The sequence below is a fragment of the Macaca mulatta genome, chromosome 1 (genome assembly GCF_049350105.2).
Source record: "Macaca mulatta isolate MMU2019108-1 chromosome 1, T2T-MMU8v2.0, whole genome shotgun sequence".
Classification (NCBI taxonomy): domain Eukaryota; kingdom Metazoa; phylum Chordata; class Mammalia; order Primates; family Cercopithecidae; genus Macaca; species Macaca mulatta.
The window spans coordinates 197,554,170-197,626,258 of NC_133406.1; the positions used below are offsets into that span (position 1 = coordinate 197,554,170).

A 72,089-nucleotide genomic window follows, 5' to 3' on the forward strand; every position below is an offset into this window, starting at 1 on the left:
GCCAATCTCTACAAAGCCTTCCCAGGAAAACTGGCCTTTTATTTGGCTTGCAAGAGCCTGACCTTAGAGATGGAAAGAAAACCACTTCCTTCCTTTGAGCTAGAGCTTCAAGGTAAAAAAAAAAAAGAAAAGAAAAGAAAAAAAGAAAAGAAAAGAAAGAAAGAAAGGAAAAGAAAAGAAAAAAGAGAATCATTTCTTGGCCAGTGAGAACTTCAGTGGATTTGGGGATATAGCAAATAACAGTGGATTTTCAGAGTCCAATTTGAGATTCTTCATGAAAACTTTCAGACCAGAGGTTAATTCTTTGGCTTTAGAAGTTGCTCAGTACTGCATATCTCTATATTTGCAAAGCAAACTCATAAAAGCCTATATGGTTGACATTCTTGTTACACCTATATAAACAATAAGGCCAAACATAATGAGACCAGTCTTTCTGTGATCAAAAATAATCTTTGAAGATTAAGATCACAAGAGGGAATATTGTCAGAAAAAGAGCATCTAAGACTTGCAAAAGAACAAAAGAGATTAATTACTTAGTGCCCTCTCAGTGTAGTGCTGGGTGTTGTCTAGCAGATTCTCTGAGGATTATCTTATAGGCAGCGAAAGTGCGTGCCTTTGATTGACTGCCTAAGGACTAAGGCATTTTACAACTCTGTAAGTATAGCTGTTAAGTTATAGAATAGCTATGGAGCTCTATAATAGCATATGCAATGCAATGGAATATGCCAATAGCAATGCAAATTATTCCTACTGATCACAATGCAAATGAAGTTTGTTCAACAGAGAATATAAATCTCTATACTTCAGATTCTTGCTTGAAACCAGTCCTAACACCTTGTTGGCTCCTTTCTGAGTTAATGAGCTCAGTAAAATCTTTGGATTTGTTCACTTAATAATGATAAAGGAAAAGATTAACAAGTTCATCTGTGTTAAATTAAGAATTCTACTCATCAAAAGTCATTATTCTATTCCATTCTATTCTATTCTATTCTATTCTATTCTATTCTATTCTATTCTTGTCTAGTCTATCCTATTATATTCTGTTCACCATAAGTAAGTGTAAAGAATACCCTTCAGCAGTGAAAATAAATAAACATAAAAAAATGTTTTAAAATAACATTGTTGGGCGACTATGGCAAGTTACAAAAGAATACATACTGTATAATTCAGTTCAAAATTCATGAAAACAAATAAATTGTTTAAGAATGTTATGTACATTTCTTCAAAAACATCAATAAAAGCAATTTAAAAACTTAAACCCTAGAACAGACACTGAAATATGTGGGATTTTTTTTTGTTTTTTGGAGACAGGGTTTCACTCTGATCCCGAGGCTGGAATGCAGTGGCGTGATCACAACTCACTGTAGCCTCAACCTCCCCAGGTTCAGATGATCCTCCCACCTCAGCCCTCCTAGTAGTTGGGAGCATGTCACTATGTCCAGCTAATTTTTCATTTTTTGTAGAGATGGGATTTCATCATGTGGCCCAGGCTGGTTTCAAACTCCTGGGCTCAAGCAACCTGCCAGCCTCAGTCTCCCAAAGTGTTGGGATTACGGTGTGAGCCACCGCACCTGGCCAACACTGGAATGTTAGTAGTTATCACTAGGTCTAAGATAATGGATGATTTTTATTTTCTTCTTTTTGTTCATTTCTGTTTTACAAAATTTTAAAACATAAACGTGTTTTAAAACATGTATTACTTTTGCATAAAGAAAAGCGGTAATAAACTTATAGAAGGTATTTTCAATGAATGTAATAGACAAAAAATTAATGTCCAAAATGTATAACAAACTACAAATTAAGAAAAGACAATATCTCATTCATTGAGCACTTAGTATTTGTTATTCAATACAGAAAGCGCTTTACATGTATTATATCATTTACTCCTTCTAACAACCATCTCATGTATATGCTATTTTCTTTCCATTTACAGATGAGGAAGCTGAGACTCAGAGAAGTTAGGCTACTTGCCCATCGTCACTAAGTTGATAAAGAATGGTACTCTAATTGAAACCCTGCAGTCTGACTCCAGAGCCTGCTGCACTACACAATACTAACAACAAATTCATGAAAAGATGTTAAACTCTCTAGCAACCAGGGAATTGCAAATGAAACAATAAATAATGGTGCCAAGTTTCATCTATGAGATGGGTAGACACATTAGAATGTTTGAGATAGATAAACAATGTCGAGCATTGGTGAGGATGAGAGTTGTCGTTGGTATAACTACATGGAAACATCATTTGGGAGTATCTAATAAACTGGAAATTTCTTTGATTCTGCAATCTGCAAAGTCTACTTCTATGATTTAAAAATATATATACATATGGAGAAATGCCCAAAGACACTTGTTGTAGAATTATTTAAATAGTGAAAAATTGGAAATAAACAAATATTCAACAATGGTAAATTGGATAAATGAAATAAGCTCAAATGCTTATTAAAGAGAATGAGCTACCCCTATAATTATCAAATGAGTAGATGTCAGAGCGAGTTTAAATTTTTTTCTGAGGCAGGGCACAGTGGCTCACACCTATAATCCCAGCACTTTGGGAGGCCGAGATGGGCGGATCACGACGTCAGGAGATCCAGACCAACACGGTGAAACCCTGTCTCTACCAAAAATACAAAAAATTAGCTGGGCGTGGTGGCTGGTGCCTGTAGTCCCAGCTACTCGGGAGGCTGAGGCAGGAGAATGGTGTGAACCCAGGAGGCGGAGCTTGCAGTGAGTTGAGATCTCACCACTGCACTCCAGCGTGGGAGACAGAGCAAGCCTCCATCTCAAAAAAAAAAAAAAAAAAAAAAAAAAAAAAGGAAAGAAAGAAAAAAAAATTCTGAAGTATACTGACATCACGCTACCACTTAAAAAATGTAAACACACACGGGAACAAGCCTATGCATTGCTCATGGATGCAATTGTGGTTGATTGGGGGAGTTCGAGATGTTCAAAGGGCACTTCAACTTTACCTGTTATTATTTAATTATTTTTTAAAAATAAAGAAAAAAAGACAGACTAAACATGGCAAAATATTAACAAATATTTCTTTTAGGTAGGGGAAAATGAAATCTTTGTCATATAATTTTCTGTCATCTCTATTTCTGTATCTGTTATTTATCTCTGTATCTATCTAGTGATATATGCATATAGATGTGCATAATGCACACATATATTTTTCTTTTATGAAATGTATATACAGGTTGAGTATCCCTAATTCAAGCACCCAAACTCTGAAATCCTCCAAAATCTGAAATCTTTTGAGTGCTGACTTGATGCTCTAAGGAATGCTCATTGGAGTATTCAGATTTCGGATTTTCGGATTAGGGATGCTGAACCAGTAAGTGTAATACAAATATTCCAAAATCTAAAAAAAAGTCCAAATCTGAAATGCTTCTGGTTCCAAGTATATCTGATAAAGGATAATCAACCTATATCTGTTTTCTCAAATAAAAATGACATTTATTTACTTACTTTTTAGATTTTTTAATTTTTAGTTTTTATGGGTACATAGTAGGGGGATATATTTATGGGGTACATGAGAGATTTTGGTACAGGCAAGCAATCCATAATAATCACATCATGGAAAATGGGGTATCTATCCTCTCAAGCATTTATCCTTTGTTTTGCAAACAATCCAATTCCATTCTTTTAGTTATATTTAAATGTATAATTAAATTATTACTAATAATAGTCTCCCTTTTGTGCTGTCAAACACTGTGTCTTATTTATTCTTTCTATTTTTTTGTAATCACTAACCATCCCCACCTCCTCTGCTAGACCCATCCTTCTATTCTCTACTTCCATGAGTTCAATTGTTTAGATTTTTTTAGATCCCATAAATAAGTGAGAACATGTAAAGTTTGTCTTTCTGTGCCTGCCTTATTTCCCTTAACATAATAAGCTCCAGTTCCAGCCACATTGTTGCAAGTGACAGAACCTCATTATTTTTTACGGCTGAATATTACTTCATTGTGTATACGTACCACATTTTCTTTATCCAGTCATCTGCTGGTGGACATTTAGGTTGCTTCCAAATCTTGGCCATTGTGAACAGTGCTGCAACAAACATGGGAGTGCAGGTATCTCTTCAATATACTGATTTCCTGTCTTTGGGGTGTAGACCCAGCAGTGGGGTTGCTTGCTGCACCATATGGTAGCTCTATTTTTAATTTTTTGAGAAACCTCCAAACTGTTCTCCATAGTGGTTGTAGTAATTTACATTCCCACCAACAGTGTTTGAGGGTTTCCTTTTCTCCACATCCTCACCAGCATTTGTTAGTCCCTGACTTTTGGATAAAGCCATTTTAACTGGGGTGAGATGATATCTCACTGTAGTTTTGACTTGCATTTCTCTGATGATCAGTGATGTTGAGCACCTTTTCATATGCCTGTTTGTCATCTGTATGCCTCCTTTTGAGAAATGTCTATTCAAATGTTTTGCCCCCAAAAATGAGATTTAAAGTGTAAATTTTAAACTGATCATGTAAAAGTCAGTACTACAAACTGAGCCCAGAGCAGACTAGACTAGTTATTAGCCATATTGTTATACATATATGTCTAAAACAACTCTAGCTCTTATTTTATAGGCACCTAGTACAAAAAGCAATGCTAAATATTACTTGTGTTTGTCGGACAGTAATGCAAGACTATGTCCCTGCATAATCTGCCTGCTTTTTATGTAATTTTTCACCCCAAATGACTCTTTATGTGGTTTTCACACTGGGAAAGAGCACGTGTGCATGTTAAACATGTGAGTGCCATTATGCTGAACTGACATAAACTTCCAGAGGTAAGGAGAGAACCCAGGAAAAGCAATGGCCATGAACCGCAAGGACATAGTCTCTGTAAAGAAATACTTTGCCTTCAATACTCAACTGAGTCTTTGGGTGGTGGGAGCTGAAAATTTTTCAGCCAATGATAGAGGACTTCCCAGTTAGGGTGGCCACACCTTCTTCTGGCTGCTTACAGCCGCAGGAAGACTCAGGTTGGTCAGAACTGAGGTACCTGTATGATATCAAATGAGCCCATCCAGTCTGCCCATGACTATGGACAACTCTGAAACATCCTGAGTCATTAAGCTGTCCTTCTGACTCTAAGTATTTTCAGAAAGGCCTCCTTTACATCCTTGTTCCTGAGGCTGTAGATGATGGGATTGAGGAAGGCAGAGACAACATTGTAGAACAGCGCTAGTTTCTTGTCCCGCTCCGGGTCATACCAGGAACTCGGTCTCATGTACATGATGATGGCTGGCCCATAGAACATGATGACCACGGTGACGTGGGAAGCACATGTGGAGAAGGACTTGAGCCTCCCCTGTGCTGAGCGGATTTTGAAGATGGAGGTGAAGATGCGGACATAAGAGGCCAGGATGAGGGAGAGTGGGACCAAAAGCAGGATGAAACCCAAGATGAAGTCCAGCCTGTCATTAAAAGATGTGTCTGCACAGGCCAACTTCAGGACAGCAGGGACCTCACAGAAGAAGTGGTTTATCTTGTAGGGGCCACAATAAGGCAGATGCATGGTGAAGACAGTGTAGATCAGCCCCCCAGTGATGCCAATGGACCAACAGACAATGACCATCTTGATACAAATGGAATGGCTCATGAGTAGGGTATAGTGAAGGGGGAAGCAAATGGCAACATACCTGTCATAGGCCATAATGGCATAGAGGACACACTCAGCAATGCCCAGGACCAAGAAGATGAACATCTGGGCTGCACAAGCTCCCCAGGAGATGGTCCTCCTTGGACACACCATATTAACCAAAATCTGGGGCACAGTGGTAGTGACATAGCTCATGTCCACCAAAGAAAGGACACTGAGAAAAAAGTACATGGGCATATGGAGGTGTGAGTCCAGGTAGATCAGCATGACGATGAGTCCGTTGCCCAGAAGGGTGATGAGGTAGAGGAGGAGGAAGAAGGCAAACAGGGCCATTCTGACCTGTGCCTCACTCGGGAAGCCAAGGAGGATGAACTCAGACACAGAGCTGTGGTTTTTCTTGCCAAGGCTCTGCATGGTGATCTGCCTATTAAGGAGAGACAAGGACTTCCCTGTTCTGTCCCTTCCTTGGGAAAGGAAGGCTGGGATTGACAGAAACTGAGCTACACACGGTGCACAGTAACTCGCACAGATTAAATCAAACCTTTGTTGAGTTGGATGAAAAGGACAAGGAAGCCAGGAGTGAGTAGATGCCTCTGCTGAAAATCTAATTATGACCTGTGGGGGCTTAGGGTACTGTCAACCAGAGGTAATGTGGCGGCAACCCAAGGTCACAGGGCGACTGAGGTGATGGAGGAGAAGAAAATGAAGGTCTTCCAGAGATGATAAAAGACATGCTGAGCAGCAGAGGGGAGAGATCTCGCCACCCTGAGCACCTGAGACACGGGCCCTGGTTCCTGGCTTGCTATTCCCACTTTCCCTGAGGCCTGTCTGGGCTTCATTTCTTGTACTTGGATCTAAGTGAAATTTTATGTTGAATCCTTACAACTGCCACTTCGTGACCACATTTTTAACTCAACTGTTCCTGAGTGCCCATGGTTGTCACTCACCCAGCTGCTTGACCTTCGGCAAGTCCCTTCACCTCCATTGGCCTCAGTCTCCCCATCTGTTAAATAGAGATGGAACATCTAGGCACAGGATTATGGCAAGGAACCTATGAGACACTGTATGTCAAGACATTTTGCAAAATATAAATCACTTGGCAAATAAAAGGGCTTAGTATAAGTGGGATGAGTCTGGAAATCAGAAGAACTCAGGACTAATCTTGCCTCTGCCTCTGATTTTCTATGGGATCTTGGGTAACTCCATATCCTTCTCTGAGCTTTGGAGTCCCATTTAAAAAAAATGAAGCTGTTGGATTCCAGAGGGTCCTTCCAGCTCTGATGTTCTTTGATACCAGGAACACCAGGCTAGAGACCCATGATCGCATCAGTGCCTGAGCACAAGAGGTGGGCTGAGCTCAACAGGGTTGTGTTGGCAGGAGACTTCCCATGGGAGCTAGAGATATGTCCAGAGCGTTGGAGAATACCTAGAGCATAGTCTCAGGCATCAGCACTCTGGAGTCTAGTGGTCTCTTCTCCTATTCCCAAGTCACACAGCCTCTCACTTAAGCCTCTTCACCTACTCCCAAGTCATTTAGCCTCCCAGGTCCTTCATGTGTAAAATGGGAGTAGTATCTCCTCCATAGTGAAGATTCCATGAAATATACCTGGTTTATAGAAAGTGCTTAATAGAAAGAAGCAATTTAGATCCTAGGAAGCTTAGGTGGAAGGAGGAGTGGAGAGAGGAAAGAGTAGGTACAGGTGCATTCTCAAGCGTCTGAGCTTCCAAACAACAGGGCTGCAAACATTATCCTTAGGGCTGACAGCCATGACTGACAGTGAAGGTGAGGAAGCTGGAAAAATTGACTGAGGCTGAATGGGCAAAAGAAGACAGTGTCAGATGCGTGTTCTGTGCTTTAAGGAACACCAATAATTGGATGAAAGATAAAAATGTCCCAGATAAGGAATGTTTGTGAAGGTTAGAGGAGACCAAGGGCAGCTCAGGGTCTTGGACATTGGGAGGGATAACTTTTCAAGAGATAAGGACTGGTCAGCAGTGAGGATTGCAAACCCTGGCACCAGGATGATGAGGGCTGAGAATTAGGAGGCGCCCACATCGTCCTTTCCCCCAATCCACACCCCAGACCTGGACTCATGCAGAGGCCTTCTGTGGGCCTCCCTTCATCACCTCCACCAGCAGATACTGTCTCAGCTATCATTCCTCGTCTCACATCTCCTTAGACTGGAACTCCAGGCCTTTCCCAATCTGGTTCTAACCACTTTTCAAGTCGGTGCAACTCTCCATTTATCTCCGTAAGACTTCTGAGCCATGATCCTAACACAAGACCACCAAAGGGATCCTGGTCTGGGCAGCTGGGATCCCCCATCTCTGATCCACAAATCCTCCATGCTAGCTGGGCAGCTGAGATCCCCCATCTTGGAGCCACAGATCCTCCATGCTAGCTGGCTTCCTCAGTGCTTGCCATGCATGCCACCACCTTCTGCTCTAGCTGTTCTTCTGTTGGGAATGTCTTCTCTAATCCTTTCTGCTGCCTCAGCTCCCACCCTTCCAGGTTCAGCTTGGCTTCCTCCTTACCTGACCGGTCCAGCCTTGTTTATTTTATGTGCATATTGTCTTCCCCGCCTGGCTGAAGGCAGAGGCCGTGCCTCTTTCATACCTCTCCCTAGTATTAGTTTGCAGCAGCTGGCAGATCCAGGGGTCCTATTTGCATCAGAATGGGGTTGAAGAGTAGATTTCTAGCCCCTGAAAAGCCCTGGGGATTCCCTGTCCGTGTGGTAAATGCAGCACAGAACACCTTAGCTGGATGCAATAAACAGCCAGAAAGTTTAATGCTCCCAGGGCATTTCGGGCTTGGAGCTGGTGAGCTGGGTATCTTTCTGAAGTTCCCACTGGGGACTGAAATTTTTTCCCACTGAGACTTAGAGGAGGGACAGGTCCTGTGGTTGAGTGGCCACATCCCTGTGTGACACGGTGATAACACTATCATAATAAAACGTGCTTTGTTTCCTCCCAAACAGTTTTTTGTGCCTTTTACATCCTCAGGCATCTTATCCAAGTCCACACACCCAATAGAGAGAAAACTAAGGCTTGGATACAGATACAGTAGGGCCCCCTTATGCATGGGGGATCCGTTCCGAGACCCCCAGTGGATGCCTGAAACCACAGACAGTAAAAAACTCTACACCACGATTTTCCTATACACACATACCTATGATGAAGTTTAATTTCTAAATTAGGCACAGTAAGAGATTAACAGCAACTAATGATAATAAAATAGAATAATTATAACAATATACTGTAGTGAACGTGGTCTCCTCCTAAATATCTTACTACACGGTACTCATCTTCTTGTGACCATGTGAGATGACAAAATGCCTACATGATGAGAGGAAATGAGGTGGGTGATGTAGACATTATAGCATAGCTTTAGGCTGCTACTGACCTTGAATATGAGCACAGCAATACCACCACAGTCAATCTGTAGCCAAGATGCCTACTGAGTGACTAACAGCCAGGTAGTGTAGACAGTGCAGATATGTTGGGCAAAGGATGATTTGTGTCCTGGGTGGGATGGAATAGGACAGCATGAGATTTCCTGCTGAAATGAAATGTCAGAATGGCATGCAATTTAAAACTTATGAATTGTTTATTTCTGGAATTTTCCAATTAATATTTTTGGGCCATGGTTGACTGCAGGTTACTAAAACCACTGATAAGGGGGAACTATTGTTATAGAAATGCTACTCATGTTTACTAGTGTTCTGTAACTACCATTTATTGAAGACTGTTTTCCTTAGATGTCTACTCAAGTCCACACAGCTCACTGTGGTATAAATGCTACCAAATCTATTACTATAACAATGGCTACTTATTATTGAACAGCCTCTCTTATCAGATGACCCACTGGGTACTGCACACAATGTTATTCTCACAACACAGTCAATATGTCATTTGATAGAACAGAAGACTCAGAAAGGTTAAGAGAATTAAGTGGTTCACACTTAATTGATGTTGCTCACACCACGCAGCAGATAAATTGTATATCCAAAATTTGAACTTAGATCTGTTAGATTCCATATCATTCTACTGCAGCACTTCTTTCTTTCTTTTCTTTTCTTTTCTTTTTTTGAGACAGTCCTGTTCTGTCACCAGACTGGAGTGCAGTGGCATAATCTTGGCTCATTGCAACCTCTGCCTCCCAGGTTCAAGTGATTATTTTGCCTCAGCCTCCCAAGTAGCTGGGACTACAGGCATGTGCCACCATGCCCAGCTAATTTTTGTATTTTTAGTGGAGATGGGGTTTCACCATGTTGGCCAGGATGGTCTCGATCTCTTGACCTCGTGATCTCCCCTTCTTGGCCTCCCAAAGCACTGGGATTACAGGCGTGAGCCACCCCACCCAGCCTTTACTGCAGCATTTCTATGACTGAGGTGCAATACTGGTTCAGAGGGTGCATGTAGTCAGGCTGTAGAATTATATGACTGAGTGTAGGAGCCAGATGGTCAAAAGGCCAGGGCAGCTGTGCAGCCTTCCTTGATCCACTTGGAGGACACTCTCCCCAACTGAGTGCTCTCTTGAGTCTTTCTAGAATTCCAAGAGAGAAAGGCAAGAGACTGGCTTGATCTCATTAACTGCTGCAAGACAGGGCTTACTGGAAAAGAACCTGCCTCATGGATGGGAGGCATTGATCAACTGTGACAGGCGGCCTCCCGCAGCAAGGTAAAATTCAAATTATTATTTTTAAAATTTATTTTTAAAAATTAATTAATTTTTAATTCACAAATAAAAATTATTTGTTTTAGAGTGTACAACATGATGTTTTGAAGTATGTATACATTGTTGAATGGTTAAATTGAACTGATTAACATATGTATTAACTCACTTTTTTTGTGGTGAGAACACTAAAAAGTACTCTCTTAGCAATTTTCAAATATACAATACATTGTTATTAACATATCCTCACCATAGCATGCAATTGATCTCGTAAACTTACTCTTCCCGTCTAACTAAAACTTTGTATCCTTTGACCAGCATCTCCCCCATTCTGCCCTCCTCATCCCTTACCCAACCAGCCCTGGCAATCACTATTCTGCTCTCTACTTCTATGAGTTCAACCTTTTTGGATTTCACATATAAGTGAGATCATGTGGAATTTGTTTTTCTGTGTATGGCTTACTTAACATAACATCCTCCAGGTTCATCTGTGTTGTTGCAAATAACAGGATCTACTTCCTTTTTAAGGCTAACTAGTACTCCATGGTGTGTATATACAAAATCCACACTTTCTTTATCCATTCATTCAGTGAAGGTCGCTAAGGTTGATTCCATGTCTTAACTAATGTGAATAATGCTGCAATGAAGATAGGAATGCAGATATCTCTTCAACAGACTGATGTTATTTTCTCTGGATGTATTCCCAGTAGTGGGATGGCTGGATTATACTGTAGCTCTATTTTTAGTTTCTGAGGAACTTTCATGCAGTTTTCCATAATGGCTGTACTAATTTACATTCTCAGCAACCATGCACCAGGGTTCCCTTCTCCACATCCTTGCCAATACCTCTTATCTTTCTTCTTTTTGATAATAACCATAGGATTTAAATTCTGAAGAATGTGGTGATGAAAGTGAAGTTCAGGGCAAGGTGAAATCCAATTTGGGTACTGGGGCCTTAAAGCCAATGGGAAGTACTTTTATCTTGGTCTAGTGGTGAGGAATCTGTGTCAAAGGGGTCTGTCTGCAGGAGTGGGACCTGGGCCACTGGAGGGAAACTGAGGGGCAGAATTGGATGGGTCCTGGTAACTGGTATGGGTCCTGGCAAGAGCAAATCATCTTGAAGGACGTCTGCAAGGCAAAGGCCAAGGCAGACCTGTGAATATAATACGAGCACAAAGTTGGACAGGCCCATAGCCTAGCGGGACTGGATGCTATCTCAGCGACTGCTTAGTACTTAGGTCCCCAGAGATGTAACACTTATATCCAGGCAACACAGATTTTTGTGCCTGGTCCCAGCTGTGGAAAGACAGCAGGTCCTGTGTCTCTAGAATATGAAGTCAAGAATGGGATTTGGGTAGGGTCATCTCTTATTTTAGTTTTTATGATCCAGTCCTGCTATAGGTCAATTAACACCTGTGATTATTTTAAACATTCCCCTTCACTCTCAAAATGTGTCTGAATTTGGACATTATATGGTCTCCTACATGCTCTTTATTATACGGTCTCCATGAGCTGGCAGCTACCTGACATGGATGGGCCTATCCATGGGCACACACAGTAGACATTGCACAATGTAGTTTGTGCTTTAATGTTTTCTTTCTTAACTATTTATCTGCTCCATACATCATGCCCTTCCCTAGACTTAGCTTCTTAAACTCCAGAAGACACAGAGCCATTCTTTATTATGAGACACAGAGAAAAAAAGTCAGACAGATTGGGAGTTGAATGCTGACTTCACCACTTCCCAGTCCCTGATCAGTTGGGCTATAGCATTGTCAATATTATTTACCATCTAAAAAAATTCCAAAAATATTAGCCTTTCGTTTCGTTGGTTTTCTATATTGTTTTTCTATGTTCCACTTCATTGATTTTGTAATATCTGCTATTTCTTTTTTCTTCTTACTTTGAGTTTAATTGGGCTTTCTTTATCTAGTCTTAAGGTGGAAGCAGAGGTAATTGCTATGAGATCTTTTTTCTTTTTTTTTTTTTGGCAGAGTCTCACACTTTTGCCCAGGCTGGAGTACAGTGACGTGATCTCGGCTCACCACAAGCTCCACCTCCTGGGTTCACGCCATTCTCCTGCCTCAGCCTCCTGAGTAGCTGGTACTACAGGCACCCGCCACCACACCCGGCTAATTTTTTGTATTTTTAGTAGAGACAGGGTTTCACTGTATTAGCCAGGATAGTCTTGATCTCCTGACCTCGTGATTCACCTGCCTCAGCCTCCCAAAGTGCTTCTTTTTTTAATATAAACATTTAGTGCTATAAATTTCTAAGTACTGCTTTCCTTTGCCTCACAAGTTTTTAGACGTGTGCTTTAGTTTCCAATATTTGGAGATTTGCTAGATATATTTCTGTCATTGTTTTTCAGTTTTCAATGTCTGAAAAATTCTTTCTTTCACCTTGATATTTGAAAGATATTTTTTCTGGGTAAAATCTTCTTGTTTGACAGTTTTGTTTTCTTTCTTTCAGAACCTTAAAGACATTGTTCCAGGGTTATTTTGCTTCCCTCGCCATTCACGAGAAGTTGGCTGTTATTCTGATCTTTGATTCTCTATATGTAATATCTTTTTCTGGCTTCTTTTAAGACTAGCACTTAAAAGCAATTTTCTTATGACAGGTCTTGTTAGAATTTTTTTCATGTTTAGTTTTCATTGAGATTTTCTTGGATGTATGGGCTTATAGTTTTAATTATATTTGGACAATTTTTAGCCATTATTTTTTCAAATATCTTTCTGGTTTTTTATTTTGATAACGTTTATTAAACATTTTAGGCCATTTGAAGTTGTCTCACATCTCACTGATGCTCTATTCACTTTTCAAAAGCCTTTTTTCTGTGTGTTCTGCTTTGGTTGGTTTTGTTATGTTTGTTAATATTTTCTTCAGCAATGTCTAATATACTGTTAATCTTACCCAGTGCATTTTTCATCTAACACATAGTTTTCATCTCTATATAGTTTTATTTTTATTATATTTCAGTCTTAGACTTATATTTTTCATGTTTCTTGTTATTGTGCTTGATCTTTCCTGTAGCTTCTTAAACATGTGGAATATAGATATAATAACCGTTTAATGTCCTTATCTACTTATTCTTATTGATCTGTGTATTTCTGAGTCAGTTTTAACCAAATTATTTTTCTCCTCATTATAGGTTGTATCATTTTGTTTTATGGCATTCCTGGTCATTTTTGTTGGGTGTCAGACATTTGAATCTTACTTTGTTGATCCAACTGTGTTGGATATTTTATTTTTGATTCCTAATAAATACTCTTGAGCATTTTTCTGGAATGCAATTAAGTTACTTGTAAACATTTTACCCTTTTGAGTTTTGCTTTTAAGTTTTATTATGTAAATTAATAGACAGCTCTCATTTCCCCAGTGCCCTGCTCTGTGAACTCTTCAGAGAGCCACTTTGGTCTCCCTGAACTCTCAACTCTATCTCCTCAACCCATGGAGACCACTGGCCTCCTTCATGTCCTCAGTACCCATGGCATAGCCTGGTCATTCTTTCTAAGCAGTAACTTGGGGAAATGGTAGTGTTGAACTCACTGGTTTCTCAAGTCTCATAGATCGCTGTCTCTTGCTGCTTGATGTCCAGTGTCTCAAATAATATTGTTTCACATAGTTTTAAAGATCTGTAGTTATTACAGATGTGTATGTGGGGGGGTGGTTAATTCTGATGCCTGTTACTTCATCCTGGTTGGTAACAAAGTCTGAAACTGCTACTTCTATATTTTATAACTCTAACTCAACTCAATATTTTTAATACCAGGAAAGCTTGCTACATTGTAGTGCTATCCAATTAGGTACCATATTTAATAGAAAAAAAAATGGGATCAAAACTACATGTCCAACAATAGGCTAACAATTCCTTGAAAATAATAGTTATAAAGGATATGTCAGTGGATGGTAAATTGCTTATTATGTAATATTAAGTCTTTAAAAAGGCAGAATAATTAATCCTTTAGAATTGGCCTGCAAAGAAGAACACAAAACCCAACTAATACTGGTTCATATATACAGGAATTTTTTTTTTTCACGTAACAAGAAGTCTTGAGATAAATGACTAGTTGCATTTGTTCACAGTTGAATAATGTTAGTGGGAGACCACTGTGAGTCTCAGCCTTTTTCTCATGATGTCAAGAGAGTTGTCTAACTCCAGACATTACATCTGTATTCACAGTGGGAGAAAGACGGTCTGAGGAATGGGACTGTATCACAGTCACCCTATCTCTTATGTCAGGAAAACAAATTATATTCACAAAAACTCCTTAAAGGAGCTCTTAGGTCTCACTGGATGGGATCAGGTTCAATATCGCCCTTCAGCTTAGATTTTTTATGGTGGATTGACTGTCCCAAACAAATGTCAGCAAGAATACGGTTCTATTTGCAAAGAAGGGGACCAATCAACTAGAATCTGTCACAGTAAAGTTGAATCTAAAGTGTGATACCAACCAGGCAAGAGAAAAACAAACACTATCATTTTGGCATAGAAAAAAATTAGAGAGAAACATCAAGAAGTCAAAATGAAAATGTTCTTTACCGTATGGAACTAAAGCATGATTTTTTTTCTTCTTTCTACTTTTCAGTGTTTGCTAATTTTCTTGATGAATATGGATTACTTTTGTAACTCAGTAGCAGACAAGAATCTAGTACGGGTGTAAATGAATGTACAGTGGACATCCCCTGGACTGAGAATCGAGATTTTCTCTTTCCTTCTCAGTCTCCATCACCTTGAAGCTCAGGTAGGGACCTCAGGAACAACTCAGGGTTCCTGGAGAGGCTGGGGTTCAACTTTGGGGAGTCATTCTGCAGGTGACCCAGTCATCAGAAGAGCTGAGGGCAGGCCCTGTCTCTAGGCTAGAGACTCAGGTGGTCCCAGTTTGTTATTCTCCCCACCTCGCAAGCAGAGTGCAGTCAAGGTACTTTACAAAATCGGTCAGACCTAGACGAGATCTCAGCTACCTTGAACAGCTGGAGTAACAGCTTTGACTTGGAGTAAGCCATTTCACCTCTCTGATCTTCAATGTCCTCACTTATTAAGTGGAAATAATGTGTTTCTCTCACAGAGCACAGAGTTGTTGGAGAACTGAATAAAATGGTGCTTGTGAAGTGCCTGGCACACTAAAAGTGTTCAATAAATATTGGTCCCATTTATCTTTTCCTTCCAGATTCCCAGGAGGGTATGTATTTAGCAAAAGCCCTAGAAGAAACTCCTGCCCTCACAGATTTCTGCTCTTAGGTCTAGAGTTTGTTTAGTCAACCACCTCCTACTCCTGGACATTTCCACATGTGACTCTGTCCTTCCCATCCAGGAGCCCTGGTGGCTCCTGTCTCTGGCCTGGCTTGTAGTGGATCATGACACTGGATTAAGTATTGATTAGGGGCACAGCCTGTGTGGTCAGACAAAACTGTGTGCATAATCCCAGCTCCACACAGGCTACTTGATGCTCCAAGTTTCCAGCTCTGTATCTGTAAAATTAAAACAGTGCCACAAGGATGTAGTACATATTCAATGTCTGGTCTGTAATGACAACTTTAAAAACAAAAACAAAAATGAATCGCAGGTATGATTGTGACATAGGGAACATGGGTCCATTTTATAGAGGAAACAGGGGCTCTGGGAAGCTACATGACTTGTCCAGGTCACAGTGGCCAAGTCTGACTACAAATCCCCTGGTCTTATGCCACACCAATCACTTCCCCAGAGGTTGATTTTCAGAGCCCTTAGCTGCTGAGCAGAGGGTGTGAGGATCCCTGTGGCTGTCAGTGGGAAGTGTCTGCTGGGGCTGCTGCCTGACACTAGAGACATTACGTGGAGGCAAGGATCCAGCTTGGGAATTATGGGTGGGATCAGAACAAGAAGGGCTTATTAAGAGGACAGAGGTGACCCAGGAACCCCACATCCCTCCTAAGGAAAGGCAGGAGTATGTAGACGTCACTGCATTGTAACACAGACCGGGCATTCTGGGGTAGAAGGGAGAGTGTTGTTAGAGGTGAGAGGGTGGAGCAGAGTATGGGGGCGTGGGGTGCCTTAGAGAACTTATCATTGAAGTCAGAAGGGACCAGTACTTACTTTTAGTTCAGTACAATAAAGGATTTTATGAAAGGCAGAGTCACGGCCACCTAAGCGGCCTTGAGCCTTGAGAGAGGGAACCTCCTGTCCCTGGAAGGATGTGAACAGCAGCTGCAGCACGCTTGCCAGGGAGGCTGCGGAGAAGTTATGGGCTTGAGTATGGGCTGGATTTTTCAAGACTGCCTCCAGCCCCAAGGTTTGCTGAATTCCTGAGGTTATCCAGAGCAGATTTGTGGGTGTTGCTGAGGTGTCAGCGAGGGACTTGCAACCCAGAGCAGATGTCAGCAAGATTCAGAACCTGCTGGCTCAGGACCCCTGCCAGGTCTGGTCACCCTGAATGAAGAGCCTTCCCAAACACCGAGGCTCTATGGAGGACTGTGGCTGCCCTCCTCATCTGGGAGGGGAAGACCAGGGCTGGGGGTCCATGGGCTGGGACAGCATCTTACTCTGAAGGCAGCGTTCGCTTGTGATGTTCAGGGAGGCTGCAGGTTTCAGGCAGCTTTGCAAGGTATGCTCCTGCAGGAGGGGCATGAGAATGTGGCAGCTGCTCCAGCCCAGTCGACAGGGGACCCTGGGGCCAACACTTGCTCCCTGGGGCCAGGCTCCAGGCTCCTCTCTGACCTTCTGATTCTCTCTGTTTTCAACTCTTTCCAGTCTACTGAGTCTCTTTCCTGCCTCTGTGTCTCCTGTCTGCCCATAGTGTACGTCGATTCTTTCCAACTCTGCCTCCATGTCTCCGTTCTGCCCAGCCTGTGCCTCTGGCTTGTACCCTGGTCCATTCTTGCTGCCCTTGGGTGGGGAGCTGCCACCTTAGCCCTCTCCACATTGCTCTATCTTTGGTCTCCTAGGATAGTGCTGGGCTGCTATAACTCACCCCTATCACCTGGTACAGCAGACCCCAGTCCCTTGGAGAAGGGTACTCCCCATTTACCCTTATGCCCCCGAACCAGCCCTCTATCCTCTTCCCAGACAGCTCTGAGGATTCCTGGGGCTGCCTGGACATGGCAGGAGGAGGACATGCGGGAAGGGCTAGCTCTAGCATTGCCCTCCTGGCCTCCGACGTTTCGTCGGGTTGCCCATTGCTACCACATGCAGCCCATTATGAAGAAGATCATGGTATGAAGGGCTGGGGGCCAGAGGTGGACACACAGATTCGGATAGAACCAGCATATGGCCATTCCCCTGTGTGCAGAAGCAGCACCAGCAACAAGCCTGGTATTGTCTCCTCCCTGCATCTACTTGGCTTGATCAACTGTCTGCCCTGGCTTCACTCATCCTGCTTTTGGGTTATGCTTTCTGTTCCTTCTGACTCCTTCCATTCAGCTCCTACCTGGGAGGAGGCAGGGAATGAGCAGGCAAGTGAACGAGTAGCGCTGTGGGGGGATGAGGACCTGTTTTCTAGCATGTCAGCCCAGCCATTCTTGCTATAGATGCTCAGGGAGGTGATGGTGCCTGTGATCATGAGTACAGGCTCTGCGCAGCTGCGGCCCTCGGCAAGGGGTGTCACCTCTTTCCTTATCTGTAAAATGGGTATAGTAATGCTACTCACTGTACAGGGTGGCATGCATGGGTGTCCTGTTCAGCTCACAGGCAGGCTGCTACAGCTTTCCCTGCTTCCTGTAGCTGGTGTCTGCTCTGATTGGATGGTGCATGTATTCATTAGTAAATCTTTCAGCTATCACCCAGTTATGGGGATAAAATAAAATAATGAATGTAAAGCACATGTTACTGTGCCTGGCACATAATAAACTGCTATCACTAGAGTTATTAATGTTAGCTGGGACAGGGACAGAGTAGAAAAATTCACAGCACTCAGCACCAGTTCTCCCAATGCCCCATCCACCATTGACTTGGGCCCTGGTTTCTCCTGAGGGGCTTCTCAGACACAGGTGATTCTTTCCTGACCTCCAGGGAAAGGAGAGAAAAGTGTAGGGAGAGAGAGAAGGTAATAATTCCTTTCTCCTTTGTTCTGGCTTCCCAGGGTCTCCCAGTATGCAGATCACTCAGCAAACATTGATTGGGTCTTATGATGCACCAGGCTATGTACTAAGTAAGAAGGTTACAGAGGGCAGCAATAAAGCCATGCATAAAGTGGAGCTGTGCTGCTTGGTGAGGATGTGTCTGACCTGCAGACTTTTCTTTCTCCCTTTCTTTTCTTTCTCTTTTCTTTCTTCCTTTATTTCTCTCTCTCTCTTCCTTCCTTCCTTCCTTTCTTCTTTCTTTCTTTCTTTCTTTCTTGCTTTCTTGCTTTCTTGCTTTCTTTCTTTCTTGCTTTCTTTCTCTCTCTCCTTCCTTCCTACCTTCCTTCCTTCCTTCTTTCTTTCTTTCTTCCTTTTCTTTCCCTCTTTCTTTCTTGCTTTCTTTCCTCCCCCTCCCCTCCCCCTTCTTCCCTCCCCTCCCCCTCCTTCCCCTCCCCTCCTCTTCCCTCCTCTCCTCTTCTCTTTCTTTCAACAGGGTTTCACTTTGTTGCCCAGGCTGGAGTGCAGTGACACAATGATACCTCATTGCAACCTTGACCTCCAGGGCTCAAACGATCCTCTTGCCTTGCCCTCCCAAGTAGCTAGGACTACAGGCATGCGCCACCTTGCCCGGCTATTATGTTTTTATTTTCTATGGAGATGAGGTTTTACTATATTGCCCAGGCTGGTCTTGACATCCTGGGCTCAAGTGATCCTCCCACCTTGGCCTCCCAAAGTGTTGGGATTACAGGGGTGAGCCACCATGCCCAGCTATGACCTGCAAAATTTCCCAGTTAGCTTAGGCTTGCCTTGAGCTAAGACTGAGCCTGAGGAGCTGACCAGCTGGGAGTCATGAGTTCTGGATCCGAGTCTCAACTCTGACACAAATTCCCATTGAGACCTAGAAAACAGCTCCTTCCTACAGTAAATCCATCTCCACATCTCCTCTCTGGAGATGACCTCCAGGGCTGCTGGGATGCTTTCTATGTCAGCTCTAGAGCAGCAGATGATCTCTGTAAAGTGTCAAGCCCCTCAACCTTCCTTGGAGTCTGAGGACCAAAACTAAGTCTGGCTTTAAGGAGTGAAGCCGGGGAATTGGCCTAAATTTGTTAGACTTTTCCCTGCAGACAAGGAAGCCAGGAAGAAGTGGCCCAATTGGATTTTTGTTTTAGGAAGAACACTCTGAAGGAGGGCAGAGAATGGGTTGAGAAAGGGTCCAGTGGGAGGACTGAGATGAGACCAGGTGAGAGACAGATGCTGAGTGTCTGAGCTGATCATTCCAGCGGGATTGGAGAGAGACAAGATGGGTGGGAGAGGCATTTTGAAGGTGGCAGCAATGGAACCAGGGGACAGATAGGATGTAGAGACAGGAGCTGAAGGATTTGCCAAGTTTCTGACCTGTCTGACTGGACTGATCTGACAAATGACATTGATTACTGTGTGTGCATGTGTATGTGCATGTGTGGGTGTGCATATGCACACGGTGTGTGCGTGCATGGTTATACACATGGTGTGTGTATGTATATATATATACGTGTGTGTGTGTATATATATATACACATATATAAATATAATCAAACCAAAGCCAACACAAGACTCTTTTCCCCTAAGATTTGGCTTTTTTATCCTAAGAATCAAGGACAAAAAGTTTCAGTAAGTTGATGACTCAGATTAGTTGAGCTCTGGCTAGCTCTGGTTTTGCTGCACATGGGAAACCCTACAGCTGCTGAAGAATGAATGAGATTCAGTTTCTTCAATATATTCCCTCTCTGAGCCTCAGTTTCTCCACCTGTGAGATGATGATAATAATCCCTCCCCTATACTTCTCACAGAGTCATCAGGAGGCTCAAAGTGAGAATGAATGTCAAAGCATTTTGCAAGGCACAGCTCAAAAGCTGAATTCTATATTTTTGGCCCAAATGGAGGCACAGAGGCTGGGCTCATCATGGTGGATGATGTCGCTCCTGGGTCTCCCTCACATGTGCTTTCTGCTTACAGTGTCTGAGAGTCAGGCAGTTTTTTCCCAAATGCTTTGTAGAGACTATTGTACACCCTCAGGAGAGTTAGGGAGAAGTGATGGGAGCTCTGGGGTTCAGGAAACCAAGGTCCTGGTTGTAGAATGGCATCTGCAGGCATACTTCACTGGTTTATAGACAGCTTGTCCCAACTGAACACAGCCTGCCTTCACAGTTTGACCAGGTTAAACACTCTTTAACACCAGAGCCTAAAAAAAAAATCCCATTCATTGGCTTCATGTAAATAATAAATAGTGAGAAATGGCAGCACATTTCCCCACACAACGCCCAAGGTGGAATAGTCCAACCTCTTTGGGCTGCTTCTCCACAAGAAGAATGTGGCTTTCAAAGTAGGTATTTTGAATACTATTTTATAGCTGAGGAAATAGAGGCCTAGAAAAGTGAACTAAGAGCCCAGGTCACACAGCAAGTCAAGTCAGAGCCAGAATCCAAGCAGAACCAGCTGTCTCTAAACCCCATGCCCATTCCACCCTGTCATGTGGTTTTTCTCCCTTCAGGACCGTCTGGCCCCAGCACCATTATCTTTTGTTCAGAGGAAGAAACTGAAGCCAACCTAGGGAGACAACGTGACCTGCAAAAGCTCTTTGGTGAAAGGTAGATTTTAATAAAAATGGTTGTCTGCCAGCTACGTGACGTCTATCAGATTAACATCAATGAAGGTCCTGGAAAGATGCCTAGCACAGAGGAGAGTCAAACTGTGCAGTCCTTTTGACCAAAATTAATAAACCATCTAATGGGTTGAGTGTAGGCACAGGTTCCTGTGAAGACTCGTTCATGGTGCTCCGAAGGAGAGCAAGCAAACTGGGGAACACGTAGGTTGAGATCAGACAAATCAGTGCCAGGAGAAGGAGAAACACTGAGGACATCAAGATAGCTCCATTTCCTAAGGGCTGATGATGCATATGACATCTCTTCAGAGAGGGTGCCCTTTCCCTGTTCCCATGGAGAAACTGAGGCTCAGAGAGACAGAGCTAGGGGTCAGCAAGAAGACAAAAGTGTTAACAGAATGTTGACTTTTGTGGGGAGAAGGAATGGCGGGTAGACACCTGGGGCAGTGAAAATTTATGCTGGGCATCAAGGATGATGGAGTGACTTTTCAAGACATCTGCTTGCACAGCTTGGACCTGAATACCAGTCTTGTATATACCAGTCTGTAGAGCCATGCAGAAATGCAGTTAAGATTTATTGAACACGGGAGGGGGGAGCGGGGAGGGATTGCATTGGGAGTTATACCTGATGTAAATGATGAGTTGATGGGTGCAGCACACCAACATGGCACAAGTATACATATGTAACAAACCTGCACGTTATGCACATGTACCCTACAACTTAAAGTATAATAATAATAAATAATTATTGACAGTAAAAAAAAAAAAAAAAAAAAAAGATTTATTGAACACATATCACGTGTTAGGCCTTCTTGTGTGATAATTTCCATGCCAAAATATTATTCAATCTTCACAGCAAACCCGGAATAGAGAGACAATTATTCTCATTTTGCACTTCTGGAAGCAACCTCAAAGAGGTTGGGGGAAGGGTAAATGGCTTGTTCAAGGTCATTCTCTCAGCAAATTATACCGGCCGGATTTAGAAGTCAGTGTTCTTTCTACTACACTGTGGTCTGAGATCAGGTGGGTGGGTAGTCAGAGAGCTGTCTTGGCTTGTAGACAGACTGAGGGTAAAATTAAAGTGATAAAAAAATAGATATCTTCAAAGGATAATGTGGGTATTCTCATTGTTACAGGCCTCTGAAATTTTCCAACTTGCATAGAGTCAATACACCAATATTTATCTCAAAACGCCTGGTGGCATGAAGAAAATCCAAGTGCCTCACTAAGGAGAGGAGGATGCTAAGGGGAATTAGAGACCGGCTAGTTCAATGCTTTCATTTCACAGCTGGAGAAACTGAGGCTGAGACGGGTAAGTGTTGGTGGTTTGGAGGTACAGCCAGTGCTAGATGTGACTCCTCTTCATAAATCTCCTGGGAGTGGTGACAGTGGACAAGAGCAGGTAAAATTGGCGGTATTGTTGGGGATTATCATGTTTCAGCTGAACTGGGCATTGACCATTACCCAACCCCACCAGTGACCCCAGCTTGAGTGCAAACCTTAGCTAGTTCCCTGTCTGAATTGGTGCCTTTCTTTTTCACTGAGAGGTGGAACATAATGCAGGAGCCCAACCAGTCCTTTGTGACTGAATTCATCCTTCTGGGCTTCTCCCTCAGCCCCAGGACCACTCCTCTGCTCTTCTCGGCTGATCTTCTGATCTTTCTGATGATCTTCCTGTTGATTATTCTGGGCAATGGCTTGATTGCCATCCTCATTTGCCTGGATTCACACCTTCATACTCCCATGTACTTCTTTATTGGCATCCTGTCCATGTTGGACCTGGGCTACACTACTACAACTGTGCCCCAGATGTTGGCACATCTGGCCAGTGAGAAGAAGACAATCCCTTTCACGAGCTGTGTGGCCCAAATGTACATTTTCCTGGTGCTAGGCATCACTGAGTCCTGGCTCTTTGCCATCATGTCTATAGACAGGTATGTGGCCATTTGCCACCCACTCAGGTACAAAGTCATCATGAGCCCTTGGCTCTGTGGGGTAATGGTCATTTTTTGTGGACTCTGGGGTGTCACCTCTGCCCTTGTCTACACAGTCTTTGCCATGCACCTGCCATACTGTGGCCCCAACAGAATCAACCACTTCTTCTGTGAAGTCCCTGCAGTCTTAAAGCTAGCTTGTGCAGATACCTCAGTCAATGACCGAGTAGATTTCATTCTTGGTTTCAGTGTCATCCTGATCCCACTTTCCCTCATTCTTGTAATTTATTTCAACATTTTCATTGCCATCTTAAAGATACGTTCAGCACAGGGGCAGCTAAAGGCGTTCTCCACCTGTGCCTCCCATATCACTGTGGTCACCATGTTCTCTGTGCCAGCCATGGTCATGTACATGAAGCCTGGCTCTAAGTCCTCCCCGGAAGGGGACAAGAAGCTGGCTCTGTTCTACAATGTCATCTCTGCCTTCCTCAACCCCATCATCTACAGCCTCCGGAACAAGGACGTGAAGAGAGCTGTCCTCAGGGTGACAGGCTGGGGCACAGCCTTATAATGAGTCCCTGGAGTGATAGCTGGGGGTCAGAGAAATAAGACTCATGGTGCACAATCACTGCCCCACACACTCATCACATGACCAGCAGCACCAGTGGACACTGCCACTCAGCTCCCAATCTCAACTCCACACAGGTCTGTGGGAGACAGTTCACTGTTTGGCAGACCAGACCCTGCAATGTCTTCCAGGAACACCAGGCACAGTGTTCAGCCACTTCACATGTACTATTTCAATTAACCATCAGGACAATCCTTTGAAATAAATACTATTATTATCACTGGTTTCTAGAAGAGGATGTAGGCACACAAAGCCTAGATAAGCTGCTCTTTGGGTACATAATAGGTGTATATTTAAAAAAAAAAAAAAGATAACTTGCCCAATGTCACTCTGCTAATTAGCAGTAGATTTGGGACTGGAGCCCAAGACTGATTCTAGTGACCATGCTCTTAACCCTTATCCTGTCTTTGATGTAAAGTGATGGATCCATGGTTAGTGCTCAATGAAAATGCATTCTATTCCTGCCCCATTTCCCCACTGTAATGCCATTTCAAGTGACACAGACTAAGACTGGAAGAGAAGCACATGTGAGGAAGATAATTTAAGAAATGTTCATGTGTTCTTTATTTAATTTTTCCTCCTTTCCATTTAACTTTGTGCATTTCAGTTAACATATTGCCAAAGAGAGGATTGTGGTTGTTGTGGAGTGGACAACCTGGGTAGAAGCCCTCAAGGAGTAAGACCTTAAGAGTAGTTCTGAGAGAGAAAGTGATAAAGCCATTGGACTGAAAATTCATCTTTGCAATAAACTCACTTTCATATGATTAGTATAACTTCATAAAGTCATTAATCCAGTATTTATTAACTCCTACCCATGCCCTGTGCTAAGAATTGAAGAAAGGTAGGACATTGTTCTCCTCTTTAAGGAATTCCACAAACGAGAGTATGCACCGTATAGGTATGAGAAGTAATAGAAGCACCTTCAAGGAAGACTTTTATGATTAGAATTTTATCAAGAGGAGAAAACAGGGTAGAGAATTACAACCAGAGGAGTAATTTAATAATAGTAGTAAAAGCAAATGATGTTTGTTGCTCTAGTGCTACATACATCTAAAGTCTCATTTAATCTTCACAAAAAACTTCAAGGTATGTGTTATTCTCCCAGTTTTACAGATGATAAATTGGAGGCTTGTTAAGATAAACACCTAGTTTGTGCTGTTGGTTAGTGGCAGGACTGAACTTGAATTTTCTTTGACCCCAGAGCCTCTGCTGCCTCCTTGATACAGTCTGCCTCATAGACCACACCTTTGTGAAAGTATCTGGAGTATTTGGAGTATGTGAATGAGTTGGTTTGTCTTGAGCTGCAGTCAGCAAACCTTTCCTGTAAGGGGCCAAATAGTAAATATTTTTTGTCTTTGTGGGATACATGTAGAGTCTCTATCACAACTTCTCAACTCTTGTTGGAGGGCAAAAGCAGACAAAGACATAATGAATAATATTTGCAACCCTATCAAAATTCAAAAACCATTCCAAGCTAGAAATCCATATAAAAACATGAGCATTGAGCAGGTCTTGCTAGGAAGGCAGAAAAGTAACCCTTTCTAGGTACCAATTCTAGCCCCCAAGGGAGCTCCATATTTGCAAAAATACAATAAGACAGTAGAAACTTTAAATTTTCATTACAGTTGACCGATACGTTATTTCAGGCTTACTTGGTTCCCATTATTACCATATTACTTTGTTTTGTCTCTAGATTCTGCTATGAGGTTGGGAACCTACTGAGAAGTCACCTCTAAAATTATAAATTCTCTGAATCTTCATGTCATTGAGCTTTAGAAATTCAGGATGTTTGTGGTAAATGGGACTTTTAAAGTCATCCAGCCTAACTTTACATCCAAAATAATGACACTACTTTTGAATAATATGGCCCTGTAGCTTATTATTGGATGCCTCTAAAAATGGAGAGTTCACTATTTCACTCTTTTCCAAACAGCAAAATATTCTATTATTTGACAGTGTGAATCACCAGGGGTATTTCTTTCTTTTTTTTTTTTTTGTAAGTTGAGCTTAAGGTTTGCCTCCCTGTAACTTTTACAAATCATTTGTAATTTTTCCCTCTGGAAACATACAATATACATGTCTCCCTTTTTTGCGTGACAAACTTTGAAATATTTGATGAGATCTCTCAAGTTCTTCATAAGTCTCCATGTTCAAATTTCTCAGTCTCTTTTCTCTTCTTTAAATAACATGGAACCTTTATTGATAAACTCTCTTCTCTGAATAGACAAACTCTCGTTTGTCATTTTTACTTTTAAATTGTAGGTGCAAGAATCAAAGACAGTACGCTGGGCATCATTGGGCTCTTTGCCTAACATTAATTAAATTTCACTTTCATCAGTTGTAAGATGCAGTCAGGAGTGGGTATTGACTTTTTTGACTTTATGGGATGACTATGGAAAATGTATGCAAATGGCATGCGCTAGACCCTGTTTAGAAATCTGGTAAGAGCTGTATAAATCCAAGGAAAAGCCCAAAAATGAGGTCCGCACAATGGGAAGGAAGCTTCATAAGAGATGGGTGCTGACGAGTTGATGGGTGCAGCACACCAACATGGCACAAGTATACATATGTAACAAACCTGCACGCTATGCACATGTACCCTAGAACTTAAAGTATAATAATAATAAATAAATTAAAAAAAAAAAGAAGTAAGGTTCAGCACCAAGGATAGCTCCACCACAAGAAACGCCAGTGCTTGTGCCTCGGTGCACAGCTCAGTTCCATTGGCTCGTTTATCCAGCGTGTCTTTTTCCAGTGTGCGCTGTCCTAGCAACTGGCAACACACGATGAATCAAGAAGACAGGATCTTTCTATTTTTGTGAGGGAAACTGATAATTTAGAACCTACATAGTACATTGGAAGATGCTAAATGCTACCTTTACGAAAGATTAAACAGGAGATAGGTATAGGGAGTGTGATATGTTTCCATACGCAGAATGGTCAGGAGAGACTCAAGTATTCCCTAAGAAGATGACATTTGAACAAACACTTGAAAGAGGTGAGAGTATGAACCATAAAGGTATCTTGGGAAAGAGAATTTCCAGCAGTGGGAACAGTAATTGCAAAAGCTCTGAAATAGGAGTATCTCTTGTGTGAGGAGCAGCCAAAGACTGCATGGGGAACAGGCAGTGAGGCAGGAGAACCGGGTCTGGAGGCAGAGAACCTAAAGCCGATTCTTGCTGGCTTCCTAGAACTAAATCAAAAGGAAAAACCCCACCTATTCATGCAGAAGTAACAAAAGGATCAGAGGCTACTCCTTTTGCAACCTCCTTCCCCTTTCCACTTCCTGACACAGGAAACATGAAAAGTGCCTCTGATTAGTCCTCTCCCACAACCAATCAGATAGGTCGCAGTCCTAGCCTTCATTTGTATAGGAATGTAACTTTGTAACTTCACTTCAGCCTCTGATTGTTCACCTCCCACAACCAATCAGACTAGTTGGGGGCCACTACTTCATTTACATGGGGTATAACCAAGTAACCAACGAGAAACCTCTAGAGGATATTTAAACCCCAGAAAGTTTTGTAACCAGGACTCTTGAGCTATATCCTCAAGCCCACTCCCACTCTGTGAAGTGTATTAATACTTTCAGTTCAATAAACCTGTGCTTTTGTTGCTTCAGTCTTTGTTGCTTTGTTTGTGAGTTTTGCCCAATGCTTTGTTCAAAATGCCAAGAACCTGGACGACTGATAGTCAAGACCCTCCGCCAGTAACAATAGGGTGAGAAGTGAGAGGTAGGAGGTGAGGACAGGGAGGTGACTCATCAGGACTTTGGCTTTTCCTGAGAGATACAGAAATCCACTGGAGGGTTTTGATACGATAATTTACATTTTCTGGCCTATATTTAACAGGATCACTCTAGTGACTGTTCTAAGAATAGACTCTGAGGAAAGAGAGTTGACACTATGGGACTATTTGGAAGATATTGCAATATTTCTGATAAGATGGCAATTTGGACTGGTGGCAATGGTGGAGATGGAGAGGTGATTTTTCCTGGGATGTATCTTTGAAAAGGAACCAATAATATTTGCCGATGTATTGCATGGGAGTGGTGGGTATGGGAGCAAGAGAAAAGTTCAAAAGACTCTGAGGTGCTTTTTTTTTTTTCATTTTAGCCACTGAAGGGATAAAATTGCCATTAACTGAACTGAAGAAGACTGTAAGAGGAGCAGGTTTATGGGGGAAGACTGGAAATTTGATTTTAGAAAATGTTGTTTAACTCACCTGTTAGATATTCCAATGGAGATAGATATCAAATAGGCAGTTGAATAGATGAGTTCAAAGAAAAGATCTAGGATGGAGGTATACTTCAGACTTTTCAGCACATAGTTAGCTTTCAATGCCTAGGTTGTATCCATAATTAGAGTGAGAATTCAAACTCAGATCCTGCTAATTCCAATGCTATGGCATACTGCCTCTAACATGAGAATTAAATATTTTCCTCATCCATCTGAGCTGGGGTCCTGTCCCTAACTTTATGAGGTATTATTTTAATTCAAATTGATAGCTATCAGCCTTTCACTTTCTGTATAATATTTCAGATATTGAAATTCTGATCCAAGGTTTGGGGGTTTTCTATGGAAAAACTTGACACTCTGCAATGTTGTGCAACATGTACTTTCTGTCCCCTAAAATTATGACTACACAAGTCACTTTTCTCAAACAATGTCACCTAAAGGGGCTTATTTCATGTTTTGTCCTGCTAAACCCTACATGACATTTGATGGTGTGAGAGACACACTTGATCTTAATGTGGTGGTGAGAACATGGGACTTGGAGTTTAAGTCAGATCTATCACTCACTATAATATCTATCTGACCTTGGATGGCTGATTTTGAAATTTTCATTTATGAAAATGAAAATGGTGGTGCTGACCTCCACAGGTTGTGGTAATAATCTAACAGGATCACATTTACTAAAACATTTTATACAGCACCATTTTATAAATGACAATTTCTTCTTTGGAATCTGGAAAATGTGACATATCCAGATGATAGAACTCTGTTACAACCATTTAAGGACCAGGAGAAGCATAAAGAAAAAAGGACTGGTCAGTAACATGCCCTCTTGTCCGGGCTGCCAACCTAGGATCAAGGACTGAGTCCAGATCAGACTGAAGATACATTCTCACCCACCACTCAGTTCTATCCTGTGAACAACATGGCTGTGGAAGATTCCTTACTAGGTTTTACAAAAAGCTTCCAGACATGCAGTGATATGGTTTGGCTGTGTCCCCACCCAAATCTCATCTTGAATTCCTACATGTTGTGGGAGGGACCCAGTGGGAGGTAATTGAATCATGGGGGCAAGTCTTTCCCATGCTGTTCTTGTGATAGTGAATGACTCTCATGAGATCTGATGGTTTTAAAAAGAGGCGTTCCCCTGCACAAGCTCTCTCCTTGCCTGCTGACACCCATGCAAGACATGACTTGCTCTTCCTTGCCTTCAACCATGATTGTGAGGCTTCCCCAGCCACACGGAACTGTAAGTCCAATTAAACCTCTTTCTTTTGTAAATTGCCCAGTATCGGGTATGTCTTTAGTAGCAGCGTGAAAACAGACTAATACACACAGGTATCTCATTTCCAGGAAAATGTGTTTCACCTTTTTGAGCAATACCAAGGGCACAGAAATTTTCTCTATGTCTAAATTCTTGAGTCTCTGAGGCCAACTTTACATGTCAATTTGCTCTTTACAGTTGTGATCACTGCAGGTATGACTGGGAAGGTGTGGATGAGGGGATAAATGTTCTAGGAAAAAGATTCCTTTCTCTTCCCAAAAACATTTATTTAAAGTTTCGCTTTTTTCTGAAAATTTATAGTGTGTGAGAAAGGTACAGTGTCAGAGAGAAAGAAAACAAAGAGAAGAAACTTGATTTTCTATTTGCTTGTTGTTTTATTTACTGTCATTTGCAGCACCTATAGTCTTGATACTTGAAAGAACGACTTTAAAACTACAGACAGGTCTAGAACTTTCTGGCTTGCTATAAAACATTTGCTATGAAACTGATTTATGCTGTGTGTGTGTGTGTGTGTGTGTGTGTGTTTGTGTGTGTGTGTGTGTGATCTTCAAAGTAAGACTCCTCTGTACAACTCTCACAACAGAGCCATTGGAGTTTTATTGGGGTTAGTCAATTAGACAAACCAGCAAGTATTAACAGAATTCCTACTAAGTGCCTAGAGCTATGGTAGGCCAATTTGGATAGAACATTCTCCAACTGTGGAGGTAGGTATTTTGGCTTCAGTCCCTGCTTCTATGATCTTACACAGTGTTCTCCCATTGCAACTGCAAGGGCATCAAGAATATGTCCTCTTCTTTCCTCAGAAGGAAGGCCACGCATAGTGAAGTCTGGAAAAATCACAGCTCTGTAACTGAATTGATCCTCCTGGGCTTCTCCAGAAATCCCAGGACCAACTGGACTCTTTTTCTTTCTCTTCCTCTACTTATTTACAGTCCTGGGCAATGAGCTCATTGTTACCATGATCAGAGTAGATGCATGCCTCCACACCCCCATCCATGTATTTCTTCTGGATCTCAGCTATGCCGCCACCACAGTGCCACAGATGTTGGTCCATTTTGTAAGCTATAATCAAGCCATCTCCTATGTTGAGTATGTGGTCCAGTTGTACATTTTCCTGACTGTGGGCATCATTGAGACCTAGATTTTTGCACCTGTGGCCTACGACAGGTACATTGCAATATACTATCCACCCAATTCTGGGGTCCAGATGAGCCAGACCCTGTGTGTATTCCTGGCAGTCAGATTTGCCTTTCGTGGTCTCTTCTTCTGTGCCCTTGTATACACAGTCTTTGCAGTGAATCTGCCCCAATGAGACCAACCACTTAAAAAACAATTCCCGCTATCTTGAAGTTGGCCTGTGCAGACACATCCCTCAAAGACCAAATAGACTTTATCTTGGCTTTCATATTGCTTCTGATCCCATTATCCCTCATCCTGGCCTCACATGTTTGTATCTTCATGCTATTCTAAGGATTCACTCCACCAAGGTCAGATTGTGATCCCCACATATCACTGTGGTCACCATGTTCTGTATTTCGTGCATGCTCATGTACATGAAGCCTGGCTCTGAAGTCTCTCAGAGGATGACAAGAAGCTGACTGACTCCGTTCTACAATGTCATCTCTGCTTTCATCAACCCCATTACCTACAGCCTCTGGAAGAAGAATGCGGAGAGGGCTTTCCTCAAGTTAATTCAAATGAGTGAGGACATTCAATAGATCATGGATAAGACTGTTTGCAGTGCTTCTGATTTCTTGTCTACACCCCTCACACTTTCATCGAAGTCATTAGAGTGAATAAGGACTCTCTGGATCAGCAAGATACTTAAGAAAAAAACACTTTCATATTAATTTGCCAATGAAAACATAAAGGAAGGACTCAGAGAACTTTGTTCAAGGTCATTGATCTTCTGTGGCTTTGGAAAATTTATCTAACTTCTCCGGGATTGAGTTTCCATATCTGTAAAATGTGTTTTATGAAATTCATTGTGCCTAAATAATAATAGCTAACTTTATTGAGCTTTTCTATATGACAGTCACTGTCTAAGCGCTTTATATGTACTTATTTTCATTCTTATAATAACTCTAGGCAGGGTGCAGTGGCTTATGTCTGTAACCCCAGCACTTTGGGCGTTAAAGAAATAATGTGTACGGTGTTCCATTTCCAAGACAAAGTGCCGTGAATTGGCTTAGGCCAGAAAATTACAGAAGAAACAGGATATACTAGGCCCCTACATGGAAAGTCGATGCCTGCTTGTCAGGGCCCCCTCCTTAGTTGCTATCACTTGAACCAAAGAAGTTTAGTCTAAGATGAAAGTTTACTAGCCTGCAAAATAGCTCACTTTGTCTGTTCTTATCAGCCTGCCCAGCCACTTAGGTCATAAGTCAAATACTTGAAGAGCCCCTGAGCTAGCTAGGATTGCAATGTATTGTGGGCTGCAACAAAAGGCAGCAGGACAACCCTAAAGAAAAATGCCTAAAGCCCCAACAACCAATACGTAATGTCTGGGAAGATTATGACCCCATTATATGCAGCCTATGAGGAAGCAGGGGAGGGACCTGCATGCTAGGGGATAAATTGCTTGCCTGAAACCATGCTGGGTGTGCCTGCCCATCAGACACCTGATCTTGCATGATCGGGTCTTATTAAAAGTTTCACTTTTGCTGCTCTCCAGGTCTCTGCATCCATTCTTTGGGTGTGGATGGGTGAGTTTGTTTCTCACAACTTGGTGGCCCATACAGGGATCTCTGTGCCTGCGTGGAGTAAGACACTGGCTGAGAGGGGAGGTGTCCCACCCGATTTAGGTGGCCCGCTCTGCCCAGGTGTCCCAGCACCCCACAGAAGCCATAGACAAACCCAAGAATGTTATTCAGGAGACAACGGAGGTGACAAAGGGAGAAAAGCAGGCACCCCGGCAACCAGGTAGCCTTGTGCATCAGCCAAGGTAGGAAAATTGGACGATAAGTACTGCCTTGGTGGTTGGGCATTTTCAGAGGTCGAGTGTGTGTGGCTGAGACATATCTTAGATACAGAGCTAGTGTGAAGTCCCAATCCATGGTTCTCCTGTGAGGGAAATGGCTGGAGACGGATGAAGCTATTCTCAGGGTGTGCAAGAAATCTCCAGTAGGGGTGGGCTGAGTACACAGGGAAAAGCTCAGACACAGAGACTAACTGAAAATGGGAAATAAGAATTCTAGGCCTCGGGAACAAAGGAAAGAGACCGCCTCTGAAGTTCCCCTAGATAGTCCACTGAGGAGAATGCTGCAGGTTTGGAGGGATAATGCTCGAACCAGGGACAAGTAAAAGCAAAAGGTGATTAAGTATTGCTGTTTTATCTGGCCCAAAGTGCCCCTTCATCAGCCTTCAGTCTTTTGGCCTAAGTTTGGTTCAGATGAGGATTGGGTGTGCCAATCTTTAATTCTCTTTGTGAATGATAAAATCCCATCCTCACAAGAGGAGATGGGTTACGCTCTTTGTTGGATTAGTGAATTACCTCCTATGTTCCCCCTTTAGGAGGAAGGAAAAGAGCATAGTAAAGAGACTTCACCCAGTGAAAAGCTCTGGGATCCCCTAACATGCTTACCCCACCATACATCTCATAATGTAGAGGACAGGGAGATAGGGGGGCAACCAGAATCTGGGGGTCATGAAAGAGTTAAACCCAGTGCTCCCTTAAATCCTTATCCAAACTTGAGGAAAGAATTAGAACAATGTAAGAAGGACATTGAGAATTTCCCTATTCCTTCTAAACAGCAGGTGTCTAACATGTACCCGCTTAGAGAAGTCCCTATGGGACAGGGAGAAGTTGGATTTGTGAGTGCACCTCTAACAAGTACTGAGATTAGGAATTTTAAAAAGGAAATGAGGCCATTCTTGGAAGATACCTTCGGTTTAGCGGAGCAGCTAGATCAATTTTTAGGACCCAATTTTTATACTTAGGCTGAGATGATGTCAATCATGAATATGCTGTTTACTGGGGAAGACAGGGGAATGATTAGAAGGGCAGCCATGACCATTTGTGAGAGATAGCATCCTCCTGGGCAAGGAGTCCTGCCAACTGAGCAGAAATTCCCAGATGTGGATCCAGATGGGATAATAAGGACCCCAGGGATTGGGTCCAAATGCAAGGCCTTACGGAGCTAATAATTAGAGCGATTAAAGAGTCCACTCCTAGGACACAGAATGTCTCAAAAGCATTCAAGATTCAACAACAACAACAAAGAGGAGACTCCCTCTGCATTTCTACAGAGGCTCAGAAACCAAATGAGAAAACATTCAGGATTAGATCTGGTGGACCCAGTAGGGCAGGGCCTTTTAAAGGTTAACTTTGTGACTAAAAACTGGCCTGATATTACTAAAAAAACTGCAAAAGATTGATGGATGGAATGAGAAACCAATTGAGGAATTACTGAGGGAAGCTCAGAAGGCTTTTGTAAGAAGAGAGAAAGAGTTAAGCTGCTGACCCTGAAGGCAGGGGAGACCCGGAGGCACAGTTATATGTGGGAACCGGCTGCTGAAAGCTGTTGATGAAAACTGCAGCTAAATCTTTTGTTGTTTCGGCAGAGCTGTCATCTTTGCACACGGACCGGGGGAGCCAGGGCACAGGACAGCTCAACTCTTGCCAAGAGAGAGAAAGAGGAATAAACTGAATGTGAGGGAGAAAGGAACGGGATGACAGAGAGATAGAAGAAGAAAATGAGTGAGAGAGAGAGAGAGACTGGAAAAACAGAGATAAAAGAGGGATACAGAAGGTGAGACTGGGGAGAGAGAGAATGTAAAAGGAAGAAAGAGTATGAGAGAGAGAGAGAGAGAGAGGCTGTAAAAAATGGGAGACAAAGAGACAAAAGTGCAAGTAAGCAGTAGCTGTCACAGCCCTGCTGGTAGAGGAGAGTTGGAAGCTGACCTTTGGTAGGGCCCTGGTAGTGAGCACCCCACAGCAGGTTAAGAATATATTAAATCAAAGAGCTGGCAGATGGTTGACTGATTCCCAAATTTTAAAATATGAAGCCATATTACTAAAAAAATTTAATAATTTGGTCTTAACAACAGATACTTGCTTGATTCCAGCCAGTTTCTTGTGGAAAAAAAGAAAAGAATAAGAAGCCATCAGAGCATAACTGTTTAGATATCATAGAATATCAAGTTAAAATTAGACCAGACCTTAGAGAAATTCCACTACATGATGTGATAAGGCAGTTCGTGGATGGGTCATCCCGAGTAATAGATGGTAAAAGACACAATGGCCATGCTGTCATTAATGGAAACAAACAATCCTTATGCAGAAAAGGTAAATTACCCAATAACTTGTCAGCCCAAACCTGTGAATTATATGCTCTTAACCTGGCCCTAAAGCTCCTAGAAGGCTAAGAAGGCACTATATATACTAATTCCAAATATGCCTATGGATTAGTACACACCTCTGGAAAGATCTGGACAGAGCAGGGCTCAATAAATAGCAGGGGGAAAGAATTGGTACATAGGGAATTTGTTAAACAAGTTTTAGAAAGCCTCCTGCTTCCAGCAGAGGTAGCTATAGTTCATGTAAGTGGCCATCAGAAAAGAAACACTATAGAAGCTGTAGGGAACAGGTTTGCAAATAAAGCTGCTAAGCAAGCCTCTCTCTGAAGGAAGAAGTTAAATTGTTTAGCCTATCCCCAGATATCCCTAAGGTAGTACTGAGACCCCAATTTTCTAAAGAGGAGGAGGAAGAGCTGGGCAAGATAGGGGCCACTGAAACTGAGGATGGAAGGTGGGTGTTCCCTGATGGGGGGGAAAATGATAAACCCAAAATGAGAGAACTGATGTCCATACTGCATAAGGGACGTCACTGGGGTTCCCAGGCCATGTGTGATGCAATACTCAAAAATTATGGGTGTATAAAACTTTATACCCTTGCTAAACAAGTGTGTGGTGGTTGTGTGACCTGCCAGAGAATAAACAAAAAGGTAGTTAGAAAACAGACTACTGGAGGGAGACCTCCCGGGTTAAGGACATTTCAAAGCATTCAGGTAGATTTTACAGAAATGCCCCAAATACGGAGACTAAAGTATCTACTGGTAGTGGTAGACCACCTCTCCAGCTAGGCGGAGGCCTTCCACCTCCCAACTGCCACCGCCAGGAATGTAGTCAAAGTAATCTTAGAACAAATTATACCAAAATTTGGCCTGGTAGAAAATATTAATTCAGACAATGGGAGCCACTTTACCTTGAGGGTGGTAATGGGAATTATGGAAGGTTTACACATTAGATGGAATTACCACACCTTGGCATCCCCCTTCCTCTGCGAAGCTAGAAAGAATGAATCAGACTCTCAAAAAGCATATTACTACACTAATCTTAGAAACTAAAATACCTTGGACCAAACATCTCCCAATAGCACTCCTTAGGATTAGGACAGTCCCAAGGGAAGACTTGGGATTGTCCCTTGATGAATTATTATGACTCCAGTATTTAGGTAGGACTACTGACCCTCTTACTATGGAAACCAAAGACCAATTTTTAGAAATTATATACTGGCCATATCCTCCACCCTGTCATCCCTTAGGTTGGAAGGACTTCTGACTCAAACTCTGCCTCTTGAATTCACGGTTCACCACTTCCAGCCTGGTGACTTGGTGCTAATTAAGACTTGGAAAAAAGACAAGCTCCACCCAAGCTGGGAAGGTCCCTGTCAAGTGCTCCTGATCACTGAGACAACCATCCAAACAGCTGAACAGGGGTGGACACATTACACTACGGTCAAGAGACTGGTAAAAGAACCCCTGGAAGGAAGGAAAAAGAGTGAATGGGAAGTGTATAGATCAGCTAAGGAACCTTTAAAGCTAACTCAGGAAAACCTGGAAGGAAGCTATGAGCAGGCTCCATCACTGGGGGTGGATGTGGTTATGATTAATCCCACTACCAGGGGTGAGGTTATACACAATTATTGGATGGAGCCCGGTAGAAGAAGAATATCCAATCAAACTAATAGTCAACATAATTAGAACCTTCACCCCCAGACCATGAAGTTCGATGCCTGCCAAGTCTTACATTGTGGGAATTTAGGGAACCAAAGGCAGCTGTCATGAGCAGACAAATATCTATGTCCTGAAGCAAGTTGCTATTAGGGAAAGCCCTGTGCTAGCTGAAATGAGGTCTGGTGGACCACACAATTTCAAGGGGGGTGAACCATTCTCCAAAACAAACCCTTAAAGAATAAAATACATTTACATAAGGGCTCCACACCACATAAATGTAGAAATTTATAATGCAATCCTATAATAATTACCATAAATAACCCAGCTGCTCTAGACCAGGAACCTTGGAGGTATGGATTAGGAATAGGTATCTCAGGAAGGGATCCCATGGGATGGTTAGCTCTTAGACTAGTCACCAACTCCAACCTGAGCCCATCCAGGATTACTATAACTCTCAGTTCCACTACTTCCTTTAACCCATCGGACAATGACCCTAAGATAGTAAAAATAATTAAGGTAACTGATTTGAAGCCAACTTTAGAAATTAAGACTGAATATGGGAATGCAAATGCCTGGGTTGAATGGGTCAAATTTTCAGTACTAGTCTTAATAAGGGAAACTGTTATGCATGCTCTGCAGGGCAGCCTCAGGCACAAGTGGTTCCATTTACCCTAGGATAGGATACCAATGCTGATGGAATGCGTTGCATGTTGGCTGTATACCAGGACAGGGATGCATGGGGAAATGAGACTTGCAAAAGTTTATCATTGCTCTTTCTCACCTCGCGGAGACCAGACCCTGGAGCAATCCCCTCATTCTCCACAGGAAATATGAACCACTCCTCTTGCCTCTCTAGGCAGGGGGTAGAGTTCAATAAGCCCATAGAACTCTCAACTTGTACCTACTTACTAAACGTTACTGGTGAGTCAAACAAAGGCAACTACTCTGTTATTCATATACCCTGGGCTGATTTCTGGTGGTATTGTGGAAAGAGGAATCTCCATGACCTATTACCATCCAATTAGAGCAGGACTTGTGCCTTAGTTCAATTGGTCATTCCATTCAACCTGGCATTCCATAAGATCCTCAGGAATCCACGTGGCCACCGAAGTCGGAGAGATCTAACAAATTTTTTTGAACCCAACATTTATATTGACTCAATTGGAGTCCCTAAAGGAGTACCTAATAAATATAAGGCCCAAAGCCAAATAACTGCTGGGTTTAAATCAGCACTTTTCTGGTGGTCAACTACTAATAAAAATGTGAATTGGATTAATTACCTCTATTAGAATCAACAAAGATTCATCAACTATACTTGAGATGCTCTCAAAGGAGTGGCTAGCCAGTTAGATGTCACCAGCCAAGTGGCCTGGGAGAACAGACTTGCACTAGATATGATCTTAGCAGAAAAAGGGGATGTATGCATCATGCTGGGTGGAAAAGTGTTGCATTTTCATTCCTAACAATACTGCCCCAGATAAAACCATCACAAAGGCATTACAAGGGTTAACAACTTTAGTCAATGAATTGGCAGAAAATGCCAGAATTAATGACCCATTTACTGATTGGCTAGAGAGTTGGTTCGGGAAATGGAAAGGAATGGTAGCCTCCATTCTAACACTCTTTATAATAGTGGCTAGAGTCCTCACAGCTGTAGGGCATCCCCTGTGTTAGAGGGTTAACCCAAAAATTAATCGAAACAGTCATTAACAGAAAAATGCCCACATCAACTATTATTAGAAACTAAACCAGATCTACTCTCTTGTAATGAAGAGAGTCAACAGTTCTTGAAATGATTTCAGGACCAAAGGACACAAAAATAAATGTGGAAATGGGACCAAAGGGAGTAAAAAGAAAAAGAGGAGGGAATTGAAGGAAATAATGTATACAGTGGTCCATTGTCAAGACAAAGTGCCTTTTTCACAGGAGGACAAGACAGGTAGATCACCTGAGCCCAGGAGTTCAAGACCAGCCTGAGCAACATAGTGAGACCCTGTCTGTACAAAAAATATTTTAAAAAATTAACTGGGCATGGTGGCACATGCCTGTAGTCCCAGCTACTCAGGAGGCTGAGGTGGGAGGATCTTTTGAGCCTGGAAGGCAGAGATTGCAGTGAGCCGAGATCATGCCAGTGCACTCCAACCTGGGTGACAGAGTGAGAACTTGTCTCAAAAAAAAAAAAAAAAAAACAAAACCAAAAACCTAAGCCTCTAGAGGTAGATACTATTATCTCCTTTATACAGATAAAGAAATAGAGGCACAAGAAGATTGAATAAATTTCCAAATGTGCCCCAGCTAGAAAGTTACATGGCTGAGAGTTGAACCCAGGTAGCATAGTTCCAAGGTCCAGGCTCTTATCTATTATATTGTGCCACATCCCAAGTAGCCAACTGAGATTTCTGAAACTTAACTGACATAATGGATGGAATTTTGAAAATTGAGGAAAGTTGAAAAGATTTAGGACTATTATTCTAAGTCACAACTACTGGGCCAGAGCCTTGGCATCCAGATGTGTTTCTTGGGAACTTTTTAAGAAAGTTGCTCTGATGGGTGCTTTAGATCATCCTCACCAGCATTCTGTAGCCTAAACAAACAGTACTGTAGAATGGAATATTAACTTCACAATAAATGTTTGTTGAGTGATTTTTTTTCCCTAGCTCTACTCCCATTCTTGGTCTGCAATCTCCCAAACTCTTCTTTCAGATCTATTTCACTTTCATGAGCTCCTCTCCTATTTCCATTGTATCTACCCCAACTGTGGTTTCCAGTAACTCAGACTTTTATTTACAAGGAGAGTGTCTTGGTTTCCACAAATGACTTAGCCTTAAACTTCCTCTGCTACCAGAAATCATGAGGACAGTGGAAAGTGCCCTGAACTTTAGCCTTGACTTAATTTGTGAAGATCTTAGAAAAAACACCTTATCTCTTTGGAGCTCAGTTCTCCCGTATGTAAAATGGAGATAATGACCATATCTGACTTTGGAGGTGACAGAGCAGAAGCATCGCTATCTTGGACAAACCGCTTATTCTAAAGTTCGCCTTAATAATAACCACCTAAATCCAAAGGGTATCAGCCTAATGGCTAAGGTCAGCATGACCATAAACCACAAATAACATCTCCAACCAGAAACATTCCAAACTGCTCCCCGACCAGAGACATGCTAGCCAAGATAACTCCTCTCTGAGCTGGAAAGATATCTGCCCCAAGATAACCTCCCCTCCTCCCAGGGAGATTCCAACCCCACCATAAAGTTCTCCACACACATAAACATTCCAAGTTTCTGATAAGCCCCCTCACCCTAAAACCAATGTATACTCTTAGTCTGTAAGAGAATGTGCTCTTGACCGAAATAGGCCAGGAGCGCCTCTCAGGTTTTACCTAAAGAAAACCTGTCTCTAACTGACAGCCCTGTTTCGTGTTTCTTTTCCTTTCTTTAACTCTTACAGGAGATATAATAAAATTATTTTTAAGCTCAAAAGGTAACAGGACTTAAAAGTTAAATAATTGTATGTTATCATCAGAGACTCATTACCTTCAAACTATTATCTTAGAAAATGTTCGTTATTGATAGTAGCTTGTATTTGTCAACTTCACATGTTAAGATCAGGCTTATTGTGAGGTCAGTAAGTATGGGTTGGATACTCATGGTGACAACTGACTGCATATCCAGAGAGTCATGTCTTCAACACACAACACACACACACACATTAGTGAGACACAATCACATCAGATGCCACATTAACCAGGAACTAAACTATTTCTACTGCTATTAAAGCAAATCAAATTTCTTTAGCTCCAGTTTCAGATAAATATTAAATTGCTTTGCAAAAGGTGACACAGGATGAACCTTTTAAATTAGTTAGTCTTTACGTGTTTTTCTGATAGGATTCTATTTTTTAAACATTCCAGTTGTTTTTAACTGCTTTGAAAGAAGTTTTATCTGAAAACCCAGAATTGTCTGAACTTGAAGAAAACCTAAAAGATGAATAAATCCTAAGAGTATACTTTGTTCATTAACAACTTTCTTCAGAAGATAAATTCAGGAAAATTGCCAGCCTAGAGAATTCTTAGCATTCCCCAAGCATTAGAGGAATACAAGTTATAAGAGTGATGTGTAATTTTGAGAAGGGAAGAGTCTCCAGTGCCAGAGTTTCCCACCTGAACACCACAGCCTCTAAGGAGACAAGCCCTAGGGTATAAAGAGTCTTGATTTTCTGAAGACAGAATTGTCAGCAAGGCATGCTAATTGTGTTTCTTGAGGGCTTGTTAAGAAAATTGCCCTAGGGTCATTAGCGGGGGCATATGAGAATCATTTGCTAGAACTAATGGGGCTTCCTTCTTAGAGCTCTCAGAGCCGTAGAAATCCACAGCAGACCCACCTAATTTTCCCACCTCCCAACATGATCGTTCTACTCCAGCCAGTCCTGACTGTTTAGGTCTTTGCATAGGCCATTCCACATGGAATGCTCTCTCCTCCCACTTCCCAGCTGTCTCCTCACTCATTCATAAATGCTTCATATAGGTCTCTTCTTCAAAATGTTTTCTAACTATGCTTAGGTCAGATGAAAGCTTTTGCATCCCCATGAACTCTCGGCACCTAACTCTGGCCTCAGAAACAAACAGAATATCAGACTGGAAGAGATCTTCTATGGTCCAGTACACATCTTGTCCTTCAGTCCCTTTGAAAAAAAGAGCTGCTAACTTGCCATTCAAATATATTTGCATAAGGCTATTTCAAATGCTTGTGGCTTGGACTGTCCATTCTCTCATTCATGATAAACACACACACAAAAACTCTGTAAACTGGATATGGAAAGAAACTTCCTCACTCTGATAAAGACCATCTACAAAAATTTCCAGCAAACTCACACATTGTGATGAAAGACTAAATACTCTCCCCCTAAATCAGTACGAAGACAAAGATGTTTGCTCTCATTGACCTTTATTCAAAACAGTACTGGAAATTCTAGCTAGTGTAATAAGGCAAGAAAAGAGATTGAAAAGGAAGAAGTAAAACTGTTTCTATTTGTTTGCAGCTAACCTAATCATCAACATAAAAACAAAAACAAACACACAAAAAATCCACATAAACACTCCTGGAGTTAATGTAGCAATGTAACACACCAAAACTTATGGGATACCAGTGCTTAATGGGAAATTTGTATCTCTAAATGCCTATATTAAAACAGAAGAAAGATCTCAAGTTAATAACCTAATCTTTCACTTTTAGAAAGGTAGAAAAGCAAACTAAACTGAAAGCAAGCAGAAAGGAGAAATAAAGATTTAGTGGAAATAAATAAAATAGGAGATAGAAAAAAATTGAGAAAATAAACAAAACCAAAAGTTGATTATTTTAAAATATCAACAAAATTGACAAACCTTTAGCTAGACTGACCAGGAAAAGAAAAGGCTTAACATACTAAAATCCAAAGTGAAAGAGAGGGCATTGATATGGACCTTACAAAATAAAAAGGAATATAAGGAGATACTATAAACAACTGTATGCCAACAAATTAATCTAGAAGACATAGGCACATTTCTAGAAAGATGTAAATGATCAGAATTGACTTTAAAAATAGAAGATTCTCATAGACCTATGCAGGTAAAGAGATTTAATCAGTAATTTATAAATTTCCCAAAATAAAAGCCTGTGAACGGATGGCTTTACTGGTGAATTCTATCAAAAGTTTAAAGAATCAATGCCAATCCTTTCAAACTTTCTGAAAGAAGAAGAAGAAGAAGAAGAAGAAGAAGAGGAGGAGGAAGAAGAAGAAGAAGAAGAAGAAGAAGAAGAAGAAGAAGGAGGAGGAGGAGGAGGAGGAGGAGCGAGAGGAGGAGGAAGATGAGAAGGAGGAGGAAGAGAAGGAGGAGGAAGAGAAGGAGGAGGGGGAGGAGGAACAGGAGGAGGAGGGGGAGGAGGGGGAGGAGGAGGGGGAGGAAGAACAGGAGGGGGAGGAGGGGAGGAGGAAGAAGAGGGGAGGAGGAGGTGGCGGAACAGGAGGAGGAGGGGGAGGAGGAACAGGAGGAGGGGGAAGAGGAAGAGGAGGGGGAGGGGGAGGAGGAGGAGGAAGAAGAGGGGAGGAGGAGGAGCGTGAGGGGGAGGAGGAGAAGAAGGAGGAGGAGGAAAAAAGAAGATGAAAAGCAAGAAGAAAAAGATGAAGAGGAATAAGAAGGAGGAGGAGAAGGCAGTGCTTCTCAATTCATTCTATAAGGCCAATGTTACTCTCATACCAAAATCACACTAACACATCACAAGAAAACTATAGACTTGTATCTCTTATAAGCATAGACACAAAAATCCTTAACAAATTCTAGAACACTGAATCTAGCAACACGTAAAGTCATATGCCATGACTAACTGTGATTCATCCAAGGAATGGAAGGTTGATTCAACATCTAAAACATTCATCAATATAAATACCATGTTAATGGAATAAAAGGCAAAAAGCCTGATAATCCTGGCAGAGGATACAGAGAAACCATTTCACGTAATCCAACACTCTTTCATTAAAAGCATTCAATAATTTAGGACTAAAAATGAACTTCTTTAACCTAATAAAGGGCTTGTATAAAAAACTTGCAGCTAACATCATAGTTATTGGTGAAAGATTGAAAGCTTTCCTTCTAAGACCTGTAGTAAGATAAGAATGTCCACTCTCACTACTGCTATTAAACATTGTACTGGAGGTTCTAGTCAGGGCAATTATGTAAGAAAAAAAATTTTTAAGGCACCCAGATTCGAAATGGAAGATTTCTGTTTGCCATATATAGAAATTCTACAGAATTTGTACTCACAACAACTGTTAGAACTAATAAGTTCAGCAAGGTTTCAGAATATAAGATCAATATACAAATATCAGTTGTAGTTCTATATACTAGCAAAGAAAAATTCAAAATGATATTAGGAAAACAAGTCCATCTACTCTAATAGCATCAAAAATAATAAAATATCTAGGAAAAAATAACAAAAGCAGCACAGGACTTGGACACTGAAAACTACTAAACATCATTGACAGACATTAAAGATAACCTAAAAGAACAGAAAGACAGCTCATGTCCATCAATCAGGAGACTTAATATTGTTAATATGGCAATATTCTCCCCAAAAAGCTACAGATTTAACACATCCCTGTGAAAACTCGTTACCTTTTTGAAAGAAATTGACAAGCTGTTTCTAAAATTTACATAATTCAAGAGATCCAAAATAGACAACACAATCTTGAAGAAGAGCAAAGTTAAGAGAGCTCACTCTTACCAATTTCAAAACTTGCTACAAAGCTAGATGAATCAAGACTACGTGATACTGGTACAAGCATAGACATGTAGATAAACAAAATAGAATTGTGAGCCCAGAAAAAAAACACATATGTCTATGGCGGAGTTGCAAAAATAATTCAGGGAGATCAATAGAATATAATTGAAAGTCTATAAATAAACCCTTAGATACAACACTTAAACCAAAAACAACTAAAGAAAAAGATAAGTTGGACTCTATCAAAATTAGAATACTTTTGTGTTTTTAAGGACACTATTAAAAACGTGAAAAGATGACCCAAAGAATGAGAGAGAATGTTAGAAATCATATATCTGATAAGGGTCTAGTATCTATTAGTAATTGTGGGTTTTGCCATTAAAAGTAATGACAATTGCTTTTGCTTTTGCATCAACTAACAGAATACGTGAACAACTCATTACTCAATAATAAAAAGATAATTCAGTTTAAAAACGGGCAAAGGATTTGAATAGCCACTTCTCTAAGCCAAAGAAACAAATGGTCAGTAAGCAGTGTGTTCCATATCATGAAAAGTATTCCATATCATTAGCCTTCAGAACAATGCAAATCAAAACTATAATGAGATGCCACATGATAACTACTAGAATGACTATCATCAAAAAGATGGACAACAAGAAGTTCTGGCAAGGATGTGGAGAAATTAAAATGCTCATACATTGCCGATGGGAATGTAAAATGGTGCAGCCACTTGGAAAACAATTGGCAACTCCTCAAAAAGTTGAACACAGAATTACCCTATGACCTAGCAATTCCACTCCTAGGTATATACCCAAAATAAATGAAAACATATGTTCACATAGTTTCAGAGGGATCATGACCCTGCTGACACTTTGAATTCAGACTTCTAGCCTCCTGAAACCGAGAGAATAAATTTCTGTTGTTTTAAGCCCCTCTATTTGTGCTACTTTGATGACAGCCCTGGCAACTAATACAGCGAGGTGACCAAGGATCTGTGAAAGCCTGTATGAGGAAGGCACTGGAAAGAGAACCACATCCAAATCTTTGTTACTTTCTCAGGTTTTTCAGAGTTGCTAAACTTCAAAATACCAAAAGGTCTTTTTTAATGGAAGTCAAATTTTATCAAATGAAATGTGTCCTAAGATTTATCAAGTGCCTTTGCAATATCCATAAAATATCAATAAAGTGCCTTTGCAATATCCATAAAATATCAATAAAGTGCCTTTGCAATATCCATAAAATATCAATGCTCTTTTGTTCATTTAAAATAGCAAAAGAGAATCCTCACTTGCCTCTCCCCACCTTCTTTCTATTATTATTATTATTATTTTTTGAGATGAAGTCTTGCTCTGTCACCCAGGCTGGAGTGCAGTGGCACGATCTCGGCTCACTGCAACCTCTGCCTCCTGGGTTCAAATGATTCTCCTGCCTCAGCCCCCTGAGTAGCTGGGACTACAGGCATGTAGTGCAGTGGTCTAAACTGGACCACTAGTAGCTCCATTTCTCTTTCTGCAGCTGAAGGAGAATGGAAGACTTCTGGGATAACCACAGCTTCGTGTCTGAGTTCATCCTTCTGGGTTTCTCCAGGGATTCCCGAATTAATGCAATCCTCTTCAACATCTTTCTCTTCCTCTACCTCTCTACACTTGTGGGCAATGGGCTCATTGTCATCTTGATCCACCTTGACTCCCACCTCCACACACCCATGTACTTCCTCCTTAGTGCCCTTTCCATGCTGGACATGAGCTACGTTACCACTACTGTGCCCCAGATGTTGGTGCATCTGGTCTGCCAGAAGAAAATTATCTCCTATGTTGGATGTGTGTCCCAGATGTACATCTTCTTGGTTTTGGGAATCACTGAAGGCTGGCTGTTCTCTGTCATGGCTTATGATAGATATGTGGCCATCTGCTACCCACTCAGATACAAGGTTATTATGAGTCCATGGCTATGTGGAGCAATGATAGTCTTTTGTGGACTGTGGGGTGTCAGCTGTTCCCTAGTCTATACTGTCTTCACCATGTGCCTGCCCTACTGTGGTCCCAATGAGATCAACCACTTTTTCTGTGAGGTCCCTGCTGTTCTGAAGCTAACCTGTGCAGACACATCCCTCAATGACCAAGTAGATTTCATCCTGGGCTTCATCCTTCTCCTGGTACCTCTTTCCTTCATTCTGTTCTCTTATGTCTGCATCTTTGCCACTATCTTGAAAATCCGCTCAGCCCAGGGTCGACTCAAGGCCTTCTTCACCTGTGCATCCCACATCACTGTGATCACCATGTTCTGTGGACCAGCCATGTTTATGTACATGAACCCTGGGGCCAGTGCCTCCCCAGAGAGGGACAAGATACTGGCTCTGTTCTACAATGTCATCTCTGCCTTTCTCAACCCCATAATCTACAGCCTCAGAAACAAAGATGTGAAAAAGGCTTTCCTCAAAGTAACAGGCTGGGGCAGGGTCCCTGAGTGAGACTACTGGAGCATAGAAGGCCACAACCAGATCTGAAATCACAGGATCTGTGGCCATGTTACCCAGGCAGGAACCATTGACCGATGGTTAAGGCTGATGATATGTAAAGCTAAGTAGCTGGTGTAGACTTGCTGATGGCTCCAGCATCTGGGCTAGCCTCAACCATCAAAAGACCCAACTGTAGACAGAGTGCCAAGTAGAATGTACTTTTGATTCATTTTCCCAGGGCTCAGCAAAGGGTCCGGCACAAAGCGTCATCAACGTTTGCTGATGGGGTGACTGAGTGTACAAGGATGTGACATATTAAATAAACTCAAGATGGCTGTGATAAGATGGCTCCCAGGACTCCAGATCAGTGACCTTATTTTTATCTCAAACAAAACCATAAACAGATCTAAAGAAACATAGGAGAAAGGAAAAGTGACCCCAGGAATAGGGTTCATGGATTGGCCATTGTCCATATAGCATTTTCCACGGGAATGTGAGTCCCAGGCTGCCTAATCCATCTGGTTGTTGGAGAGGTGAGCTCCTGCGGGGGTGAAGAGGTATCTTGAGGGGTCTCTGGGTACACACATAAAACATTACCCAAATCATATCATAGTGATTAAGAGTTTATACTTGGTAGCCAAACCGTTTCCTTATCTGTAAAATTGGGTGATATTAGTAACAGCAAATCATCACCTCATAGGATTGTTGTGAGAAGGTAAAGTTCTTAAAACAGTGCTTGAATCCTTTGTATAGACACTGCTTCATATAGATGCTGCTATTCTTCTCATCGTCTACTTCTGTTCCTCAAATCTATAGTTACCAAGAAGATATCTGAGACCATTTCGCCTTAGAGAAAAGGACCATTCTGCTCTTTGAAAAGGGATAACTAGCATTACAAATGAAAACATTGGCATTTGTTTAAATTTCAATCTGCTGTGGATTTAGTTAGCTTGGGACTGTCACCAAGAAGCTCATGAATTCAGAATCAGCAAAACCTTAAAAATTCACGACAGTTCCTCCAAGTGCTGCCGGAAAAGGCCCTAATTTCAACCAGTCAGCATGCCCCCAAAGACATCTTCATTGCCTTTTCATAAACCTTTTCATAAACAGTTCCTTAAATCTGAATTGAGTAATAATGGTGCTAATAGAGTACTTGATCCAAGGAGTTGCTGATGGGATATGATCAGCATATTGGATCGTAGGATCCAATAACTCCAATAACTCCAAGGAGTTGCAGTTGGATATGATAGTCATAGTGGTGCTGGCTTCTATTTCCGGTGCCAAGACCTTTACCCATGGTTTTGGCCCCTGATGGTCCCTGGCACCTTGGAGGAGGCATAGACAAGTGGCTCCACAGAATCCTAGGAAATTGTACTAACCACACATTGTCTACAGTATCAAGAAAGTCAGGGACACCTCCAGCGAAGCCTGATTCAGAGAGGAAAGCTTTCACAAGAAACTTCTTCCACCTTTACAGAATCTCCTCCAAATACTACCCTCACCCTTTTCACCACCAAAGGAAAACGGGGCAGGAATTCCAGCATTTTCTTAATCCTTGTCATTATTCTTTTTTTTTTTACTTGAAATTTTCATATTTATTGGAGATCTCTTTTAGTTGTTTTTAAATACAGATTTTTATTTAACCCTCTTGCATGTACATATCAAATAACAAAAAAGTGAAATATTGAATGAATATACATATAAAATAACAAAAAAGTGAAATATTGAGATATCCATCAAGAAATTTCTACAGCTTCACATTCAAACTCTTCAACACTTTCAGAGCTATTGATATGCATACATCCACCTAGTACCTTCTGTGCTTTCAGAGTTATTGGTAAGGCTGTATTTCCTGAGTGCTCTTACCACACTTATGTCTGGATTTTTTTTTACCTAACTGCAGACCCACACTCCTGCAAGTTTTGATACCCTTCTGTTTGACAAAACTCAGTTTCACTTTTGCTGCAGTTTAATCACAGGTCCTAAGATAGAAGATCGGACCTGTGATTGATTTCTCACAAATTGATGTCATATTAACATGTTAATATGAAAATTATTGTTTGGTAAAGCAGAAGTGACCATCTGAAGCCCTCAAATATGGTATTTGTGTGTTTATTTTTTCTTTTTCAAGATTCTTTTTTTTATTATTATTATACTTTAAGTTCTAGGGTACATGTGCATAACGTTTGTTATGGTTTGTTACATATGTATACTTGTGCCATGTTGGTGTGCTGCACCCATCAACTCGTCAGCACCCATCAACTCGTCCTTTACATCAGGTATAACTCCCAATGCAATCCCCCTCCGCCCTCCCCATAATAGGCCCTGGTGTGTGATGTTTCCCTTCTTGTGTCCAAGTGACCTCATTGTTCAGTTCCCACCTATGAGTGAGAACATGCGGTGTTTGGTTTTCTGTTCTTGCAATAGTTTGCTGAGAATGATGGTTTCCAGCTGCATCCATGTCCCTACAAAGGACACAAACTCATCCTTTTTTATGGCTGCATAGTATTCCATGGTGTATATGTGCCACATTTTCTAAATCCAGTCTGTCACTGATGGACATTTGGGTTGATTCCAAGTCTTTGCTATTGTGAATAGTGCTGCAATGAACATACGTGTGCATGTGTCTTTATAGCAGCATGATTTATAATCCTTTGGGTGTATACCCAATAATGGGATGGCTGGGTCATATGGTACTTCTAGTTCTAGATCCTTGAGGAATCGCCATACTGTTTTCCATAATGGTTGAACTAGTTTACAATCCCACCAACAGTGTAAAAATGTTCCTATTTCTCCACATCCTCTCCAGCACCTGTTGTTTCCTGACTTTTTAATGATTGCCATTCTAACTAGTATCTCATTGTGGTTTTGATTCGGCTAGAGAACAGACATTGTGGGGGTAAGCATGGAGGCAAATGGGGGGAGTTGCTAGAACAGAGTGCAATTTGGGAAATTTAGATTTCAGAGTAGGAAATAGTCCAGTTGATTACTTAAAAGCCTATCCAAGAGTACTGCCCCTAAGAAAAATTCGTATTTTGGTAAAGAGGTGAAGGGAATATTCAGTGAAGAAATTCTGGATGCATCTTAATTTTAGAAAGGGAAATTTCACAGAGAAGCTGCAAGAAGAGGAGATGAACCCAGTATAGGAAGAATATATGGGAAGGATGGATGCCGTGGGGTGAACATTTTGGGTGGTAATGGCCAGAGATGAAGCCAACAGAACAAAGTTGAAATCTCAGCTTCTCCATGTACTGGCTAAAGGACTTTGGAAATGACCCTACCCACTCTTTGCATTTATTTTCTGAGCTTCACTTTTTCTCTTCAGTAAAATAGAGATAATAATACTTACTTTGAAAAGTTAGAGAAACTGTAGCTCTCTGGGTCCAATCAGGAGATAGAAACTACCCAATACAAGAGAAGTTAAATATTAATGTGTATTAACTGAGTGGTGCTCTGGGGCTAAAGGATAGTGGCTTTAAAAAGACAAACTTGGAAGGGGTTCAGACCTCATGGAGAAGTTATAGTTCAGGGACAGAACTGCAGAAGAATTTGCTGGTTACCCAAGGCAGAGCTGCTCTGGAGCTGAGAGGCAAATTATAGGCCACATGCCAAAGTGCAGGTAAGAGAGCAAACAATCATCAACCAATGGTGTGGACGTGCAGTTGGCAGCTAAGTGCTGTTGGGAGGGAACCTTCATGGCGTGTGGGGCTTACAAAAAGAACTACTTCTCTGTGACCCTGCAAGCTACAGGCACCACATAGCAGCTTGCTGAATGAGTCCACCAGGGGCTACACTCAGGCCACTCCAGGGTTGCCAAGGGAGTCAGGCAAGTGACGGGATGTGTGGGGCTCTGGTTTCCATGTTCAGAGGGTGGCCTGGCCTGAGGTTGTAGTGCATTCTGATTCTGTGCCTGGGCAGGAAATTGCCAGAAATCTCATTCTCCTGCAGTGTCCCTCCAGTGTCCTCTATTGAGAAAACTTAACATCAGTCTCACTTTAAAGGAGAAATGCTCAAATGAGTTCAGCTGTTTATTACAGAGCATATGTTAAAGGCTGCATTTCAAAGTGGGAAGGAATACATGGCTAACTGATACAGTCCACCCCTTTGACTACTCAGTTCTCATATACATCATATATATATCATATACATACCTCTTGTGAACATTTAAACTCCTCTACAACAAACAAAACAACTTTATATTTTTACATAACAAGTTACATCGGTCACACTTCCTGTGAGATGTGCAGTCCCAATACCTGTTGTATCCGTCACAGGCTATATTAATTACTCCTCAAATTCAGTCATAACTGCACTGATATTCTGTTACCTAAAGACAAATGTGTAAAGTTTACTTCCAATAACTTGTGTATAAAATAATTTTTAAATGAAAATTAGAAAGATGAAGAGCATCATTATTATATATAAAAGAAAACATGCATATCACAAACAGAGAAAATATGAAAAGCAATTACAATTCTTGTTTCCACAATCGGTCATGACATTATAGTTGCTATCTACAGCTTCCTTCTTCAACTACTCATTCCATATCTCCCTTTCCCTCAACCAGAAACCCAGCTGCTCTAGGTTATTTACCTGATGGAGTGACCCAAATTTTAATTCCTGAGAGGTCCAGGTCCCCAGTTATCTTGTGTTTTTTTAGTTGCTATAATTTTCCATTAACCTTTACTGTTAAGCATGGAAGTAATAAGAATTGCCCCCAGACAATCCTGTGGGTTCCAGACATTCTTCTCTTTGCCTCAATTGTATATCAACATCTCATTTTTCTCTTTGTAATCAGGACCAATCATCCAGCCAGCAGATTAGCTCCTTATTTTGCCTGTTAGTTCAGTGGTGCAAGGAGCCCAAAGTAGCCACATGGAAGTCCCATCTCGCAATTCAGTGGAAACCTTTGTTTTGCCCAAAGGTGAATTTCCTATTTGGGGATGAAGATCTCCAAGCTAGTGGAGCTCAAAGTTGCTGGGGGAGGAAGAAAATATTCAATGAGTTATTAGGTAAAATAGTGAGAGGACTCATTCACAGTTTTACCTCTTGATTCTTGGACCCATGCATTCTGGCTCTCTGGGAAACAACACCTAACAATGGGCTCTGATTCAAAGCATAAACTGCATCCTGTAAGATAAAGCCCTCAATTCCTTCTTCAATTCAACTCTTTCCTTTTGCATTTTACTAAAGCAGGGGGAACCGTGCCACTCCTTCAACATTTTGTTTAGAAATCTCGTCTGCTAAATGCCCACTTTTATTACTTGCAAATTCTTACTTCCAAACACACACACACACACACACACACACACACACACACACACATGCACACACACAGTTCAGCCAAGTTCTTTGCCACTTTATAACAAGGATTACCTTTCCTTCGGTTTCCAATAACACATTCCTCATTTGTGTGTGCAATCTCAGCAGAATCTCCCTTAATGTCTATATTTCTAGTATGCAACTCAAAACTCTTCCAGCCTTCACTCATTAACCAGTTCTAAAGCTGCTTCAACATGTTTAGGTATTTGTTACTGTAGCACCCCACTCCCGGTACCCAAATCTATATTAGTCAGTTCAGGTTGCCATAACAGAAATACCATACTGGGTGATTTAAACAATAGACATGTATTTTCTCACAGTTCTGGAAACTGAAAGTCTGAGATCAGGGCACAACATGATCAAGTTCTGGTGAGAGCTCTTTTCCTGGCTCACAGATAGTTAGATGCCTTCTCACTGAGTCCTCACACAGCAGAGGGAGAAAAAGCTCCCTGGTGTTTCTTCTTATAAGGACATGGATTCTATCAAATTAGAGCCCACCTTCCTGATCCAATTAAATCTTAACTACTTCCTTAGTCCAGATACAGTCACATTGGGGGTTAGAGATTCAACATGCGAATTTTGGGGGGCACAGTTCAGGAGAGACACAGTCTGTAGCATTCTCCCCCATCCCTGACTTCAAGCTCTGGAAAGCTTACAAAGGACTGAGATACGCAATGTGGAGCGGGGCAAGGAGTAAGTTGGCCCTCCATGTCTGCCACCCCCTCAGAGAATCTCATTCCCATGAGATCACTGGTCTCCATGGGTCGCTGCAGTATCTTCTTGACTTGTGGCATTATAATTTCACGACTGTCTTTCCTTATCTCTCTCTTCATTCCCAAAGGATCTGATACTAGCTGGACCACAGTGGATACTCAAGAAATAGTGGAAATGAATCAACCCCTCCCTAAGACATCTGGGCCACTGATGAGGCCTGAAAGAAAGATGGATGTCTCTGCTAACTCTGAGGCCTGTGCCAGAAATCTCTATTAGTCAGGGTTCTCTAGAGAGAACTAATAGGAGATATATATGTGTATATAAAGGGAAGTTTATTAAGTATTAATTCACATGATCACAAGGTCCCACAATAGGCCATCTGCAAGCTGAGTAGTAAGGAGAGCCAGTGTGAGTCCCAAAACTGAAGAACTTGGAATCCGATTTTAAGAGCAGGAAGGATTCAGCATGGGAGAAAAGTGTAAGCTGGGAGGCTAGGCCACTCTAGTCTTCTCATGTTTTTCTGAAACATTTTTCTGCTTTATATTCTAGCGGTGATGGTAGCTGATTAGATGGTGCCCACCCAGATTAAGGGTGGGTCTTCCTTTCCCAGCCCATTGACTCAGATGTTAATCCTTTTTGGCAACATCCTCAGAGACACACCCAGGATCAGTACTTTGCATTCTTCAATCCAATCAAGTTGACACTTAGTATTAACCATCACAAGTCCACCCCTTCAACTTGAACCCATACACATCTGCTGAGATGAGATACATAATCTTGAAATAAAGACAATTACAGTCATCATTATGCCTAACATAATACAACTATCCTTCGTATAACCAGAAACGCACCAATCCCCAACCCAAATACTATTACATAAAGTTAACAATACTTAAATGCTGATATGAAGTCAATAAATCTTATGTTACATGATAAAGGAAAAAGGAAATAAAGATATTTTCTTAGTACAAGTGTATACATGCATGCACAAACGTGTTTTTAACAAAAGGAGAAAATACTCATGACTATTGCAGTCCCTGTTTCTGCAGCTGGTCACGTACGTGGTCATAGCTGGTATTGATGACTACCTTCTTCTACTGCCCATTCTGTGCTCCCTTTGTCTTCAGAAAGTACCTCAGCAGGTTGTGGTTTTTTTCCTGGTGGCATGACCCAAACCTTCATTCCTGAAGGGTCTGGGCCATTTGTAGTCCTGCCTGGATTAGGCTGTTGTAGTTTCCCATTGACCTTAATCACAGGGCATGGTAATAGTAAGAGATGCCCTAATGGACCTCCTGTATTCCATGCATACTCTTCCTTACCTCCACTGTGGAGTAGTAGACTGATTTCACCTTGATAGTCCAGGTCAATCATCCCAGCCAACACTGTAAGTCCCTTCTTAGCCTGTTGACTCAAAGGTAGGAGGAGCCCAAAGTGTCCAGGTGGCAATCTAAACTTCCAGTTTAATGGAATCATTGTTGTGTCTCCTGGTGGAAACACTCCTCCCTCTGGAACTAAGACCTCTAGGTCAACAGAACATAATGTCTTGGGAGCAGGAAGCAACAATTTTGCTAGTGGATTACTAGAGGTGATGGTGAGTGGTGCCACTTCCATTTCCAACCCTTGATTCCTGGACCTGTGAATCCTGGCAATGGGAGAAACAGTACCATATATTGGATGCTGATTCAGAGCACACACAGCCTTCTGGAGAACTTTGCCCCAGTCGTGCACAGTATTGTCACCAGTTCATGTTGTAATTGTGACTTCAAAAGGCCATTCCACCATTCTATTAATCCAGCAGCTTCAGGATGATGGGTAACATGGTAAGACCAGTGAATTCCATGAGCATGAACCCACTGCTACATATCTTTAGCCGTAAAGTGAGTGCCTTGGTCAGAGGCAATGCTGTGTGGAATACCATGATGGTAGATAAGGCATTCTGTGAGTCCATGGATGGTAGTCCTGGCAGAAGCATTGCATGCAAGACAGGCAAACCCATATCCAGAGTAAGTGTCTAATCCAGTGAGGACAAACCTCTGCCCTTTCCATGATGGAAGATGTCCAATATAATGAACCTGCCACCACGTAGCTAGCTGATCACTGCGAGGAATGGTGCCATATCGAGGGCTCAGTGTTGGTCTCTGCTGCTGGCAAACTGGGCACTCAGCAGTGGCCGTAGCCAGGTCAACCTTGGTGAATGGAAGTCCATGTTGCTGAGCCCATGCATAACCTCCATCCCTGACACCATGACCACTTTGTTCATGGGCGATGACAGGGGTTGCTGGGGAAAGAGATTGAGTAGTGTCCACAGAACAGTTCATCCTATCCACTCGATTATTAAACTCCTCCTTTGCTGAGGTCAGCTATTCATGAGCACTCACATGGGATACAAATATTTTCACAGTTTTTGACCACTCAGAGAGGTCATCCACACACCTCTTCCCCAAATTTCTTTGTCACCAATTTTCCAATCATGCTTCTTCCAAGATCTTGACCATCCAGCCAAACCATTGGCTACAGCCCATGAATCAGTATATAATAGCACATCTGGACATTTCTCCTTCCATGCAAAGTGCACAACTAGATGCACTGCTTGTTCTGCCCACTGGGAAGACTTCCCTTCACGGCTGTCCTTCAGGGATGTCCTAGAAAGGGGCTGTCATGCTGCAGCTCTCCGCTTTCGGGTGGTGCCCGCATATCTTGCAGAATAATCTGTGAACCAGGTCCTAGTCTTCTCTTTCTCTGTCACCTGATCATAGGGAACTCCCCATGAGGTCCTCAGTACAGGCTGGGGGAGAGAAGGCCATGGGGCCATGGACATTTGAGCCACTTCCTCATGTAACTTACTTGTGTCTTCAGGACCTGCTCAAGCCTGATCATGTATATACCGCTTCCATTTGATGATGGAATGCTGCTGTGCACGACCCACTTTACGGCTACATGGGTCAGAAAGCACCCAGTTCATGATTGGCAGTTCAGGTCGCATGGTGACTTGATGACCCATAGTCAAATGTTTAGTTTCCATCATAGCCCATTAACAGGCCAAGAGCTGTCTCTCAAAAGAAGAGTAGTTATCTGCAGAAGATGGCATGGCCTTGCTCCAAAATCCTAGAGGCCTCCGCTGTGGCTCACCTATGGGGACCTGCCAAAGGCTCCAAAGAGCATCCCTATCTGCCACTGACACCTCAAGCACCATTGGATCTGCTGGGTCCTATGGCCCAAGTGCAGAGCAGCTTGCACAGCAGCCTGGACCTCCTGTTCTGGACCCCACAAAACTGGCAGCCTTTCAGGTCACTTGATAAATGGGCCACAGTAACACACCCACATGAGGAATGTGTTGCTTCCAAAATCCAAATAGGCCCACCAGATGTTGTGCTTCTTTCTTGGTTGTAGGAGGGGCCAAATGCAGCAACTTACGCTTCACCTTAGGAGTATCTCAACAGGTCCCATACCATGGGACCCCTAGAAATTTTACCAAGGTAGAAGGTCCCTGAATTTTGGTTGGATTTATTTCCCAAACTCTGGCACACAAATGTCTCACCAATAAGTCCCCTGTGTTTGCTACTTCTTGCTTACTGGACCCAATCAGCATAATATCATCAATATAATGGACCAGTGTGATATCTTGCAGAAGTGAAAAGTGATCAAGGTCTCTCCAAACAAGATTGTGACATAAAGCTGGAGAGTTGATATACCCCTGAGGTAGAACAATAAAGGCATATTCCTGGCCTTGCCAGCTGAAGGCAAATTGATTCTGGTGGGCCTTATGGACAGGAATGGAGAAAAAGGCATTTGCCAAGTCAATGGCTGCATACCAGATACCAAGAGATGTGTTAATTTGCTCAAGAAATGAAACCACATCTGGTACAGCAGCTGCAGTTAGAGTCACCACTTGATTAAGCTTATGATAATCCACTGTCATTCTTTAAGATCCATCTGTCTACTGCACAGGACAAATGGGAGAGTTGAATCAGGATGTGGTGGGAAATCACACCTCCGCAATCCCTCCAGGGATGCAATATTGTTTTTTATTTTACTATTTTTCCTTTTTCTTCTTTTTTTCTTTTTGAGGCAGTCTCGCTCTGTTGCCCAGGCTGGAGTTCAGTGGCATGATCTTGGCTCACTGCAAGCTCCACCTCCAGGGTTCATGCCATTCTCCTGCCTCAGCCTCCCAAGTAGCTGGAACTACAGGTGCCCGCCACCACGCCTGGTTAATTTTTTTTTTTTTTTTGTATTTTTAGTAGAGATGGGGTTTCACCATGTTAACCGGGATGGTCTCGATCTCCTAACCTTGTGATCCAACTGCCTCAGCCTCCCAAAGTGCTGGGATTACAGACATGAGCCACCATGCCTGGCCTTTATTTACTATTTTTTCTAGGTAAAGGCAGCTCTAATGACTTCCATTTGGCCTTTCCCACCATAGTAGCCCTCACCCTACCGGTCAGGGAGCCAATGTGAGGTTTCTGCCAGCCGCTAAGTATGTCTATGCCAATTATGCATTCTGGCACTGGGGAAATGACCACAGGATGAGCCTGGGACCCACTGTAAGTCGTACCTGAGCTAAAACTCCTTTAATTACCTGACCTCCTTAAGCCCTACTTTAACTGGAGGACCACAACGACGTTTTGGGCCCCTTGGAATCAACATCAGCTCAGAGGCAGCGTCCAATAGTCCCTGAAATATCTGATCACTTCCCTTTCCCCAGTGCACAGTTATCCTGCTAAAAGGCCAGAGGTCTCCTTGGGGAAGGATGGGAAAAAGATTGACAGCAAAAATTGTTGGTAGTGTAGCGGGGTCCTTCCTCAAGGGGTCCCAGCCTCCCCTTCATTCAAGGGGTTCTGGGTCTGTAAACTAGCTCAAGTCTGGAAATTGATTGAGGGGCCATGATTCTGTTTTTATAATTCAAATTAGTCTTTTGTTCAGTCAACCTAGAAGTTTTCATCTTATATAAATTAAGTAGGAATGCAGTAGGCTTCCTATCAATTTCACTTCTAGGAACACCACGATTAATCAGCCAATGCCAGAGCTCTACAGGAGTCAGACCATTCTGATTGCTGCTTTGCCTCCCCTGTCCATTACAGTAGCTATGCCCACCTTGCCATTGATAGTTGAGTGCCACCACTTGGCCCCTGCCACCTCGGGATCCAATTATTCCCACTGCATTTAAATTTTGTAGTTGAGTGACTGCAGTTCTTATTGTTAGATCTGACATTCAGAAAAGAGCAATTACAGGGCTCTTTAAAGATGCAGGTTCTACCTTATAAATCTAATTTGCAAGGCATTGGTCAAGGGTATATCTTCTGGACCCTTCCAGCTGGGATAAGTAGGTTTAAAGTAACTAATCCACTCCACCATTAAAATCTCCCTAAGCCTTTGGATCTCTTCCTCCACATTAAACCAAGGAAGATCAGGCATTTCCAGCTCATGGGCCATCTTTTGATCCATATTTCAGCTAACCAAGCAAATAAACTACTACTAGTATTTTTTCTTTCCTATCTTTTTTTTTTTTTTTTTTTTTTTGAGATGGAGTCTTGCTCTGTCACCAGGCTGGAATGCAGTGCCATGATCTTGGCTCACTGCAACCTCCACCTCCCGGGTTCAAGTGATTCCCCTGCCTCAGCCTCCTGAGTAGCTGAGACTACAGGCACGTGCCACCACGCCTGGCTAATTTCTTGTATTTTAGTAGAGATGGGGTTTCACCATTTTGGCCAGGATGGTCTCAACCACCTGACCTTGTGATTCGCCCGCCTCGGCCTCCCAAAGTGCCGGGATTACAGACATGAGCCACTGCACCCGGCCTAGACTGCAACATTAAATGCAGAGTCCCTACTTAGTGGGCCCAAATCAATAAATTCAGCCTGATCCAACTCCATGTTCCTTCCGCCATTGTCCCACACCCTTAATATCCATTCCTATGCCTGTTCTCCAGATTTCTGCTCATATAAATTAGAAAACTCAAGCAGTTCTTTTCAAGTGTAGTGCACCTCCTCATAGGTCACACTCTCAACCTCACCTGTAGGGGCCAGCTAGGGCTTTAGTTATAGGTCTAGAAGCAAACATGGGTGTTGGGGATGGTTCCTGAGGAGAATCACCATTATCCTGTTTAGCAACTGCCTCAGGGGAGGCCATCACTGTTGCCTCAGGCAGTAGAGGGTTTATCTCCTTAGACAAAGGTGGAAAGGCAGATGGCAGCAGCATGGGTGTGGGAGAGAATGTTGCCACTACTGGTGATGGAGAAGCTGTTTCTTCTGGCAAAAAAAGGTTCATCAGAGTTTACAAACTCAGTGTCCCCAGTTTCATCAGGGTCCTCCCATACGTCCCCATTCCAAGTTGCAGGGTCTCATTCTTTTCCAATTAATGCCCTTGCTTTACCAGTAGACACTGAGTGAGGCTGTGCATGCACCTTTCGTTGCAGGTCAGCCACTTGCATGATGAAAGCTTGTGTCCGTTTTTCCACAATTTCAGCTCTTTCTCTACAGGAGATATGACCCTCACTCAGGGCAATCTTAGCAGATTTGAGGCTCAGTATCTGCTTCTAAAGCTGGGAGTTAGAATCCCTGAGTTCATCTTTTCTTTCATCACTTTGTCCACTGAACTTAGGAGCAACCAACCAGCTTCATTACGTTCCTTGGTTATCCACATATGGTCAAAGGTGTTATGTATAGAGTCACTAAACTCCTTGCCTCTCATGAGTGGTGAATCAGGAGTGTCAAATGCATTTATGTTGCATAACTCTCTAAGCAGTTCACACCAAGGACTATCAGTGTTCTCCATACTATTAAAAGTAGAGTCCTTAGCATTTTAGGGTCTAATCGTATTAAGCAGCCAACTCCAGAAACCCCAAAACCAACAAAGGAACTCTATCCTTAATATTATGTTTCTCTAGAACTACTCCTGGTACCAAAATCTGTATTAGGGTTCTCTCTAGAGGGACAGAACTAATAGGACATACATATATATATATATATAAAGAAGAGATTATTAAACATTAACCCACTTGATCACAAGGTCCCACAATAGGTCATCTGCAAGTTGAGAAACAAGGAGAGCCAGTCTGAGTCCCAAAACTGAAGAGCTTGGGGTCCGATGTTCAAGGGCAGGAAGCATCCAGCATGGGAGAAAAATGTAAGCTGGGAGGCTAGGCCAGTCTAGTGTTTTTACGTTTTTCTGCCTGCTTATATTCTAACCACGCTGGCGGCTGATTAGATAGTGCCCATCCAGATTAAGGGTGGGTCTGCCATTCCCAGCCCACTGACTCAAATGTTAATCTCCTTTGGCAACACCCTCACAGGCACACCCAGGGTCAATACTTTGCATTCTTCAATCCAATCAAGTTGACACTAAGTATTAACTATCACAGATTCTTAGAAAGTCCAATGTCATTTAAGTCTTAAAAGAATGAATCACTGCTAGGTATGCTGCCCATTGTGGTTTACAGATGAGCAGCACACATAGCAGCAATGCTTTTTTTTTTTTCTTAGAGATGGGAGTCCTGTCTCCCAGGCTGGAGTGCGGTGGTGCAATCATAGCTCAAAGAAGCCTCAAGTTCTTGGGTCCCAGTGATCCTCCCACCTCAGCCCCCTGAGTAGCTGAGACTATAGGTGCACATCACTGTGCCCAGGTAATTTTTTTCTATAGAGATCGGTGGGGCAGGGGGCAGGTCTCACTTTGTTACCCAGGCTGCTCTTAAACTCTTGGCTTCAAGCAATCCTCTCACTTCAGCCTCCCAAATTGCTGGGATTAAAGGCAAGAGTCACTGTGCCTGGTCTGCAGCAATTCTTATTATTTTATGGTTTCCTTGTTTATTTTATGGTTCACAGAGGACTTTCACAAATTTATTGCATTTGAGTTTCATACACCATGCTTACTCTGCCTATTGTGGCATACAATTTTAGAGACACAAGAGGCTTTGGGGACCCTTATGTTCAACGTGTTAATTTTACAGATAAATGAAGTGAGATTTAGAGAGAGGAAACAAATTGCCCAAAGTCACACACACAGCAAGTTGGCAAGGTTGGCACTAGAACCCAGGTCACTGAACATCAAATTCTGTGTCTTTCCACAATACAATGCAGAGTATACCATGTTAGCCCCCTGAACCACATTGATTACATGCACCAAGTCAGGTCCATGGGCTGTATTGGTTCCACATACCATCATCTTAATTTTCTGTGTTGGCAGCAAATATTGTTTATATGTCCTACTTTGCTTAAATCACTTTGGCCCCCATGCGCCATGTCACACAGTTACCATGTTCCATGTTGGTTACATGTATTCTATTGGTTGCTGTGGTATTATGGTAGATTATATCATTATCTCTGTTATTTGCTGCCCTCCCTGTAATTATGCATGCCTGTCCATTGTCCTGTGATATGCATTACTTCTCAGCAGGAAGAAAATACTTCCTGCCTCCTTGCCGTCACTTGACCATGTGACCTGCTTTGGCCAATGGGATGTGAGCCAAGAGGTGTGTGTCACTTCTGAAATGCTTTATTAGTCATCATTTGTTTTGGCCATTGTTCCTTTCCCTCTGCCATAAGAATGGTATGTTCCAGATAAGGGCTTCTCCTTCAGGGTGGATCTGAGACTGCACAAGGCCATAGCCGACCTACAACTACCATGGGATGTGAGCAATAAATAAACTTTTGCTGTTGTAAGATGCTGAAATTACAGATTTGTTCGTTACTGCACCACAATGAAGCAAGTGGATCAAGATAGCCATGTTAGTTTCATGCATATTTGTTCCACTGACCAAGTACTGTGTTGGTTCAAATGCACAACGTTAGTTGCACATTACAGTTGCTGTACCTTTCTTCAACATTGGACATTCTACCCCAGGCCTCTCCTGGCTCCCAGTTCACTAGGCAACCCTACTATGCCCCATCATTTTGAGAAAAGGCTGCTTAATGTCCTTGTTCCTCAGAATGTAGACCACAGGATTGAGCAGAGCCATGAAGACACTGTAAAAGAATGAGATCTGCTTACCTAGCTCAGGAGAATAGCTGGAGTTGGGCCTCACATAGATAAAAGTGACCAGAGCATAGAAGAGTGTGACCACGGTCAGGGGGGAGGCACAGGTCCAGAAAGCTTTGCAGCGGCCCTGGGTGGACTTAATCTTGAGGATGGCCAGGGCAATATGAATGTAGGAGGCCAGAATGAGAGACAGTGGGACAACAACCATAAAGACCCTGATGACCAGATCTGCCATCTCAATGAAGTGGGTGTCCCTGCAAGCCAAGCTCCGTACCGAGGGACCTTCACAGAAATAGTGGTTGACCGTGTTGGGCCCACAATATGGCAGCCTCATGGTGAGAAAGGTATGAATCAGGGAGAAGAAACCACAGGCCCATGTCCCAACTACCAAGCATGTGCACAGTCCCAAATGAGGATGACAGTATAACACAGCAGGTGGCAAATGGCCACATATTGGTCATAAGCCGTGACTGCAAAGAAGATGCACTCGCTCAGGCCCAAGACACCAAACACATACATCTGCAGCCAACAGCCAGCAAAGGTGATGGTCTGAGAGTGAATGACAAGATGCACCAACATCTGGGGCATGGTGATGATGATATGGCCCATATCCAGCAGGGAGAGGATTCAGAGGAAGAAGTACATGGCAGTGTGGAGATGCATGTCCAGGCAGATCAGGGTGACAATGAGCCAACTGTCTGGGACAGAGCTCAAGTAGAGGAAAAGAAAGGCAACGGAGAAGATCCTGTTGAAATGGGGTCACTGGAAAACCAAGCAGGATAAATTCAGAAACCCAGCTTTGGTTCTGCCCTGGAAGCATCCACATGATGGGGCCTATAAAAAACCACACTTACATAAATGTCATCTGAAATATGGTATCCTAACCTGAGGTCAGGAGTTCGAGACCAGCCTGGCCAACACAGTGAAACCCAGTCTCAACTAAAAATATAAAAATTAGCTGGGCATGGTGGTGGGCACCTGTAATCCCGCTACTTGGGAGGCTGAGGCAGGAGAATTGCTTGAACCCAAGAGATGGAGGTTGCAGTGAGCCGAGATTGCACCATGGCACTCCAGACTGGGTGACAAGGGAAAAATTCCATCAAAAAAAAAAAAAATGTATGGTATCCTGGCAAGAATAACAGCTGTGGAGGTAGACAGGCTAGGATTTTAATTCTGGTCCCACTACTCATTTACTGTATAATCTTGAACAGGTTACTTAACCATTCTGAGCCTTTCTCAGCCTGAATCTCCTCATCTGTAAAATGTGACTAATTACACTCACCTCTCAGGATTTTTGTAAGGAGTAGAAGCAATGTATATGAAGCCTGTAACACAATGCCTCAACACAGGAAATAAAACATAAAATGCTCATACTCAATTTCCCACTCTATCCCCACCCCTCAGTAGACAACTGGTCACTCACATGTCTAGCAAGAATCAGTTTACACCTTCTCAGCCCCAGCCCCCAAACCTGAGAGAGAGCTCCCTCTGTCTCAGAAAACATGGGTGTGGATGTGTTACGTGCCTCTCCTGACACCATGCAAGCGTTTCTCTCGCCCCAGCCGGTGCAATGTGAGGCTCTGTCAATAGAGGGCGACAGAGGGGCACTGAAATGTGATGGCTGCTGGAAGGTACTTATGTTGCTGGCTTCATTCTTCTTCCTTATTCAGCTTTGCTTCATTCTTCTTCCTTATTCAGCTTTAGAGTGAGTAAACTGGTGCGTGGAAGGGCTGTAGTACTCACTCCAACTGACCTCCGTGGACTACACAGCCACGCACTCAGGCCACACTCTCCCCATCCAGCAGCCACTTCTACAGACCAGCCCTGGCCACATGCTCAGGCAATGCTTCCCCTCAACACAGCTGCCATTTCTATGCAAGCTCTAGCCAGTGCTGCTGGTAGGCTGGTCATTCCTGTGAGTCACATCCTCTTTGAAAAAGTCTGAATCTCAAACTTTTTATTTAGGTAGTTGCAAGCTATCTATCCACTAAGGATTTATTGAGTACAAACATTAAAAATAGTAGATCTATAATAGAGAAACTGGACAACATCTAAACTTAGTGATCACAATTAACATCACCAATAAGGAACAAATAGATACAGTGTGTATCCAGATGTGCAATCCTAAGAATACACCATCTATATAGCATTTTAGCCAAAAATGTAAAACCTGAATATAATCATGAAGAAACATCAAAGAAACCCAAATTGAGGAATGTTCCGTAAAATAACTAGTTTCTAATCTCAAAAAATGTCATGAAAAACAAAAAAATGCTGAGAGACTAAAAGAAAAATAACGAATGCAATATATAATCTTGGAAGAGAGGGATGCTATAAAAGACATTATGACAATAGACAAAATTGGAATATAAATTAGATATTAGATTGTATATATATATATATATTATTTCAATATTTAACTTCCTGATTTTGATAACTCCTATATGAGAGGGTATTTTTGGTTTTAGGAAATATTCACTGAAGTATTATAAGGTAAAGGAGCATGATATTTGCAAATTACTCTAGAATGGTGCTGAAAATTATAAAAACAGCAATAATATATTTATACAGATAGAATGATAAAGTAAATGCTATAAAATGTTAAAAATTAATAAATCTAGGTATGGGGCATACAGGATTGCTTTGTACTATTCTTTCAACTTTTCCCTAAGTTTGAAGTTATTTCAAAATAAAAATTATTTTAAATTACAATGCTTTAAATGTGAAATAAAAACTTTTCCAGACCAAAAAAAGTGAGATAATTTAAAGGAAGTTATTCAGGCCGAAAAAAAGGAAGAAACACAAAAATGCAAAAAAGAATAAAGAGCACCTCAAGGGCAGGGAAAATATGTATGTAGATATAAATTAATAATAATTACAATATAATAATAAGGTCTTGTGGGACTTAAAACTATTGAAAATGAAAGATTATGATAAAAATAGCATGAAAAATAAAGAGAGTAAATGAAGTTAGAGTAATCTAATTATTTATCAAAATTAGAAAAGTAATAAAACTAATCATTTGTGTTGAACTGTGCTGTCAAAGATTTATGTTTTAATATCTAGAGAAATCATTAAAAATAATGTTTAACAAGCTAAAATAAGATAAATGAACTGATAATGCATTTTAACCCGAAATAATGCTCTTTGAGAGAAGGAAAAACCAAACATAAAACAGGTAGTTCAAATAGAAAATAAATAGAAAGATGGCAAATATGACTTCAGTATGTAATTAAGTGCAAATAAACTAAGTATTTTAATTTAAAACACACATTTCCAGATGGAGTTTTTAAAAACTCTACAAATTGCCCACAAAAAGCACACCTTAATATAAGGGCATAAACACTATGGGAAGACAGTATGGGAGAAAATACACCATGTAAATACTAATTAAAAGAAATATGTAGGCCAGGCGTGGTGGCTCATGCCTGTAATCCCAGCACTTTGGGAGGCAGAGGTAGGTGAATCATGAGGTGAGGAGTTCAAGACCAGCCTGGCCAATATGGTGAAACCCTATCTCTGCTAAAAACACAAAAAAGTTAGCTGGGCGTGGTGGTGGGTGCCTGTAATCCCAGCTACCCAGGTGACTGAGGCAGAGAATTGCTTGAACCTGGGAGGCAGAGGTTGCAGTGAGCTGAGATCACACCACTGCACTCCAGCCTGGGCAACAGAGTGAGACTCTATCTCAAAAAAAAAAAAAAAAAAAAATGTAGCTTCATAAAACATTTGCCAAAATTGGTCATATGCTGCATCATAAATATGAGCTCAAAAAAATTCAAAAAAGAGAAATAATTTGGAATAGATTTTCTGATTATAATGAAATTACCCAGAAATCAAGGTTACACTAAATATAATGAGAAAGTACCTAACTCCTTTGAAATTAGAGATACACTTCTAAATAATTTATGGCATAAAGAAAAATCAAAATGGAAATCAGTGCATTGACCTAAATGATTATACATTATTAATGCTGAGACCCAGGTATCCCTGCTCTCTTGGGGGCCTGGAAAGACCCCCCCCAGCTTTTACAGATTCAGAAGCGTCTGCTCCCACTGCCTGGCTTCTCCCTGCTGTCAGCCTCCACTCTGGTCTTCGAGCAAAGTCGGGGCTGAACCCCAGCACTGTCACAGCCCAGTTGGGTGTGCACATGCTTGGGGCAGGGCTGACACACCAGCTCCCTGCCGCCTCAGCCCCTCCAACTTTGGGCACCAACAAGCATAGAAGGGAAGCCAATGGGGGGCTGAAGGAAGCTTGGCACTGGTGACCCTTGGCACCTACAACCTGGGTGCCATGAATGACAGCCGGAAGCAGACAGGCTCCTGGGTGGAAGGGGGCAGATCCCTGGTGAGGCCCCATCAACAGGCCAGGGAGGGCCTGAAGGCTGGGGGCTAGGCTGCCAGTCCTACAGATGGAGAGGGAACTTGTGGTGCTTTTTCCCGGCCCACCCATGACTGTCCATGAACCAGTCAGCCATGCCCTTCCTCCCCTCTGAGGCCCATAAAAACCCTGGGCTCAGCCAGAGGTGAACAGACAATGGAGCAACCAGCTGCAGAGAGGAGCTACCCACTCTAGGGCCTCCTCTCTGCTGAGAGTTGTACAGACAATGGGACGACCAGCTACAGACAGGAGCTACCCTCTCTGCTAATAGTTGAACACTTGTCAGGATGACCTGCCTAGCAGAGAGGACCTACCCTATCCACGAGGAGGAGCTGAACACTCATCAAGGCACCCTGGCTGTGGAAAGGAACTACCACCTGCAGGTCTCCTGTGAGCAGTTCCATTGTTCAATAAAGCTGCTCTTCATCTTGCTCACCCTCCACTTGTCTGAGTACCTCATTCTTCCTGGTTGCAGAACAAGAACTCAGGACCCACCGAATGGTGAGGCTAAAAGAGCTGTAACGCAAACAGGGCTGAGACATGCCCCTTGCTCACCACATTGCAGGTGAAGAGAAGGAAAAAAGAGCTGCAGCCCTTCAGGGAACCCAGACCTGGGGGCTCTGCTCTGCAGTTCCTGGCATCTCCAAGCTTCCAGGTACCACTGTGTTCCCAATGCCAGCTGTGGAAGCTGTTTGTGGTACACCTGGTCTGTCCACAGCCTCACAGAGAGCCAGCACTCATGCTAGCACCTGGAGCTGTCCACCCTGCTGCAGCAGCTGGCATGTCTGACTGCGCAGTAGCTGGATCCCATGCTCGCTCACACACCCCTCACTATTCCACCCCCGACTCACCCTTGGCAGGTGTGGGACCCAGGCCAGTAGCGGGAGCTGAGCACAGCCTGCCAGGCCAAGTGAGCAAAATAACCCCAGCAAGCCTGAGCAAAACTTGGGCAAAGGCACCACCAGCCAAAGAGGTTTCTGGCCAGAAAAATGACACCCCAAGGATCCTGCAACAATACCTTGTCTACGCAGTCCCTGTACAGTTTCCTGACCTGTGGCAAGAATGTCACTTTCTGACAGGCCCAGGAGTCCCAAGTTTTCTTGGGATCTCAAAGTGAGGAATTCACCCAATTAATACAGATATTTGCAGGCACAAGCTGGGCTTAAGGCATTAAAGTTGAATCTGAGATTTCTTATGAAATAAAGTTCCAGCAAAGCCAAGTGGTGGCTCACGGCTGTAATCCCAGCACTTTGGGAGGCCGAGGCGGGCGGATCACGAGGTCAGGAGATTGAGACCATCCTGGCTAATACGGTGAAACCCCGTCTCTGCTAAAAATACAAAAAATTAGCTGGATGTGGCAGTGTGTGCCTATAGTCCCAGCTACTTGGGAGGCTGAGGCAGGAGGATGGCATGAACCTGGGAGGCAGAGCTTGCAGTGAGCCAAGATCGTGCCACTGCACTCCAGCCTGGGCGACAGAACGAGATCTGTCTCAAAAAAAAAAAGAGCCTATTTGGCAAATAATTATTCTTGCTGGGTTTATGCAAATACTCAGGCCAAGTATAATAAGACTAAAACTTATCTTGCAAATGAATTTGTATTACAACTTGTCTTTAGTGAAAATGGAAAATGGAGAGAGAAAATTATGCTTCAAAATAAACTATAGTAGGCCGGGCGCGGTGGCTCAAGCCTGTAATCCCAGCACTTTGGGAGGCCGAGATGGGCGGATCACAAGGTCAGGAGATCGAGACCATCCTGGCTAACACGGTGAAACCCCGTCTCTACTAAAAAATATAAAAAACTAGCCGGGTGAGGTGGCGGGCGCCTGTAGTCCCAGCTACTCGGGAGGCTGAGGCAGGAGAATGGCGTAAACCCGGGAGGCGGAGCTTGCAGTGAGCTGAGATTCGGCCACTGTACTCCAGCCCGGTCGACAGAGCAAGACTCCGTCTCAAAAAAAAAATAAAAAATAAAAAATAAAAATAAACTATAGTAGATCTGTTATTAGATTCCAGTTTTGCTTAATGTTTCCAATTTTTGTTATTTTCTACAACTTGGACTGAATTCTAAAATTTTTCCTGGCTACAAGTCTCTAAAATAATGTTTTCCATTTATTTCTTCTTCTTTTCATTTTCCCCCCATTTTTCCTAATTTGAAATCACTGAAAACTAACCTGTGCTTTCTTAAAATCCTGCAAACTGATGCCAGACAACTTAAACTTCAAAGAAAATAACCACAACCTATTTACATACACAAGCCATTTTCATACCTGCCTACTGATGTGTGGGCTTCAGGGTAACATGGCCTATACTGATTTTCCAGAATTGTTCTTTTTATTTGTTTGTTTGCTGCTGTTTTTCCCCTTCTTTTCTCTATTTTCTCTTCATAGGATGTGAGACTTCACAACCTGCTGAAAATAAGCTTTCCTGATAACATGGGACACACCTATCTATGAATAAACTGTCCTAGCTATAAGTGATCAGATGAAACCTACGACCAGAGACTTATTTTCTTCTAAGATGCTTTCTCCAAAAGATTTTAAAAAGAAAAAGGGAGAAATGTGAAACAAAATAAATCTTGAGACCCCAAAATCACTAGGCTAAAGGGAAAAGTCAAGCTGGGAACTGCTAAGGGCAAATCTGCCTCCTGTTCTATTCAAAGTCATCCCTCTGTTCATTGAAATAAATGCACATCTGATTGCTTCTTTTGCAAAAGCTAATCAGAAACGCAAATGAATTTGCCTCTTATCTACCTATGGCCTAGAAGCCCCTTCTCGACTTCAATTTGTCCTGCCTTTCTGGATCAAGCCAATGTACATCTTACATATATTGATTGATGTTTCCTGTCTCCCCAAAATGTATCAAAAGCAAGCTGCATCCCAATCACCTTGGGCATATGTCATCAGGACCTCCTGAGGCTGGGTCATGGGAGCCTCCTTAACCTTGGCAAAATAAACTTTCTAAATTGACTGAGATCTGTCTCAGATATTTTGGGTTAACAGTATCTTAGGCTTTGAAACTCTAGATAAACTGTTTCATTACCCTAGACAGTTGCCAGATAAATAATCCTAAATTTGCATATTAAAGAAAACAATTCTTAGGTGAAAAATCAGGTAGCAAAATTTACATCTCAAAGTACAGAGAGAAAAGGTCTGGCATGCCAGAGGGAAATTAAAATATGTTTAATTATCAATTAAACGAAATTATAGAAATCTATCATAAAGGCCTTTTAAAAACAGACACAGGGCAGGACGCAGTGGCTCATGCCTGTAATCCCAGCACTTTGGGAGGCTGAGGCAGGCAGATCACCTGAGATTAGGAGTTCATGGGCAGCCTGGCCAACATGGTGAAACCCCATCTCTACTAAAAATGCAAAAATTAGCTGTATATGGTGGCAGGCACCTGTAATCCCAGCTCCTCGGGAGGTTGAGGCAGGAGAATTGTTTGAACCCAGGAGGCGGAGGTTGCAGTGAGCCAAGATCATGCCATTGCACTCCACCTGGGCGACAGAGCGAGACTCCATCTCAGAAAAAAAAAAAATTATTAGATATGATAACAGCATTATCATTATGTAGACGAATATTCTTGGGAAATAACATGACAGAAAATTTAGGTGTTAAATACTATGACTTTTGCAACTTAAACTGGTCCAACAAAATAGGAGCAACGAAATAAACTTGGCAAAATATTAAGAGTTGGTAAATCTAATTTACCAAGCCCAGGTGAAGGGCATGGGATATGCAGGTGTCCCCTGTATTATTCATTCACTTTTTCAAAGTCAAAAGCTCTAGAAAATTTTAATATACAAGTAAACAGTCTGACTAAAAAAAAAAAAAAAAGACATTTACATTTTGATATATTGGCTCTGTAAAGAAAAATTGTGTCCAGATTGGCAGACGACAATCATTAAGTCAGACATGAGGTTGCAACAACTGGCAGGGCTTGAGCTGCTTCCACCAACCTGCTCAGCATTGTTAGGGGAAAAAAATGTAATTAATTGTCACCATTTAAATACCAGATTTCACAAAGAAAAATACTGTGATTTCTACCCTCTCTTGAAAACTGGGAAGACCTGGCAGCATTGGGTCTGCTTTACTGCCTGAAACCAATCAGCTTAGGACTGAGCAAAGCCTTGGTCCACTTCAGTTGGCAGCTCTCCCTGTGGCTGATGCCTGGCCAGGGTCATCCATTGTCTGTATTAGGCTGTTGGGGTCTTATTCCTGTGTGCACTGAGGTCATTACAGTCTATGGTTTCAAACAGTAAACATTTGTTAAACACAATCTACTACCCATGTACATAACTACTGTATACACAAGCAAATACTTCCTGATGAGGAGAAGCAGAAATGTTTCCCAAAAAGGAAAAGAGAAAAAGTCACAAAGAAACTTTCTGGCTGGGTTTAGTAGCTTCTGTCTGTGATCTCAGTTACTCAGGAGGCTGAGATGGGAGGATGGCTTGAGGCCAGAAGTTGGAGACCAGCCTGGGCAACATAGCAAGATCCCCATCTCGAAAAAGAAAAAAAAAAACATAAAGGAAGAAACTTTTCTAAATTCTGGGGAACCTAATCCTGAAATTTTTTTCATGCTCTGTAATAATTTTAACTCTTTTTTCCCCACTTCTAACACAAGAAGGATACAAGAAGTCTTAGAGGAAAAAAAAGAAACATCTTTCTTATAAGGTCAAAAGGCTCTGGATTCAAAAATTACTCTCCTTTAATTAGATAATATCAATTATCTGATTAAAACAATTATCTCTTAATATCATATAAAGGCCCCAAATGAGCAAGATAAACTTTGAAAATTCTATGATAAGGTAAATAAGCAAAGAAAAGGCAATATTTTACTCACTCTGAACTCACAAACCTTACAACACGAGGAAATTCAGTTACTAAAGAAACGTAGAAATTTGAGAGCCAAACTTAACAAACAACTTGAGAAAACACTGAAAGCAAAAATCAACTATCTTTTGCTTCTGCTAACCTGCCAGATTCCAAAACATCAGCCTGATGAAGCCAAGGCTAACAGTTCATCAGAAAATGTATGATTATTCTTGGAATAATCACAGGAGAAGTAATCAGGGAAATTTGGTAGAAAGCAGGCTTTGCGGTGTACATGTAAGAAGCATAGGTCTGGAACTAGGAAGACCTGGATTTGATTCCTATCATCATCATCACTCACCAATCCTGTGACGCAGAGCAAGTGTCTGATCCTGAATCCATTTTCTTATCTGTAAAATATAAATAGCACCTCCTGGCAAGGTTACTAGGGGACAATGTAAAGTTCAGTCTGTTCTGCTCTCAAACATGTGTCTGTAAATTAAATTGGCTCCATCTAACTAACATACAGGAAAACGAAGCCATAGTTATGCAGAAGTTACACGGTTCATACATTATTTTTCCAGAATGTTAATGCTTTGTACCACCAACAAACAGCATCTGAATTGAAGCACTAACATGACTAAATGCAGCAAGCTAAGGAGTAATTGTATACGACACACCAGGTACATCATACTCACTCACTCCACATTCTTCCTTTTGGCCACAGGTCTGTCATGAAAGTAACTAATGTGAAGTTTCCCCTAGTATTTGCACATTTTGCCTTTATCTCCATAAGTCAGCACCTACATCCCTTCTTTACATCCTCTTCATCAAGCTACCTTCACCTTTTTAATAAGCTGAAGTCCTAAATTCAGTCATTTCTTTATTCACCAGAAGTTTAACAAGTCTTAAGTATTTACATTTTTTCATTAGGATCATTCTTGCATTTGTTATTGCTGTGATTACAAAGCTGCAACAGTTTTGTTTGTTTGTTTGTTTGTTTGTTGAGACGGAGTCTTGCTCTGTCTCCCAGGCTGGAGTGCAGTGGCATGGTCTCGGCTGACCGCAACCTCCGCCTCTCAGGTTCAAGCGATTCTCCTGCCTCAGCCTCCTGAGTAGCTGGGATTACAGGCACCCTCCATCATGCCTGGCTAATTTCTGTATTTTTAGTACAGATGGGGTTTCACTATGTTGGTCAGGCTAGTCTCGAACTCCTGACCTCAGGTGATTTGCCCACCTCAGCCTCCCAAAGTACTGGGATTACAGGCGTGAGCCACCACGCCAGGTGATGGTGCAACAGTTTTGAGAGGTTTTCTCCAAACCTATTTTTCCCACACATTGCTATCTTCAGTACTTGATTTTGTACAATGTGAGAATTTTCAGGATGTGACATTGCAGTAGAAATGCTTACACTTCACTGACACAAAAATGGGAGTTCTCTTCCCCCCCTCCAGAAAAAGAATGAAAATGATTCAGTAATAATAATAGCTAATTTTTTAGTACTTACTATGTACCTGACACAATTCTAAGTGCTCTATTATGTATTGTTAGATCTAAGACATGATCAATTTTAGGATGCATCATTTTATATACCACTGAGAAAGAAAAAAAACCCTACCTTTCCCGACCTAGTATTGTAAAACAGAAGACATGTAAATCTTTCAAGCAATATTAACTGGACATTTTCAGTGAGAACCAGTAAGACTGCCCAAGCCCACACAGCATAGAATAGAAGCTGGAGTGGTGATATAGACAAATTCTCTGTTTGATAGTTCTACGCAGAATGTAGATTGGTGCTTATGGCAAAAGCCTATAAATGCCTCCCAGTGGCAACTACTGGGACTTTGGACTAGAGAATTTCCACTTGAGGGGCATTTACCACTTCACTATGGGACATTGACTGAAGCTACTCATATGAGCAAAAGGCACAAAATAATTCTGAAACCTGAAATACCCACAATGCCTGGGGTGATGTCAGAGAAATACCCCCAAGGAGGATGGCAATGCCTGGAAGAGTTCCATCATAAAACGGAAATGGTTAATGCAGGATCATGATACCTGAGGAATGCAAGGAGGAGACACTTAGTAGCAAGAAGCCTCTTTTCGCCTAGGACTGCTGGATTCTACAGTTCCCTATAAACAGCTCTTGACTTATTGACAAGAGCTGCTTGGTTTGTGAATGGCAGTTCCA

The 72,089-nt window shown here is 42.1% G+C and overlaps 3 protein-coding genes and 2 pseudogenes across 3 annotated transcripts; 3 read left to right on the top strand and 2 right to left on the bottom strand.

The window, feature by feature from the left end:
• Window positions 1-5,071: 5,071 nt before the first annotated feature.
• Window positions 5,072-6,016, bottom strand: LOC695668 (olfactory receptor 2G3). Its single transcript, XM_001084310.4, has one exon. It carries the CDS (start codon window positions 6,014-6,016, stop codon window positions 5,072-5,074), a length of 945 nt encoding a protein of 314 aa, XP_001084310.2.
• Window positions 6,017-22,512: 16,496 nt separating this feature from the next.
• LOC696927 (olfactory receptor 2A12-like) lies at window positions 22,513-23,460 on the top strand. The gene has a single exon (XM_001085534.4). It carries the CDS (start codon window positions 22,513-22,515, stop codon window positions 23,458-23,460), a length of 948 nt encoding a protein of 315 aa, XP_001085534.4.
• A 6,360-nt stretch (window positions 23,461-29,820) lies between these two features.
• Window positions 29,821-30,755, top strand: LOC144337577 (olfactory receptor 2A12-like; annotated as a pseudogene).
• A 14,016-nt stretch (window positions 30,756-44,771) lies between these two features.
• LOC723058 (putative olfactory receptor 2B3) lies at window positions 44,772-45,716 on the top strand. The gene has a single exon (XM_001119124.3). It carries the CDS (start codon window positions 44,772-44,774, stop codon window positions 45,714-45,716), a length of 945 nt encoding a protein of 314 aa, XP_001119124.3.
• A 14,881-nt stretch (window positions 45,717-60,597) lies between these two features.
• On the bottom strand, window positions 60,598-61,536 carry LOC100427979 (olfactory receptor 2A12-like; annotated as a pseudogene).
• Window positions 61,537-72,089: the final 10,553 nt, after the last annotated feature.

Excerpts from the sequence above, each read along its gene's own strand:
- LOC695668 (XM_001084310.4), bottom strand. The coding sequence starts at position 6,016 with ATGCAGAGCCTTGGCAAGAAAAACCACAGCTCTGTGTCTGAGTTCATC.
- LOC696927 (XM_001085534.4), top strand. The coding sequence starts at position 22,513 with ATGCAGGAGCCCAACCAGTCCTTTGTGACTGAATTCATCCTTCTGGGC.
- LOC723058 (XM_001119124.3), top strand. The coding sequence starts at position 44,772 with ATGGAAGACTTCTGGGATAACCACAGCTTCGTGTCTGAGTTCATCCTT.